Here is a 72,089-nt window from a genome sequence, read left to right on the forward strand (position 1 = left end):
CGGTCACCTTGTCGAAAACAGACTCACCTGGAGAGATGCAGAGGTTTGTACCAAAACCAGAGTTCTTCTAGAGAGCAGTTTTCTCTGGGTTATTGCAAAATTCACCTCACAAGCAAAAAATCCTTTTGCAAGAACAGACCACCAGCGGGGTCTCACACACAGAGAGACATCTCTGTGCCGAAAGGATACATGGAACTTCTGTAGGTACCTGCCCTGGTTTTGGCTGGAGAGAGTTAACTTTCTTCCTAGTAGCCGGTATAGTGCTGTGTTTTGGATTCAGTATGAGAATAATGTTGATAACACACCGATGTTTTAGCTGTTGCTAAGTAGTGCTTACTCCAGTCAAGGACTTCTCAGCTCCTCGTGCCAGCGAGAAGCGGGGTGGGGGCACAGCCGGGACAGCTGCCCCACGCTGGCCGAAGGGCCATTCCATCGCGTGTGCCACCAGGCTCGATGCATGAACCGGGGGAGCCGGCCGGGGGCCCCGCGGCTGAGCAACTGGCTGGGCATCAGTCAGCGGGCCGGGAGCAACTCTATTGTGTGTTACTTTTTCTGTATATTCTCTTATCATCATTATTATTATTCCTTTCCTTTTCTGAGCTGTTAAACTGTCTTTATCTCAACCCATGAGTTTCACTTGTGGTTTTGTTGCCGATTTCTCTCCCCCATCCCGCTGCGAGGGGATGCGTGTGTGAGCAAGAGGCTGCATGGTGCTTGGCTGCTGGCTGGGATCCAACCACGACAGTGCCCTAAAGCGGAAGAAAAGGTGTAAGACCCAGGAATCCTGGCTCCCATGCCTGATAAAGACCATTCCCTCAATACAGGAGAGAAGTGGCAGCAAACCCCCGGGGCTGCCGTTGCCGTGAGCAGGCATGGCGGCGTGCCCCGAGATGACAGACAGCGGTGGTGCAAGCAAACCTCTCTCGGCAGGACTGTCTAACTCCAAACTTAAAATCGAGCTTCTGTTTCAAGTCAGATTTTCCCCTGATGTGCCTCATCCTGCCCAGAGACAAAAATAGAGAAAGTGAGAAAACAGACCTTTATGACCAACTGCAATCCCCACTGCCCAGCAACCAGCCCTGCACTCCATGAGAGCCTTGCATAAAGGGAAAATAATAAAACCCAACAACCCGCACTACCCACAAAGTAAAATACAGACAGCATAAGCCTTTATGCAGCTCAGGCAGCAATCGCCACGCGTCTGCAAGCTGAGCAGAGGAGAGCTGCAGTCCTTGTCCTGGACATCATCTAACCTCTGCTCCGGCTCCGAACGTGCTCCAGCGGCGCTGGTGCAGGGGTGAGCACACTGCAGTTGGAATCGTGTCATTAGGTAAGTCGGGGCTGCAGAGTCCTGCCGAAGAGGATGATCCCTTTCCAGGATTCATTTCTTGCCTATACACAGTGGACCATTTGTAATTTATTTTTCTGCCAGAAAAGAAAACAAAAGGTAGTGGATACCATCATGACTATAATGAAATAGTGACATCAGGGTTAAATTGCCAGCCTGTGTGCAGTTGTGGTGGGGAACATGAGAAGGACTGCAGCCTGCTGTTGGCATTGCCTACCATAATTACCCCTAACCAAATCATGGTTACACCCTGTTCCGTGCAACGCTTTGGATTTCCACCAGATTAAAACACATCTCAGACAAATACGGGGCCCTGTTTCTCTCCCTCCTGATGTCTACAGCAAGACTCCAAGGGTCCAAAGACCGCACAGGACTGCTTATGCTAACGTAGTATTTAACAAATTATTTGGATGAGCCAAGGTAAACAGGTAATTCAGACACCAGGGAAAGCAAAGGAGCAGCTTTAACTGAAGGAGCACATTATGCCTTCACAGTGTTTTACGAGGAACACGTTAGCCCTGAGGGAAGAGTGTGAGGAGTCACTATAAAATGGCCTGGTCTCTATTAGGAGATATGTGAACACCTCCCCAGTCCACCAGATACCCACCTTCTCCCCCATCCATGGACTTCAGTAAGAAAGGGCAAAGATGTCTTCAGCTCTCTCCCGTCCCTTCTTAGCTCCCATTTCTCTCCGCCCCGCAACAGGCCCGGGGGCCTGTCCCCACCCCCCGGGCAGCCCCGCAGCCTCTGGCCCGGCAGCTCCCTGAGCTTCCCACCGCGGGGCCAGTCCTTGGGCGGCTGGGGCAGGAGGGCCAGGGCAGCACGCGGAGACGAGCGCTCGCCGGAGCTGCCGCTGCCCGACACGCCGCGGCGGAGGGGAGGCGCGGGCAGAGCGCACAGCGGCAGACTCGGGCCACGTGGCAGGTCAAACCACCGCCCAGCTTGTTGGCATCCCCTGAAGTTTAAATACGCTTTGAGCCAGCAGTGAATCATCCCTGGCAGGTAAGAGTGATGGTAATTTATGACACGCCAAGTGCAAGCAGATCTTTTGGTGTCAGTCCAACGGTTTTAGTCTTATTAGCACACGGCGACGGCTCAGGTTGCAGCTGTACAGAGCAAACTCTGGCAGGCGGCATTTTAAACAATGACAAACTTCAGAACAATCACTCCGCACACGGAGCCAGGCCAGGCAAAACTGAAGGGTGGCAGAATAGAGGTCGGGAGGGTAACCCCTTTGTCTGGGAGAGGAGCAGGTGGCCCGCTTGGGTTGCTGCAAGGTCTTTAAACTGTCTGAAGGACACAGTCATGGATCATTTTAACCCATTAAGCTGCTTAAGGCTTCCCTTACACCGGTTTGAACTTCAAGAGAGTATTAAATCTTAAAGAGCTTAGCAATACATCTTCAGGAAAGCTCTCCCCTGTGCCTTCACGCCGCCCACGGTGCGCTGTGGACGCGCACATCCCGCCTCGGACAGCCAGACCCCGCTGGCAGCTCAACCAGACCCACGTGGCTGCAAAGCAGGTAGCTGGAAACGGAAGCATCGCACCAGCGGGGTACGTCACACCGGGAACAAGACAACAAGGGGGAGGACATTACCGTCACCATCGGGCTACTCAGCAGGCCTGAGGACACTTTAAGAGCCAGAGGGGAGAACATCCCCTAATCGGTTCCTCCCTTACCAGCCTCTCAAGGGGCCCAGAGCTAACAGCGGTTGCCAAGACCCCGTGGCAGCTTTGGGTTGTGTCTAGGGAACTCAAACCACATTCAAGAAGGAGGGCCGCACAAGAGTGACTTCTGAGCGCGGCTTCTCACCTTGGCACCTGGGCAAAGGCAGTCCAAACCATTCCTGCCAGTCGTGTTTTCATCCGAAAATGTGATGGTGGAGACATAAAAGACATTTCCACTGCAGAAAACTTAAATACGCCAAGCCATATTTCAAATTGAGAAATACAGCTTTGAAACATTATATCAAAATAAATTTTTTGAAGTGTCAAAAGACAGATGTTTCAGAATAAAACAGTGGAATAAGAACTGACATGTAACAATGTTTTCCAGTGCAGTGTTTCCAAACCAATTCTTTTCAGATTTTTTATGTTCTTCCCCACTCCCCCCATCTTATCTCTGCAAACGGAGTTTTTATTTTCCAACCAGGTACTTCCAAAAAGAAAGAATTTAAAAAAATAAATCAGGTCTTGTTAAGGGAATACAAGGATTTAGCTACATGTGAGATCTGATCCGGAACACAGCAGGGTGTCAATTCATAAAGAAATAGTTGTCTCTGATGTAACCACCAGGTGTGTGGATGTACTCATTCCCAAACGAAATTAAAAGAATTAAATTTTTTCATAACAAGGCACTTTTATTCTGGAATAGGAGCATCCACATATGAAATTAATCAAGAATAGCTAAAGCCATAGTAAGGTCTCAGGCTACTGACTGTAAATGAAAACAGCAAGTTCATTCTCCCTCTTGCAGCTTCGTGCTACCTGACACACTAGATCCCCCTGGATAAATGTTCCTGTAAGGAAGGACTAGTCCCAGCATGTCTGGAACACCTCATGATACTACTTCAGTGAGATGGACCAGAATCAAGATTTCTCACCTTTGCAGCTCAGGGCCGGAGATGGGCAGGGATGTCAGACAGCATGCCACCCCACACGCGGCGAGCGGCACTGGCTCGGCACTGGCCCGGACAGAAATGTCTAGCTAATAAGCACCAGTTCCTGCACTGTTTGAGCTTTCTTGAGTGAGGAGGGAAAGAAAAAAAAAAAGGAGATAAAATTCAAGCTTTCTCCCAAGCATCCTTATAGGAATCAGACATAAGTTTGGCTACAGTTTAGATAGAGCTACTGGAGAAATTTGAGCCCCCATGTTTCATAATGGAGGCTTTAGAGCCAGGATTAGATACTGCTAGATCTAAAAATCTGATACGAAGTACTGATTTAATATAAATGAATCCATTAGTTTAAGTTAGATATCCTCTATTCCACAGTGCATATTTGTGATCTAGATAGTTTTGCACAAATGTAATTAGGTGCCTTTGCCTGATAAAGAACAAACCTGTGTCACTGTGCAGGTAACACACCGCTTTAATATTAGTGAAAATGGGACCACAGCAAGAGTTTGTGTCCTGACTGGAGAACAGAGCATCGTTTTCTAGTCAGGAGTGAGGACAGAAAGGAAAGAAGGGCTGTTATTTGCAACTATACAGGAGGAGAAACGAGGTATTAAACTGTGAGAGTATTAAGCATGGAAGCATGAAATCAATCTCAGTTCTACAAAAATGTACGATACAAACTAGCTCCCTATTGTGGCAGTTACTCAGCCTTTACAGAAAGAAAAGATATAGAGCAGCCAGATATGAATATACAGAATAATTAATCCTGGTACTTTTAGACATGGGGGTTCTCTACTGCCTGGACAACTTACTGTTTTTCATCCTGCTTTAAAAGGAGCACTTACCTAGAATCATACAGGAGACCTTGACAGCCCTATTCCAAACTAAGCTTTCTGAAGAAAGTTAAAACTGTTTGTCTTGGTAATTCTTCTCTTCGTCTATCATCTACATTGATTTGGCTTTTTGCAAAATGAAATTAGAGAGCCAGAGACAGGGCAGAAGTAAAGGCAGCCAAATTCAAGTCCATGCTCAGACTGTTTCAAAACTTCAGTGCCAACAAAGCAATCACAGTTATCACAAACCGACTCAAGAATACTCAGCTTGATTCTTCTAATTGCTTTAGCAATAAAAGTCAACAGTTAGAATTCTAAAGTATAAAGGAAACATAAGAAGATTGATACAATAGCTACAAATGCAGAATTATAGGAGCCAGAAAGTGGATCCACAAAAGCAGAATGGGGCATATTCGAGACCACCATTACTTAACACTTGCCCCTAGAAGGAACACAGGTTACCTTTTTAAACATACTTTTTTCATAAGATCTAAGCAATGTTGTCAGTATCTTCAGACCATATCTCCATTCTATCATGGATTGTACACCCTAGCTGTTTCTCATTCTTAAACAAAACATTAGCCGTCCCGTGGACCTTACCTGCACCAAACTGGAATGTAACAATGCATTTTTTGCTTTCTCACTAGAACAGCTTGATTTGCTGTTATCAAAGTGCACTTAAGAGAGCATATGTAGCATCAATCAATAAAAAACCTCAGTATTGTATTTCACATTACAAGAAAGCTTTCTCAACTGATCTGACAAAAAAAAAATTTAAACCTCATAACTTCATGAGGTTCACAGAAAATGACAGCAGAACACCTTCAAGGCATCGGTCCTCGTACCATGGTTGTAGTCATATTTAGCAACAGAATAGCCATCCATGACTGACAGGTTGCTTTGACAGAAAGAGCCAGTCAATATTTACATTCCTCATGAACATACAGAAGAGCACGGGGTACTTGAGAAATTAGCCCTTGATTGCCACTTGGAAGGAATCATCAGAAAGTCAAATCACTTCAGCACCTCCAACAACAGAGCTGCTTTCATTCTTGAGACTCAAGATCTCTCACAGATGCGTCAAGGTCTTTTGCCTGGGAGCAGGAGATGTCTGAAGGGCATAATGGGTGCTGAAAAAGCATGCTATCAGGGTTTTATTATTTAAAACATCAAAAAATAAAGCAAGCATTCGATCAGCTCTTGCTTTCTCTCTTGCTGAAGCAGCAGACAGAAATCTGATAGTTACAAATGGCCACTCCCAGGCTCCTGAGCCAGCTACAGGCAATACTGGTAGGATTCCTCAGTGCAGAATAGAGAGGGCTCTGCTGTAGCAATAAAGCGATCACTGAAGTTGGGGGATGCAGATGCAGTAGTTCAATTTGGCTCTCAAGTTCCCAAAATGTCACCACATGGAACAGCCCTAAATCTTGGCTTAGAAGTCACAAAACACCCAGTGCCTTTCCAAGTGAGATCTCGACTCCTCTCATTTCCTGCATACAATAGCATTATTCAGCCACTGAAGTTTCCACTTAGCTTGCATTTATGCCAAGTATTTTTAATTGCAAAGGAAAAGGATGTTAAGCTCTCCCATTCGTTTCTAATTCATAAGGGACACAGCAGCAGTTGGTAAAAGTTACAGGTTAAGGGTTGTCCTCCCCCCACATCTCACTCAATAAAGGACTTGCATCCTCCTGCTGCCTTGCAAACAGAGGTTACCTACTGCAAGGGTAGGAAAATTTATGTTGCCATTTGTAAAATACTAAAAAGGCAAGTCTTTGCAAACTTACTAGCAAACAAGCAGCAGGGAAGTCTGAATGGTATCTAAACCCTTCAAGGCATCCATTACAACTGATGTTCAGAGTCACCTTGACCACCACAGGTGTCCTTTAGAATGGATATGCTAGGATTCACCCAATACATATACAGCAATTCAGACAGCATCCAGCTCAAAGAACTCATTAGAACAGAGTAGCAGCTTTGACTGAAGCAAAATACTGCATAGCAAGGAGTGAAATAACTGGAAAAACAGATGCTTAATTTCTACTTATTTTTGGCAACCTTGTTCCTATGATATCTGTTAGATGAGGGGAAAAAAAAAGGCTGCTGAATGCTGCTTAGTAAATAATACATGAACCACAGCCATATCTATGGACTATCAGGGTGGCACATAATACAGCCCCACTGAACATTATTTTTCTTTTGATCAATTCACAGAAGGGTCTAAAGTAATGTTTCCATATGGGTTTTGTTTCTGTTATGCAAGATCGAGTGAACTGCATTGTCTGATACAAAGGGATTAAGTGAAGTGGTGTTTTGGGGTTGGTAGTGTTTTAAGAAGTGTCTTCACCCCACCTCTTCAGCCTTGGGACAAGAGACTTATTAGCTAATTACTATGCAAATGAACTGAATGTAAATTAAATGCTACATCCTAACATAGCTTAATAGCCCCAGGAGCAAGAATTTAGTTAACTTTAATGGACTGTAATTCTATCCAAAAATATAGTTTATTAACAAACACATACAATAAATTGCACCACTAACTTTAAATAAAACATCTAGCAAGCTCACCTTCACACTAAATGACATTTGGTTAATACAGAGCAAAAAAGCGATACACAGATGCTTTCAACAGGCACAGAACGAACTCAGTTGCAATCCAAGCTGTAATCCAAAGAAGGGCACATAAATGCAAAAAGCAATGAAGACTTTACATGAACCTTGCCATTTCTTTCCACCAGACCTTTGGTCTCTTACAAAATAGGTCTGCAATACAAAAAGTAATAAAAACTCTGGATTCGATTTACCCAGCCTCTTCCATCACAAGTTAACTACAACATTTTGCAACAACATGAGTAGTATTAAGAGGGAGGTAAGAGGCAGAGATAAGTTACGTCTTAGAACTACTTTAAGTTCAGCTGCAGATAGAGGCTGCCTAGCAGCAGGCATGGACTTCAGTGTCATTGCCCCATTTTTTGCAAGAAATATGAAGATGGTAAAACACATTCTTCTCTCTCATCCATTAAAACTTGATCCATCCTCCACTGACACCAAGGCAAAAGTTCTTCTGTTATCAGTGGTAGTCTGATGGGGCCACAGTGGCCTTCCAAAAGAAAGTCATCCTCTCTAGTGAAAGGTTTGTCACTCTCCAGTCTTCAACTTGGCTGTGATGTCAGTAAAACCTGACACGCTGTTACCACATGGGTGTTACAACAGCCTCATTCTCCCTTCATGCCAGAAGGAGGGATTCAGCAGAATTCGATATATAAGAACTGAAGCCAACTTGGCAATAAACAGCTCCGCTCTGCTCAGTGTAAGACCTTAACCTCACCACAACAAAGTAAATAGAAGATTTGTAATGAACTTCAGTAAAAGCCCAAGAGAATTAATCAGGCCAAAACAGAAAAATACACACTTCTTGGTATTAGACCTTGTTCTTTGCATAGGAAAGGACATTTGCATTTCTGATCCTCTGGCGGAGTAACAGGAAGGTTCCCAAGAAGAACGCTCCAAATATAACACTGTCGACAGTAAAAAGCACTCAAGCAGTATTTTTAAAGGCAGACATTCCTCTGTTTCCTTTGTGGCAAAACAAAAAGTTATCTTTATAAGCAGTAGGGTCCCAATTTTATTAACATGGTGCCTGTTATCACAACATAAACAAAAATTATGCCTGTGCTCCCTAATCGCGTTAGGAGTTAATCTTTACTAAGAAAAAATTTATAGCAGTATCAATGGGTTAGCGACTTACTTTCTCTCATTTCTCTCCTGCACCTTTATCTTTAATAATGCCTAGGAAAAAAAAAAACAAACCCAGAAACTTCTCCGCCAAAGAGTTAAAACCTACTTTTATGACAAAAAAAACTTTAAAAATGGTCATTTTTTTCAACTGCTGGAACCAGACTTTTTTGGAGTACGAGGAAAAATTTATCTCAATGTGAACTAACCTGATGAACACAAGCAATCAAAAGTTACCTAGAAATAAACTCATTAGAGAGAAGTCCAAGTATGGTGACACCTCGTATTGAAAAACAAGTGATGCACAGTTCAATCAGCAACAAGCTCCCTTTCCCCTCAGCAACTTGAATAGCTGGCTCTCATGTTAGCTAGTTATGAAATAATCCTACAGTACAAAAACTTCAGAAAAATTTGGACAAATGAGAATGAAGATACTTTAATCTAGAACAGTATCATCCAAAGATACAGATGAATACAAACACTGTTCATATAAAAAAAATGTAAAAATCAAAGAAACATGAAATTAAGCTGCATTTTCAGTCTATATATTGGCTTTCCTCTTCCTTGTTTTATAAAAATAGTGTATGACATTTCAGCTTCAATTGTGTGTTTAAGTCATTTATTCATTGAACATTCCATTCTTGAAATATCATCTATTAAAATGTTAGTTAAGATTCATCCTGCTTATAGAACAGACTAGAACTTCTGAACTGCACTTGCAGACAATAATAAAGAGACTGATATGAACTCAAAAAATAATTAGACTATGGGAAGAAGAAAGAAAATTTAAAAATAATTAAAAAAATTAAAATCAGGCTCCACTTTTACTATCTGAGTCCTAAATAAAACAAATAAAACAAATGCCAATGCTTTTTAGCTGATCAAAAGATTTAACTCCAAAATAATATTTACAGACTGAATTCAGAAATAAACTGTGTTTTAAAGTCTATAAAAAGAGGACAAAGCTTCCAACAAAATATATCCTTCAAAGACAGAGGAAGCCACAGTAAAAATAATACCGAAAATTCCTGATCAGAGTATTGTATCAAGACTTTGTATTTATAGCACTACCATAGTTCTCTTATGATCCATTTAAAAGAATAAATTCTGTACTATACTTGCATGTTTCTGACACGGGTATAATTGCACGTAGGCAATTTACATCTCAACTGTGTACTACTGAAGGAAAAGAAAAAAAAAGCTGAAGATTCATTTTGCTGCTTCAGCAGCAAAACCCCCTGGGTGGGAAGGCCTGTTGGGGATACCGATATTGAAACAAATTAGTGAAATGACAAAGTCAGAAATCCAATAGCACGAAGTTTGCTTGGACATGGCTCTTTCCCCTACTGCAAAGCAGATTTAATAAATTGGATTTATTTTAGAAAGTTTCACAATTCTTAAACAGTAGATGATACTTGCATTCCTGAAGGATTAAGTTCTACATTTCTTAATGCTAATTCAACTCTCTAAAACCAACCCAATAAAACCAGCAAAACTTTCACAAGTAACACGCACAACCTAAAAATTCCACCCTCAAAAACTGCCTTTTTGGTACTCTTTTAAGCTCTTAAGATACTCTATTTATTAAAGAGATGCCAGGAAGCCTGCAGCGGGAACAAATGCTGCTTTGGCAAAAGGAAAACATTTTAATGCCTCCTCCCTTCAAAGTATGCACACCTCACCACAACATATGCTAATATACTACCAACTAAGTCTCTTTATCTTGCCATTTTTATAACTGTTTCATTCATATCTATTTCAGCTTGTAACTACTACTGCACAGAGCAGCACACTGTGCTAAATCAACAAGTAGTCTATACCTAAGAAGTAAAAAACCCCACATTGTATTAAAAAATACACATATTCCAAAACAAGTCAAGAGGGGTTAATTTTGTATAAACTATTTAAGTGTAAAATTAAAATTTTAAGTCATGCAGACATTTTGGGCCTTTTTTCCACCTTTTATTTAAAACGAACAAGATCGAACAAAAAAGGATGCTCACAAATATGACAGTGAGTGGAAATTTGCACTAAATCTGCCATTAATATACAAAAACGTTACAGCCCTTCTGTGAAGATATCTATGTATGCATATATACCTATGCATGGGGATACACATACCTCCTCCCTGGATTGCCAGCCTTCTCTGAGCTTAACACACTCCACTGACACACTTTCACAAATCAGTCAAATGCTGAATCTAAAAAAAAGATGAAGACCAACTCTTTGCAGATCTACAGTCTGCAACTGTAAAAATATAATAAATATAGATAAATATTTAGTATCCTATTACTATTTTTTTCAAGTTAACATTGTACTTGAAGTTGAGCTCTTCATGAAGAAGACAGAAGCAGAAAGAGAATTGTTTTAAACAATAAAAAACTCAAGCGATGAAAATAAAGAAAACACACCCTCAAACATGCTGGAGCAAGACCACTCCGTGTAGGCATCAACACCGGCCTTCCTTATTGAAACAGGATCTTTAGTCTGCCAACATATCCTAGTTACTGCAATCAAATCACTGTGGCTTCTAATGATACCAGAAAGGTCAGCTTTTAATATGTGGATTTAAACAGTTAACTGTCGAAGACCTGGTATACAACTGGGATAACTCTGCTGGGGAAAATATTATGAGAGGCATAAAATAAAGCTAAATTCTATGGGAAAGTCACTGGGATCCTTCAGAGGTTTATGTAGGCTTAGAGCTATACACCTGAATCCAGCTGTAGGGGTGATGAGGATGAGGAGGGGAGTAAGTGAAAACTGGTTTGTGATAACTGGACCCTTTTTTTTTTTCTCCTGTTAGAGGAATGACAAATGCCTCAAACGATGCAAGCCGTCAACCTGAAGACAGTCACATTTGAAAACTCCTGGAAATCCTGAAGTCAGAGCTTGTGAATTTGTTTGCTTTGTATGCTGTCTTGGAGGAGAGAGAAGTTAATACTTTTAAAAGCTTGGTATTTACACTTCCGAAAAGTTTCTGCAGTTCATCCAAATTTGATAGGGCAGGATTTAAGTGCCTCTTAGTGTTCCCGACTGGGCGCTTCTGCTGCTTTGGCACACGCGCACACACACACACAGTATTCCAGTACCGATGGGACGGCTAATGCAGCTTTAAACTGGCAGCACTCCTGAGTAGCTTTAAATGTTTATCAACTCAGTAGGTCAAAAGTCTGCAGACACTGGGTGGAGCAGCAGTATGCCACAAAACTAACAGCTGTCCTCCTAGGGAAAAAAAAAAAGGGGGGGGGGGAACAGTTGTCAGTAAAGATTAAAGCTCCTGGCCCCATTCCACAGCAGAAAATATGCTGGTTTGTACAATACAGGATTAGCTGATCTCGACACTTCAGAAAAAGAAGGTTCATTTGCTCTGCGTAAGTGCCTGATACAAAGGCAGCAAAACACTGCAGGGGTTCTCAAAAACCTTCCTGGTTTCTTACGTATTCAGTTTAAAGCAGCGGCATGTGGTTTTTCTTTCTGTGGAGGGTGTGGCTGGGTGTTATAGCCAGCAGGTTTACCAGCTAAAAGAGCTGGGCAATTCTTTGCTTCAGCTTTGCTCATGTGTTTCTTAAATTACTGCTTGTAGGCATGAAATAACTGAAGTCCAGTGTCCTCCTTTGGCTCAGCCGAGGACAAACTGGACCCAGATCTTCAGAAAGCACAACTGACAGGCAGTGCTGTCACACTGTGCCAGGTACTACAGCAGGGGTGGCAATACGAAAGCATGATGCTAGCCTCCCTGTCCCCATCCTGGCAGGGACCTAGATACCTGCTTTAAAAATGTTAAGATCTGTTTTTTACTAACCAAGAAATCACACATTACACAGTGCTCATGTCATCTGTGCTTTTTCAGATACAGAAATCCAGTTCAACACTTAACTATCCTCTCCTGTAAGAGGATACAGAAAACGACACGGAAATCCAGACAGAAGTTACTGGCATGGATGTGGCATCTGCTAATCAGCACTGTTCAAACGTTCAGGATCCCTACCCTGTGTGTTTTCATGGTCACTGTAAGCTCTTTAGAACAGAAACCCTGTCCTTCACATCTTTCTAAACCAGCTATCACACCTCTACAATGCCACATAATCTTACCATGTCAAGTGCACAAGCTACAGGGATAAGGATAACAGGCTACCCTGTTTAGATCTAATTTTCTGTGGATTTCAATCAAGTGTCAGCTACTTAAGACTGCATTCATTACAGCATTTTGCAGAACACACTACATTCTTGTCCAAGGGAGGGAATCAGAACCATTTTTTAAACAAGTGAAAAGCATGCAGAAATAAGTATTTTCTATTAATGTATTTTGGAAGAACATTATCTTAGCCTTAAATATGATAGACATATCTTTAAGTTCTACAATGAGAAACACTTAGCAATTAATTAGAAAGTAGAGCGCTCTACTCTAGACCAAACTGTCACATTGTTGGATTATTTCAGATAATATACGGATTTAGTGACCAGCAAGTACTGTTCTATCACTGTCTTAGAAAGATATACCATTCTAATGGAGCTCAATGCTTCAGATAAATACTTTATAGTATGATTATAAGATCTTATGCCACCCTGAATATGACGACTGTCATGTGGAAGCAATTTATTTTCCTCAACATGAAATCCATTGAATTTCAACATATGACTGAAGTGTAACAGAATGGCAAGTTGAAGTATGCAATCTCTACAATCAGATCTTTCTAAGAAAGATGACTTCTCCAAAATAGCATTTATCTGCTGTTGAGATTTGGCATACCTAAGTTGTTTTCATTTCATAAAGTTGAATTGCTTGCAGATCAGATACCTCTTATGCCATAAACTCACAAAAAAACCCCTGTGATACAGCTGTGGAAAACAGGTATGATCAACCTGAATGACTAATTAGTCTCTTCTTTTTTCTCAAAGATCTTCCTACTGAAAAGCAGTTTCTTATTTTCATGGAAGAGAACTATCAAGTCAATGGATTTCACTAGGACAAGAACTAAGTGGCATTATATCTATACACACTGAGTAATTTCAGAAACATTCCTTTTTAAAGCACCTTTCTTTTCTGCTCCCCACCTTTAAACAGATGCTTTGTAATTAATGGCTTGACATGAATTCTCTAAAAAGAACCCATGCATCACATTTGCTTAGCTTCAAGTGACTTTTGCTTAAACCTTCTTTATCAGGTTTCAAATGGTACTGTAGTTTTGTCCAAGTAGAACCAGTTGAAATTTCTCTGATGATACTTTCCCCCTGCAGAAAGTGGAGTTATTGATATTATGGCTCATGGTGGGCTACAGTATCAGACTAACAGGGGTTAAGGAAAGAATCACTGCAAAATGATCAGTGCTCACCTTAAAGGTACTGTAACTCTTTATCTACACGAGGGCAACATTCCCTGAACCATATCCCAGTTTTGAGTCCCTTCTATGACTGTACTGTCCAGCAAGCCAGGAAGTCTGCACAGGCTTGTCTACTTGTGAATCCTGCAGACACACAACTGCTACAACCATAAACACTGCAGTATTTTTTAAATAATGTACTGCTACAGAATGTATATTACAATGCAGAATGTTTCCACAGCATATCTCAAGGTAATTAGCATGGAAAGAAAAAACAGTATTTTACCACAGAACATTTTAATTAAGCTCTGGCTTCTGAGCCTTTTTCTGCCTTGAATCCTACAGCACTTTTACTTAGTGGTGGCATTCTTCTGAAGTCAGGGTTGAGACCATCAGGGGAAGTATTGGTGTTACGTAGTATTTCTTTCTGAAGTCACAGAAGTGCCATGTATGTGGTCCACTACCGCAAACAAGTCAATCCTGTAATATCAAAACCCTTCACTATCTCACAGCAGTCTGAAACAGGCAAGTGTGATAGCCCTTGTTAAACAGTCTAACAGCAATATGCTGGTTGTCTTGTAAATAAAAGATTTGCCAACTTTTATATGCGATCATAGGACAGGGGCTTTAGATCTGAAAGGCTGCTAAGTTAAAAAAAAAAGCTTAAGAATACACATTGTTCCATAAGGTGTTTTTCTTCCTAAATGAAACCCCAGTGTAGTTTCCTGTATAATTACCCTTGATGCAATCCTGCCATTGGAGTTTCCCTCAAGGGAAAGAGCTTTGGGTAGACAATGGTAAACATAGGCTGGCTGCAGCGGTGGCAGTGTCCTAAGGGACAGTGCAGCAATTCCAGGAGGCTTTTGGGTAGTGAGATTGGAGTCAAAAAGTTCAAATCTAGAGAAGAAACAAAAAAGGCTTGTAACAAAACAATTGCATAAAGTCAAACACGACAAGCATGATCCATGAACAATTCAGAAAATCAGCATTCTTAAGACACTGTCAAAGGAACAGCAAGAACACAAGTTACGACAATCAGAGTGAAGCACATGGTGCTTTCCATCCATAAGCTCAAAAAGTTAGTTAAATGTATAAATGTAGCATCTGTGGGCATAAAGATTAACTGTACCCAGTTAACACCCAGGTAAAAATATTATAGCTTAAGCAAATAATAGAACCCAGTAGTATGTCATAAAGCATTTTTAGACACAAAGATGTTCCAGACAGGTGTTTAGTAATTAATGACAATAGAAAATTCTGAAAAGGACACCAGTAGTATTTTCCTAAAATATTTCAGCAACCAATCCAGCAGGATAGCTAAGCTCACTAAAAAGCCCAGACACCACCATCACCAAAAAGGGGTCTGAAATATTTAGGATTACTTGAAATACAATCCAGCCCAGCATAATTCCCACAGGCCCAACCTAGAGAGACCACTCTAAAAAGATCAATACATTCATAATCTCTTAAGTGTGCCCCCACAGTTTACAAGATGCCATTATTTTCACCAAAAGGGACTCTAGGGTCATTTCATGGGAAAGAGCAATCATTTTCTCAGGCTTGGCCCAAGTCACATAGTGTTTTACAAATTAAAACCAACATGCTAATCTCCACTCTAGAAACTGAGACACAGCCAAGACAGGTGAATGAGTTTAGGTAATCAAGACAAGGTGCAGTACCTGATATAGCAGTTTTGTGATATCACACTAGTTTCAGCTTTCAAACACCATAAGGTTTATCCCCATACAGTGTACCACAACAGCCTCAATTGAGAAGACAAGCATGACGAATAGTCTATTTGCGTCAGAAAGAAAAGGTCACATTTGGTAGCCAAGCAAAGATCGAGGAAAAGTAGTCCAGTCACTTCTGTCATACTTACCTGGCAGCAACCAAGTATTTAACAGCACCCTTGAAACTGCAAATGTAGGCAACCAATGATAGATGATATCTGCTACTTTAATCATATGTGCCACTTGCTTCCCCAACACACCATTATCTTACACCTGCCTGAACTATGCCCTACTCCTGCCTCACTGAAATGTGAGTGTCACCAGTGGTAATGCACATAGTCTTTAATAAGGTCAGTCAGACTAAGAAAATATGTCTGTGTGTCTGAGTATGTATATATCAATATATAAAAAGACTACATAGTTCAGTGTAGCAAACTAGAAGTAGGCAAGATAGTTTAAAAAAATAAAAGTTTCACCACCTTCTTCCGGTTCTGCACCTTGGCTGTAACCAGATGTAATCCTCACAGCCTTGTATAAACCATCTACAAACCATTTCTTAAACCTATTTTGCAATGCTATCTTGCTGTTCCCAAACCAAACTTCAACATCTTCAGGAACCACATTCACACAGTTGAATTCCAGAAATTATTGTGCAAGTCACAACTGGATGAGAAAAGTAGTTACTGATTATTTAAAAGATCTTGTTCCTGACGTCCTCAAACTCCTTTTCAAAGATTAGAATTTTGCAAATCAAAATGAAACAGCATCCATCATTGTGTAATTTTGGTGCAGCTGATAGCCTGATACTAAACTAAAACCCTCCCCTCTCCTCTCCATATGCAGAAATATAAAAAATACACAGCCACAAGCAGGTCAGTTAATGTATTCTCTACATCAGTAAATACATTCTCCACAAAGCAGTGCTGTTTCCTATAAACACAGGCTTGTACTCTTATCCCACCTCTCAACAGGACTCTTCTTCCCTTCAGTAGACTTGCTGCAGACCTCCTTGTATGCTTTTCTTGGCAAAGTAATAGTTCAGTAGTTACAATTTCTGCCAGTGGCCATAGTACAAGTGACCCCTTACCATAACCCTCTAATCTTCCCACTGTAACTCTCTACTCTCACCTCTAAAGCAGATGAATTCTCAAGACACTATGAATAGGGGAGAGTCACAATACATCTAAATCTGACAAAATCTGAATCTGCAGATTATCATCAGATATTGCTAACTCATGTGACTGCATGATGCATAACCAGACGAGCCAAGGGCCACTTTACAGCAGACTCTGAATTGGGGCAGAACTAAACAGCTCAGCTGTCATGTTGTACTGAAATGGCCAAGGGCTGCTAGCATTTCTTTTGCCTTATAACAAGTCTGCCAGTTTAGGAGTGTGCTGCCTGGCAAGAAGCTGCATTGTTGGCTGATGCATCTAATCTTCCCTCAGGAACTGTATTTCTCATCTCCTATTTCCATTAAAGAGTTTCTCCTGCAAAAAGTGCCCTTCTTTCTGCAGTCTTCAAGAAAGAAACCATTTGTAAGCACCACTAGACCTTAGAAAAAGTCCTTGGATCTCTTTTTTTATATTTGACATTTTTGTTCTAATACAGCATTTCAAACATAATTTGTTTAAATAAATTTCGTAAAATATTAATCCTTGCCCAGCTCTTTGAAGAGCTATTAGAAATGTTCCCATCACTGCCAGAAGATCACTTCTGCTCCTTCTGTAATCTGAAGAATACAGAAATTTCATACCTTTTAAAAACCGGTAGTAGGTGTTATAGAGGGTCCTCATGGCCAGTTCTTGCAAAGGCAGCACATGATCTGTTTCTGTCCCTATAGATTTCACCTCTGCTGGCAGGAACACAGTTAACTGGCCCGATGAAAAAGACAGCAGTTTCACCTCTGAAACTTGAATTGGAGAACCACAACTAGGACACAAGACATTTAGAAAGTGGTTAGTAAAAAAAAAAAAAAAAAAAAATTAACTTTATAGGAAAACCCAGATGACCAACCCAAAGCATGCCTGATACTGTTCTTCAGCGTGGCACCCTCCAAGGATTCCTTGCACAGTGCAATACATGTTGGGGTTGGACTAGGTGATCTTTAAAGGTCCCTTCCAACCTGAACTATTCTATGATTCTGTGTTGACACACATTTTCTATAGATTCCGACCTTCTGTGACATGCTAGTCACGGGACATCTGGAGATCTTACTTATCAAGTACCATTCAAAGGCCAGAGAAACGAGAACACAATCCCAAGGATGTGAACCAAGCACACTACATGTCCCTTACTTGGCCAACGCGTTAATCTCTTTTAGTCTCTGAATGCCATTATTACTAAGTATTTTACATAGGGGAGCAGTTTCATACCTAACAGTTGGCTTCCTGTTCTTGGATCAACAAGTTGAGAATGGTAATGATTTCTCAACTATAATACATGAGGCAAACTACAACCACCAGAAAATAGCATTTAAGTGCCACTGGTGACTCTGTACTATACCTTTCTCCCTTGGAAGGTGCAGGGGTGTGAGTGAAGGAAAAATAAAAAAAACCACTAGTCTAAGCTGTAAGGGGAAGATACCCTAGTAAGTCTACTGGCCTCATCCTTCCCAAATCATATAAGAAAAAGGAATGTTATTTGGATCCAAGGAGAGAAACTTAGCTTGTAGTAAAAATAATAACTCTTTACATGATCCCTGTTGCAAGCTATCATACCAAAGAGACACGCATAGGAAAATTCTACTAAGAGGTTGGGGAAGTCAACAAGGGAATTGGAATTGTTTACGACAACTTAAATTTGAAGCCAAGAGCAACTTGTTAGGGCTAGTCCTAACAAATGGAACAGAAACACAAATTTGTCAGCCTTCCCAGATATTGGACCTAAAACAGAGGTAACTACACTTGACTTTGACAGATGTGAAAGAAGTCTCATAGTACTTCGCTGATAATAAAGAATCTCATCTCTTCTGATTAAAGGAAAAACAGCTCACAGAAACAAGCAAAAAAGAGCAGCATCAAACAGCAAGTCAATAAGCCTCTTGTTAAATATTTAATACTTTCCCCACAAACCATTAATGGATTTAAAAAATAATTGGGAATTCAGAGATCCAATATTCCAACAATCTATTCCCCAGCAATCCATACCCAATGAGTTAGCTATCACAACAAATAAATCTATATGCTGTATTTTTAAGCAGATTAACCCCTTACCAACCCGTAAGCTCACTACAGTTTCTGCAGTTCAGAGCTGGGCCATTTGGTCTAGTCTACAAAAAGGATGAGGCTATTAATGCCTGATCACGACACTGGAAAAACAAAGTAAACAAGCAAAACACACCATTAAGAGGAATAATCGAGGAGATATACACCCTCAAATCAAGACAGATTAGGGAATGAATCTCAACCTAAGAGTAATACTGGATGCAAACACAAAAAAACCCAAAACACACCACCACACGAAATCAATGGAGGTTAAAAAGTGGAATAGAGGATGACCTATCTAGCTGGAAAAAAATGGAGTTGCAGAAGAACCCTGGTGAATAAATAACTAGAGAAAAAAAAGCTGTGACCACCTATTGGCTGCCTTCAACAAGGCTGACAGATACCTAGACAGGGACTATGAAATCCAATCTGCAAAAACTAAAATCAAAATTTATTTTGAGTGCTGAGATCATCACCTCTTACATAAAAGATTTTTCAGTCAGTCTGACTGCAGGATTCCCAGACAGAGATTCATTATTTACACAATGCAATTTATATCAATTTATATTCTATTTTCAGAAATATAGCTTTATGTTTGTAAAAGCAGCATGTCAGATTTTATTCTCCAGTGGATGACCAGACAGAGCACTAAAGTCTGGATCTTCAACTCTTGCCTGACCCATGAAAACCTTGCATTGGTTACTAATGCTTTCTTGGAAAGAACACCTAAATTCTTCACATGACCATTATTACACGATTTTAACGTCACTCAAGACATTGTCAAATAAAACCTTTGGTTTCTTAATAATATATAAGTGCTCTTCCTATGTTGAAAATTTTCTGTAAAAATAATCTGTGAAGTTTCAAGATGGCTTCACAACATAAAGTCAAATATATGTTTGGTACACAAATACAAGTATTATTTTGCTTACTATAATTATTTTTAAAATCTTTATTATGGTAAAAAAATATCTTTTTTATTCCACAGAAGGATCACAAGAATTAATTTCATTGCAACACTTGCAACTTCTTTTGTCTCTTCTATACTAAATTTATAATACTCTCCAGAGATAATAGCAGCTAGCCTCACCAGCACTGTACATGTAAAGACAGCAAAAAGAACTGGTAATATCTTCACAAAAGGTCAGTGCAAAGATAAAAATTATTTTGACTGAGTGTAAAATAAGGACTTAAAGTGCCAAAAAAAACCCCCAAACATGGTTGTTTAAAATCACCTGAAACAGGCAGGACAGTTGGACCAAACTTGTTGGAACATTTCCTGCATTGTCACTAGTGTTTTTGGGCATAATCAATACAGTTCTATTATCTGTAGGGTCAATTTAATGTCTCTGAGAATTTACAACCAGTTCTGAAGGAACAAAGGCTAGAAATTATTTTTCCTGAAAAATAAAATTAGTGGAAGCTTGAGACTGCACACAGTTCAGCAGAATTATAATCCAACTGCAAGTATTTAAATATCACAGAACCAGCTGACACGGGAGTATTAGAAAAACCTTAAAATGCCAAGGCTCAGCATCTCACATATTGCAGTAGAGTGCAGGCTGTAGAGAGGGAATTTATATTTAATTCAAGATTTGCTGAGAGCGAGCATACCAGAAATTATAATTAGATGGTAATGGGGACAATCCTCCTCTGGTAAGTTTTATACCAGTAAGGCTCCATTCATCAGTGGTGCTGTTCCTAATTTATGCTAGTGTCAGTGCGAAAAGAATTAAGCTAGTGTCCTAGACAGACCAGTTTTTTTCTCGCATCCTAACCACAAACGTGAGACAGCCTAGGATATTTTTAAAATGCACATGTAAAAATATACCTGTCAGTCCGTAATTCCTAAAAAAAGTTACTTATTTTAGTTAATAGGTACCAAGACCTACAAGAAGCTGATACTGGGATATAAAATGAGTGAAGGACCTACATGCAACACTCCGAGATATGGCCCATAACTTACAGAAATGTGAGAACATAAGATCTAGATATATACTGCAACACATTAAAAATTATTTTGTTCATTCTTTAGTTCTGGAAGTTCTGTGAAGTCTGCATTTCTGGCCAACCTTTAAATGGAGCTAGGATGCAGATTTAGGCCTTACATTATCATTAAAAATTCCTCCCGAAGAGCTGCGCTGTCTCTTACAGCTTAACACTAAAATATTGTAAGACAGCAATTAACACAGATTTATTACAAAAATAAAACAGAACTGAGAACTGCAGTAATCCCCTAAAAGTAACATCAGTTCTGAATCACACACACACACGAAAAAGCCCCATTTGTATCATACAGGCAGATATGAGAAATTTTACAAGGAACAGGTATGCAAGACATCTGAATTAATTCATACCTACCCACTGCAACCAATGACTTTGTTATACAGGTAAGACGGGAGGCCTTTCAGATGAATATTGTTATCCACATAAACATACTGTAGCTCCCGAGAACGACCTAAATCTGTTTAGAAAACAAGACAAAAGTCAGAGGGAGAAGGAGTAACATAGTGACAATTACAAGCAAAGCAATTCTCTAATTATAAATAAGCTAACTGGACTCAATGTAAGCAAACATAAATTAGTACTTCTCAGTTGTAAAATTTCAGCCAGTGATTTGATTATGGATAGGCTGAAAAGCTGTTTAGAAAATAGCATTAAAAATTACTAAAACAAACCAAAGCCTCTTTTCAGTAGCCCTGAAAATCCCATTATAAATAATTCTATTTTAACATCGACAAACTCCAAAGTCAGTTTGAAGTAGCAAAGGGACAACTGATTTCAAATCTACAGTGCATACTTCAAGTTCATAAGGTCAAACCTGCTTTCATTAACTGGCCTCATGTCACTGAAATCACAGCTTCACTATCTTTGGTAAAATGGTAAAGACAAACAAGAATGTAGTCCATCCCACTCTTGCTTTTCTCCAAGAATAGATACTTCTTTGATCACATTAGCCATAACCAAATACAATCAGTAATCATTCAAAACAAGTCTGTGTGATGCAGTAAATTACAGAACACAAGAAAATATACAAGCATGTAACTGCAGAGTATTATACAACAAAAGTTGTACCACAAGTAAACGATCAATACATCTGAAGGTGTGCTTCTTACATTATTTCTGTTAAAATATTCATGGCTGGCAGTCAAAACAAGCAAGTACAGCATGTTTAAGCAATACCTTCATGGACTATAAATATAGTAACATACCTCCAGATAGGAGCATATAGGTATGGCATAATTTTGTTTAGAAAATTAAAGTGGGAAAATAGAACAAAATTAAAAAGGAAAATTTAGGCTTCTGGGAAGAATTCTTGGAAACAAGAATTTTGCTTATCAGCAAGATCTAGTCAGTGGTAAATTGTCTGCTACGAAAAGAAGTTAAAAACATGCTAGTGTGAGACATTTCAAAAGACAAATGAAACAGTGAACTAAAAAGAATAGGCTAAAAGAGTTTTGAACTGGCAAGAAAGCTGACATGTAGGATCATCCTTGCAGCCCATTTCATCTGTAGCTGCTATGCCGTTTGAGATACTGCGTTAGGAAGAGACATACCAGTTTAATACGAAGCACAAAGCAAACAACAATGTCTGAAAGGTTCTCAGCCTGGGAGGGGATAGCTGCAACTCAGATGAATTGCATCATGAAAAAGTAATTTAAAAATGTATCTGTATGCCTCAACTTCTTAAACTTTTATGAGTATGTTATAGAAACTAAGCAAGATAAACAAGCATTTGGCTGAATCAGCCACATTGCAAGACGATACTAATATTGACTAATTCCAACCTCCCATCTTTACCAACTGTCAATTACCTTGGTTGACATAAGGATAACCATAGAAATTAGCACATCCTCTGTCCCTTTTGTAATTATGGCCAAGAACAATTAAACCAATTTCGATGATATTTCTATTGAGAAATTCTCTTTGGAATAATGATCTTATTCCCCACTACGACAATAGGTAATATAATCCCTTCTTTATTATTGAATAGTTTTATTGTACACAAGAGCTCTGGGCAGCACTTAGTGCAGATAAAGTAAAAGATACTTTGAGTGAAATGCACACACACCCCCCCCCCCCCGCCCAGCATTTGGCCATCTGAAAATACACTGAATGTCTTCAGCTGTCCCCCACTTGAATGGCAGCTGTAAGCACCAGAAACCTTAAAAGCTCACACTGAGGAGCTTCAGAGTGTGACATTATCAAAGCTTTGATATAAAGAACAAGTGATGATACCAACAGAAAAAAAAGATTCATTTTCTGAAATAAAAATGTTAACATAGAAAACTTGAGGGTGGTTGTTTTTTGGGGTTTTGGATTTTTTTTGTTATGTTGGTTTGTTTAAGTCTTTACCCTACAACAGTCTCGAGGCTTCAGGGACCATAATCTAGGCTTTGTTCAAATCAGAGTCACTGGACATCACACGCTTCTTTGACCCCGTCCCAAAGACATTCCAGTTCGCAGAGCTATCCACTGCATCCATCGACTGGCCTGCCCCAAGAAGCAAGTGCAGATATCTGTGCTGACTGCTGGGCACTGCTGTGAGATGCTGCTGTGCCTCGTTTCGAGCTAACACCTCAAAAAGATGATTTATTTTGTCTCACTATGGCAGGGCTGAAATTAGTAAAGTTATGGGGTATTTCTGGATGAAACAAAAACATTGTTATCTTACAATGAATAAAAATATTGCAATACTGAGGCACTATAACACCATAAAACATTGTCAAGCTGGAAAAGAATCAGCCAATAAACTTTAAAGCAGATAGCATGTGCATGGCACACCTAATGCTGAGAGAATAACGCCTCATGTTGCAAGGAGCCAATTACACTAAGAGCAGCAAAAAACTATGGGTTGCTGGGGTAGCTTGAACATGCTACTGTTTAACTTATTAGTTTAGAGAATGGAAGAAAATTTTTTAAAGAGGCTCATCTTGCTCATTTCGACACAGATGTATGCAAATGGGCTGAAAATCAGGCAATTCAAAAAAGCCCTAAAGCTGTTCTTTTCATATGCATTGAGGGGGGAGTTAGGCTGTATCTCATCTCTTCCCTCTGTCTTTATCTTATGCTATGTTTAGAATCTAAGTTCTGAGTTGACTGCATTTCCTAGGTAATTAAAGCAAATTTTTGGATGTTAGACAAAATATCTCAGTAGGAAAAATTCAATTCCCAAAGCCAAATAGCCTGTAACTATAAATGTTCCTTTGATATAGTTTCTTTGCATTAAATAACGAAGCATCTTCTAGTCCCCAAAAGATTTTTTTTTTCCAGTTTCAAACACCATCCATAAAGTTTAAATTTAAATAAATCACCACTTTAAAAAGCTCTTTGTATCCCATCCACATTAATTTTTATGTCTTATATCAGTCAACAAATATTGTTAAAAGTTCTTTAAAAAACACGCTTCTGAAGAACTTTGTAAAATAAGGAAGCCGTCCATCTATGAAAAGGCTAAAGCTACAAAGAAGGTTTTCATGTGGCTTTTGCAAGCACTGTACTGTGTCTAAAACATTTCCACTTTCCTCCTTCCAGGCTCCCAGATCAAAGACCTTTCTCCCAGAAATGACCAAATGCCATGAGCCCTGAACAAACCCCAATTCTATTTTTTTTCTTTTTCTCCCTTTTTCTTTTTTTTTTTTTTTTTTAACCTCAGGGCCCTGGCATATGCATTCCACATGGCTGAAGATGGAACAAAAGCTCTTGTGTGTCTGTACTGATGCTCTTTTAACCATACTGTGAGAGTAAGGACACAAAAGCAGCATATACTGAGGTAGAATAAGACCTTTGTTTACTGTGCACTGATAATTACTAGACCCATTTTCTAAACAAAAAGTGCACGTAAACCTTCAATAAAGTGACAGAACACTGGATATTTGCTGTTATAACATCCTCTGTACTGCCAGTACACTTGAGAATTTATGGCCTATTGTAATCATATTTGTACGTTATTACATAAATCATTTTTATTTTTGCAATGTCATCAGATTCAAATTTCTGCTTACAGTGGAAAATTTTAAAGTTAAGTTAAATTTCTATCAAAGGATAATTTATATTGTAAGTAGATTGATATAAAATGATCACTAGTTCCATCTGCCATTCAAGAACAGAATTCCTAAGACCATTTATTAGGGCAACATGAAAACCACTCTGACAATAACAGGGCTCTGCAGGATGAAGTTTCCCGTTCAACTTACACATACACTTTACTTTTTACTTTTAAATCATTTATTAAGAAAGCCCAAAGGGTCAGATCCAGAGACTCTTGTTTCTCTGAATATAAACCGGAATATTCAACAGCTCAAAAATAATAACTTTTTGAAAATATCCAAGAATTAAGTGTATTCTGCAGAAAAAATTACTAATTCACTATTGTTTACCCATCTGCTTGTTTACGTACTAGTTCTGAAAGTCAGAGTGGCACCAGGTATTTTTATTGTATTTTGTAAAATTGATGAATAGTGTTACACTTTTTTTTCTTAAGACACATGTGCCTGCAAACTTAAAAGAATATACAGGACAAAAAACCCTACATAGTACCTATCCAGCAGTGCTATAAAAGTACTGTGCTGCTGCTGGAATAAATCTTACACCTATCATTCTAGGAACAGGAAAATGCAGATTTCCATTACACTTAACAAGAGGCTCTACTGGCAGCTACAAGGGACATACTTAGGTGAGGAAGAATGGATTCCTTGGCATAGTGGATGTCAACCAGCATATGAAATAAAGTAAATTACACTTTAAAAAGCATTAAGCAATATGTTCCAAACATATTTCTTCTGATATGGACATGTCTAATAAAAAAAGAGAGAAAAAAATAATTCTGTCAGGAGACGAATAAAACATTTGCTTTTCTACTCAACTCTCTTAATTGAAAAAAAAAATTGTTTGACAACTCTTGGTTGAACATCACTTGTAGATATTTCTACGGTATCTATCACTGTATTTAATGTCCTTACTAAGTCATTAACTAGTAAAGTGAAGTTGGATGTAAAAATACACACACAAACATCAGCCAACATATGCAGCTAGCAGAAATAATGGTACAATTATGCCTTAACTTCAGTAACAGTCCAAGAAAAATATTTTCCCATACAACGTAAGATAGATTTAATCTTTTCGCTTTTCAATGCGCTAACGCTCTCTTCTACTTTATTTCATCACATCTTGACCACTCTGAAGCCTTCTTATTCTTCAGAGGAAGGATTAAACATTTACATTTATACTGTGCTGCTTTTCCTCTGAACTCGAGGATTTATGATTCAGTTTCATATCCACAGATATCAAATTATCTCCAAATGTTCACCAGTGAGTCACTATTAAGAACTACTGAACAAGGTCAATTGACAGTCTTTGATGTTTCCCGTTATTTTAAAAGTTCCTTTTGAATGTTTTGAATTTGAGTCTAAAAATAAAGAAAAAAGAAGGTGTGTCATTATATGAGAGATTTATTTCCTCCTTTTGAACTTAAAACACTTCAGCAGATCTATGGCTCATCCAGGTCATAGCTCGCTCACAGATGAGCTACTAGCACAGAAGTAGCAAAAACTTTTACCCTTTAATATTTCACATCTCATCTTACTGCATTTTATTTTTGCAAAATTAAAAAGATTCAACTTCCTGTCTCATGAAACGGAGTTAGAAATATTTGCCAAAGTAGGGGAAGTTACTTGTTTTAGTTAGTACTGTGGAATCTGGATGATGCATCCTGGAACTCATTTTCTCATTTATATAATGACATATGGTGGGACATAATGATAACACTATGTCTGGAGACATTATTTGCACTTACTTTCCAGTAATATAAACTAAGGTGCTAGGAAAATCAAAAAGATCATAAACTTCTTTAAAGACTAAATTGCTAGTACTGAAAAAATTAAGTTAAACCTATATAATGTAATTAATTTAGAAATTATCATCTCATTTTTAGCCACCTCAATTTTCAGCTTCTTTTCAATGTGATTATCATAGCTTCATCTGCGCCTAATTAACACCAAACTCTGACTGTATTCTAGAAAAACTATTAATGGCTATTCCAATGACATGACTGATCTGCATGTATGTCTATATTTCAGCAGAGATTAGCCCGTGGTAGGGCTAATAAGTAACAAAACACAAAGAAGACAACTCGCTTTTCACAAACAGAATATACAGTCGACACTTGCTGACAACGCAACGACTTCCCACAACAAACCACCACACACTGAATGCACCTCCTACTCTTAAAGACTTGCTTTGACACTTCCAGACTTTGAAAGGGTTGAGAAAAAGGCAGATAAATTCCTTCCTGCATTACTACTGTAGAAGTTTTGATGGATGCTTATACACAGCACAAACTAAACTTTCGCTAGATTATGCAGTCCTGACATTGCTAATGGTGAAAAATTTATGTGGAGTTACTGGGATTCCACAGCAGGTTTTAAACCCTAGCTGAAGAATCTTAGCCAGCAAATAGAAACAGATCATTACCCGAAGTGGTGGAACTCGGATTACATAGTACTATATTTAAACACAACATCATTTAAACTTTTTTCCCCGCTCAGTTAGCTAAAAATAAAGCAAATTTGATAGCTGACCTATTGCTTTAAAACAGAAGCGAAACCTTAACCTGCCTTTTTTATTTATTAACATATCTTCCAACAATACGATCACTGCAACAACTCCATAAACAGAGTTCGTGGGGACCACCAAAGCAAAATCACTTGTTGCATTCCCCCTCCCCCCCCCCCTTTTTGGGACAGAAAGTTTGTTTTCCTGTCTCTTCTCCAACCCACCCCCCAGCCCAATGACAGTGGTGACTCACCAAGTGGCAAAAATGCAAGGCGGTTTCCAGCCATGGAGAGCTCATTGAGGCTTGGGAGTTGGCACAGGTGGCGGGGAACATACCACAGGTGGTTTCGGTCTGCAGTCAAATACTGCAGCGAAAGGCACATATGCAGCCTTTCAGGTAATGTTATCAAACGATTGGTTGAAATGTCCAGCGTTTGCAGTTCCCTCAGGTCTCCAACCTCTACAATCCAAACAAGAAGCATTAAGAATTATTAATGTAACTATTTTCACAAACAAAACCACAACAAACCTCATCTAAATTGAAAACAAAGGTCATCAGTTAGTTAGCTGTGTTTCATCTCCTAAGATACTGTTCTATCAATCCATGTTCAGAACTGATGCTAAATCTCCATCATCATCATATTCCAAATCTTTGTGATGGGTAACGGTTATCAGTTAGGCAGTATGTTTAAATATGAGATCTCTCAAGATTATCACCATTCAGGAATGCATTTATTACTACTATAAAAAAGTATTAAGCAGCTTCCTGCTCCTAAATCAGGATGAGCAAAAAAAATAAACCAACCCAAAACCACCCAACCCAAACCAAAACACATTACATAGCTTGCTGTTATTGACAGTGTTTTGCATGACCCCAAATTCATGCAAATTCAAATATGTATTTTTTTTAAACATTTGAGGATGCAATGCTTATATCCACCTTACTTAAGATTCTCTTGCAATAAGACTTACAAACACATGCATAGCACTTCTTGCTTAGTGACAGTCTTTTACCAAGCATGCTTAGGAACAACAGGTCTGTCTTCATAATATAATTCAAAAGACCTAGTTTAAATTAGAAAAGAGATTTCTTAATAACCTGTAAGTTATATTGTTATGTTATATTGTATGAAGATATTACAGTAAGTTCTAACCTATAGTTGCAGTAATTACAGCTTCTAGAGATTTTCTTTTTTTAACATTTTAAGAATTTTAAAAGGACATTTTGTGTTTTAAATACTGTTGTGTAATTTTTTGTGTAGGTAACAAATGAAGTTCTAAAAAGTCTGCAAGACATGATCACACAAGTAGCCTCACTTCTGCAAGAGTGATTTCCTTGGGTCTGGTTCGTGGGACCACAATGCACGTCTGTAAGGACTGACTGACAAATAGATTAAACAATGAGATAACCTGTAGAGCTGCTTTAGTTTTTCTTTTACAGTTACTCTAAAAATTGGATAATTCTAGAAATTATTTCCCCCAAACATGGTGAAACTGTAAACAGTTTTGCTTTACTTTTAAATACTTTACAGCAATGGAACCAACTCGTTAAGTGCTTGGTGCCCCTAATTCTTACTGCAGTTCTCAGCATCTTGCAGAACCAAATGTACTTTGCTCTCAGCTGAATGAATCCAGCTCTTGCATCTGATAGCTGCTAAAACAAGATTCAGTAGAATTTTTGACACTGAAAACACCAGACAATCCACAATCTGCAAAATTTACACCTCTATCACTTAGATTTTTTTAAAAGAAGATATAAATAGGGTAACACTGTTTAAGTTAAAGCTAAATAGAACCTGTTGTACCCTTAAGCTCTCTCTGCAGCAGGAGCTAGAAAATTCGCTATTCCCTGAGCTCTGAGGTAGCACCTTGCATACTACACTCAAAAAAGAAAACAAAACACTAGGTTAATTTTAAGCTATCTTCTACACAATGGGAAAAAGAAATGGCAAATCTGAAGTTGACCTTGGGAAAAGTTACTATAAATGTTACTTTTAAGACTGAAAGTAAAGTATAAAAAGGAAAAAAGGGAAGTTATAATTCAGTACTAGAGATTTTCACAAACGTACTAATTCAACAAAATGTGTGTGCACATTTAAAAGGAGTTCCTGCCCATTGCAAATAATCCCAGCATTAACTACAATAATCAACAACATAGTATATGCATCCTTTTGTAACATATTGCTGACAGAAGCAGCTGCTATACACAGTTGACCACATTCTTCAAACCTCTTAGTTTTGATGTCAACAGGAATCATAAGCTTTATTTTAAAAGTTTTGGGTTTTTTACTACAAGATTGAAAATTAATGGCAAAGGCAAAATAATCACTACTAAATAGCAAAAGACTACTGTGCAAAAGAACTGCAGCAGAACTCACTTTTAAAGACTTTTATATTCATCACAAACAAAGCCATATGCTTGAAAACAGTGACAGGAAAAGAGCCACCTACACTCAGCCAAACCACTGACCACATGCAGTCAATAATAGGCCTCGCTATTTTCATGCACTAACCTTTTTCTCTGCCACTAAAAACAGTTTTCTAATTCAGTTTAGGTCCAAAATCCCATAAATGTTACGGTTGGCAAAGCTGGCAGAATTTCAAAGGCATTGCTAGAATGATATGTTTCAAATCTAAGAGGAAATAAAAGTATTCTCACTTTATCCTTCATCCAAAAAACACATACTTGCCCAAAACTTCATCCTCTCTACCTTAATCTTCCAATGCATACCAGATGTAAACATCCACTTTCAACATATAGTGCCATATGTTACAGAAACACCCACTGACCCAGGATGAAGTTAAAAAGCAAACCAAACAACTTAAAAGTGCCATCAGATTAAAGATATAACCCCCAGACTCGGCACCATAGTGTTGAAAGCCCATGTTGAAGAACATGCTCAGACATTTACTAATGACACTAAATTGGTTTCAATCTCATTAAAGCAAAGGAAAACAATAAAGAGGAATAACACAAAATATAAACAGTGCATTAATAAGTTTTTCAAGCTTTTAGTTACTAAATACTATTATCCATGCTTTAAAAATCTTGCCACGTAAATACTGAAGGATGCCTTGGCTAACACACACAGTGAAAGACAAATCTCTCTCACAATCACCTCATCAAGCACCAAGGTGGACTTCGGAAATTTCAAGCAACCCCAGAAAAGAAAATAGCTATTCCCCAAAAAAAGAACTGACAAATAAGGAACTTTTATTCAGAGATTTCCCCCGCACACACGCCCCAAGGCTAAGAAAGAGACAAGCATTATACATTACCATTAAACCACACTGAGAAATTCCAATTACATTTAAATGAAATTCATAAATGTATAATTTAAAATTTATATTAGCTCTAGGATTAACACTATCAAAATCAACATGGCAGAGCACTGAGCCCCGTTTTGATATCAGAAGCCAGAAAAAATCCTCAGTAGCTTTGCTAAACCTCCAACTCAGAAAGACTCAAGTCCAAACGTGAAGGTCCTGTCCAATTCTTTATACCCAAGTGTTTCAGCCATGTCCACCTGCATGCATTACTGCCTCCACATATAGCTGGGCATATGTATCTGTGGCTTGGCCATATGGTACAAATGTGTTCATGGCGTAGTACGCACAAGGTGGCTGACAGACTGTAAATCCACACACTACCTTAACCTCACAGAAACTTAAAACGTGGGCTTATACCCAGAGTCCTGCCAACAGCCTTCTGAAGGTAGTTTCAGGGACACAGGCGTACACATAAATATATTCTGAAACTGCCAGCGCTTGAGTAATTAATTTATCTTTTTCATCCTTCATAATACGAAGATTCAGAAGTGATTACTGTGGCTCCAAAAAGCAGCCTTGGCATTCACATTAACAGCTTTCCCAACCACTTGGAGAGAGGGACAAGTGAACTGTCATCATATATATGCGTTTGGGTCTTCAAAGGAAAAACTGCCAAATAGGTGTCTCAACACAAAGGGAAAAGAAACACCAGCATACATTAAAAAAAAAAAAAGTGAAACCTTGAAAGAATTTAAGGAAATTTCCAGAATTACTGACCTTCTAACAAAATTGACTGTATTTGTATAAACATACCTAGCAACAGGAAAAAAGAAAAAATTCTATTTCTGATTTAGGTGGTTTAAATGCCAGTTTTAAAAATTAATTCCCACAGTTTTACATGAAGGAAGAAAAAATCATCTGGAAGTAAGCAGCCTATACAACATGTAATAATTGCCAAAGGCAATTCAAACTTCCTTAACCTTCTGGGGGTACAGGCCACACCAGCTGCATAATTCAAAAATAACTAACAGTTTTCTTTACGTTTCAAGAGCAACCCCACCTTCCCCTCTTGGGCCATAACCCAAAATTTCATCCAAAGATATATGAAACACATACACAATTGGATTTGAGTGTATGGAAGGCATGGATTTACTTTAAATCAAACACTATCTGAATCTTTCCATCCACGTACAGGAAAAAAGGGGACAGGAAAGGGCTACAGACCTACCTGCATAAGAATGGACCTCAAAGCAGGATATTAAGAGAAAGCAGAGAACCTACAAGGAATGGAAAAAGGGACTGATCAGCAAAGAGAGCTAGTACTTAGAGGTCAGGCCACAGAAGTTAAATGAAAACTGCCAGGAAGCCAGGAAAATGGGAACTCACAGACAAACAAAAGGTTTCTCAACAAGAAATAAAGAGCAAGTATTGAAGAACTGGTGTCAACAAGCGGTAGAAATTAGGAGGACAGACCAAATATTAAATTAGCTTTTTGCATCATTTTTTCCTGTAAGAATAATGCTGTGTATGAGGACAGAGACAGAATACCTCAGGGGAATGAGGACAAAGCATTGAAAATTACCACATCCATTACTAAAATGAAATGAGGCTGCTTAAAAAATTTCCATCCCAGAACACTGAAAAAATGGGTTATATATCAAAATTGCAAGCTCAGGCATGAGGATTCTCAATAAGACATTTTCTGGGATAGCAGCCTAGGGTTGAAGAAGAAATGTAGAACCTGTGTTGAAAAAAGCCCTTTTAACGTGAACTCGGTGCTCTTCAGTATCGTACAACAACTGTTCTACGGGGAAAGAGCAACCAATAGTAACCAATAACTGGAACATAAATAGAAAGCCGAATGAAAGTGCAACCCAGATCTTTCCAAATGTAAGTCATGTTATATTGGCTTATCTTTCTTTGATGAAATTTCTTGGTTAACAGTAACACATGAGTATTGCATCTCATGGCAAATTATTGGGATGGAAAAAACATTACCAGTGGTGGTGCCCCTCAAGGGTCTACTTCGTTTAGAATCTCCATTTTCTACCTTGGTACAAAAAGAATACTAGGTTTTGGTTTGCTGTCAACACAAGCATTTAAAGTACTGGCAATATGATAGAGAACCAAATTATCATACAGGAAGAAAAGCAAGAACTTTTAGACTTAAGTGGAATGGAAAATAACAGAAAATAAGCATGATAGGAAGATGCTGAGTCAGGCCTTTGCTTGAAACAATGAAAGAAGAGAAGGACTGGCTATACTGGTTCACCACCTAAGGTTAATGAGCCACCAGTGAAAATAACTAATGCAACTTCTATATACAGCCATCACTGTATTAGGAACAAGAAGAGTATGTTAATATACCTTTGTATTGCCGGCAATAATGATTATCTTGCTACTATCATACAAACATTTACATTTACCACCCCGCTGCCAAAGGTACCTCCCTAACACAGAGGCAATCCTCTCTCTTGCCTGCCATGCACTCTGCAATGGCAGTATTATGTTGCTGGTCCAAGGCTGCAGCACTCTGTACTAAACATCTTTGCTCTACGCCATGGAGTAATGTTTTCCAGCTTGTGGTACCCACAGGGACATAGTCTTATAAATCTTTACAGAATCAAGCACTGCAATGACTGGCTGCGACCGTAAAACACTTGACTTTCATGCACCCAGTGATCCCTCTCTATCCTGGCATCTACAAAGAAAGTTGGTTGCTTCAGGAAAGGAAAAGAAGGTGCTGAAAGTGGCTACCATACTTCACCCTTGAAATAATGTTTTAATCAACCTCCATGAACTTGAGTACAAGACGCATTTTCCTATTAGACCTGTAAAACCATGCAATGGTGAGTAAAAGGTGTTTGAAGTCTTTCATACTTACAAAGCTTATTAGCTGTCCCATTAGAAAAAAGTGCAAGTCTCTATACATGCCTGTGAATTTGAACTGTGATACTACTATCAGTTTAAAACTGTAATGGACAGGAAATATAAGTTTAAATCACTCAGCCTGATGGAAAAGATCTCCTTTAAATCTGCTCTGGGGTATCTCAGGAGGACTTAAATAGATTTTAAGATGATTAAAACAAATCAAATAGTCTATTATATATTACATTACATTTACTGTCCTACCACACAGCTCACATTTCATAGCCTATAAAAATTAAATTTTCTAGCACAAATTGGCACTTATGATAGACATGTGCCATCTTCAAACAAGGAAGTTTGACCATAACTGAAAACTGACATCATCAGATTTGAGGATAAAGAAAGGGGGAGGCAAATTGAATCACATTTGCATTTTAACACTGCTGTACGCAGATCTGTTACTGTATTGTTAGCGAGACAGCTTGAAAACTGTGTTCTGTTCCTCAAGCCTAACAGACCCGAAGATGACTCTTCCCTTGTATTTTTTCCGCATGTAGGCTAATATTTGCTCAATATGTTAAGGAAAAAAAAAAAAGAGGGACTGGAAGAGAAGTTCTGATACTGCAGCAAATACATTGCAAATAAGCTGTTTTTAAATAAGGTGCTGAATATGAGTTCAAACCCATAAAAATTCTATGTAAAAAAAAAGCCTCTATCCCAGCTGATCCAACTTAATGTATTACTTTTAAAGCAATACTTCACACATACCCTATCTGGAAAGAACAGGGAAAAAGATTTTCTGGGGCAGGATTGTCTTTGTGAATGAACATAGTCATGTTAAATAACACCTCAAAGATGTTCCCAATTCTCAGTTTCACCTACTTCAGCCATAAACTATATTGACTTTTCTCCAAAGCATTTCAGCAGCAGACAAAACCCAAAAGCAAGTGAAAAATACATGCTTCTACCTAACATACGCAAATAGAATTTTTTCTCAACCTTGCTAAATGTCACAAACAAATTTAGTACCAAACCTTATTTATTTTGTACCATCATTCACAAGCAAAGGTGAGAAAAGTGGCTTTCTAAAGTCCAATCTTGCTAAACAGTAATTTTAGTTCAGCTGAAAACAGACATCATGCACGAGGGTCTCATTATGTCAAACTCTTCTAAAGGTCAGTGGTTCCCCATCTTTTACCACAATTAAACTTAAATTAACAAAACTGGCAGCTTCTGTATTTTATGGGGTTCAGCACACCATGCTTTCCTCAGCATCTGCACTGAAGCACCAGACAGGGAGCACAGATCCAGAATGGACATTAGGTTGTGCTCTGTATTTACCCTCGAAGCACTGGCATCACAACTGTTAAGCCTAGGTGGGACTTTCTGAACCACTGCCACAAATCACCCACACAAGTAAGTTAGTTCTCCAGCAAAGATACATCTTCTCAGGCAGAAAATTATTAGGGCACGCTTACTTTCAGGATTCAGTACCACGCCAACAGAAGCAGCTACAAGAATTGAGTCTATGCATCCCCTCAAATTCTGTAAGATACATACCTTTCCAAGTCCCTTTATATAAGATGCTATGACTTTGAACTGTAATCCTTCAACTTCAGAACATCTCAATATCCTAATGCTTTCACAAGCAGGTTTGGAATTCCATTTTCTTCCATAATTTGGTGGTCTCAATAAGAACAGTTAGAACAAACCAGATGATAAAAATACCGAAAATTAACAGACATGAGAAAAGTGGAAAAGGTGGGTGAAAGGACAAGAAGGATAGGGAGAAAAAAAAATTGTTTCTGCACAGAGGTAACTCAAGGCCATGAAACAATCAGGTTTTCTGGTTTTTTGGTTTGGTTTTGTATTTTTAGTTGGGGTGGGGTTTTTGTGTGTTTAAGACAACCGATCCTTTCATTTTGTTGTACTCTGCCTAGTACTTCACCACCCCGCAGCAAGGTACTATTGCTACACAAATAAGTAATAGATGTGAAATTAATATCCTAATATTATTCTACAGTTTTATTAAATGATACCCCAAATTTTGGATACAGGAGCCAAAATTAACTGTGAAGAGACAAAATGGCACTTGGTCAAGGATACTGCATAAAAATTTCTGCACCTTACAGAAAAATCTGTTATTTAGGAAGTGATATTTTTGCTGCTGTCTTTCCTTTGAGGAGCAGCTGTTTTGCTTTTTCTGGGTGTTCCTGCATGGTATGAACATAAACAAATGTGACATGAATAAAGCATGAAACCTGTTATGTTTCTCTCATTTTGTTTATGTCTTACCATCTTTACTTGCTGCACATCGTCTATAATTCACTGTGCGCTAATATCAACATATGGAAAAGGCAGGGGAAAAGCCTTCCAGAAAAACTTTGTGCATAAAATAAAGAGCTAATGATTTGAACTCAAGGTGCTAGCCAGCTAGAGACAGCTACATAAGTGCCCTGCTTTGCTTAAGTACAACAAACCAGTAATTGCCTAAAACTAAGGCAAACAAAATCAGCATCCTAAAGAGAGATTAAGGATAGCTCAGGAAGCCACAGAGTCAGGGCCAGCCTGGCTATAAATTCTAGGACAGCTTTTTCCTTTATTGTTCTTCAAAGGGAAAACTTCGGGTCAACACAACAGACTGGCGTCTCTGACAAACATACATTAGTAGCTCCTAACCCGTTACTATACTAAATCATCCAAGCAAAGATCTCTCTGTTGTGACTGTTGCTATCAACTGTTTCCAACCAACAGACACATCTTTCTTCCTTTGCTTGAGGTTGGTGGGTTGTTTGGTTTTTTTTTTCCTCTCCAAGAAATAACTAAATGCGTAACAAAAGCAATAGGTCCAGGTTAGATTTTCATCTTTCAGCAAAAAAGTATTACATGATATCAAGCCAAATTGCGCTCATTTATCTTACTATTGGGAGATACCAAAGAACCCTCTTCCCTGAAGGTAAACTCTGTCTTGTTAAGAAAAAAGAAAGCAACTACAAATTTGAGTGGGATAAGGGGAAGTGGGGGGGGGGGGGGGAATCAAAGGGAGATCTTTAGTTTGGAACCATGCAGTGGAGTCACCATATTTGTTTTTCCAAGTAATGCTAATGAATGGTATTGTCTTAACTGAAGTCCTATGAAAATAAGACTTCTTCCCAGCCACTGGAAGATACTACAAATTGCAACAGTAATTACAGGGGAGGGACTGGCTAAACATTCACAAGAAATATTCCCACTATAATAGAGGTGCATCTTTCTCAAATCTAAACCATAGGTTCAGCTGCCCTTTTCTAGCAGCAGTAACAGGAGCTTCTGTTGCTTCTCCTCACTTGCCCAGCTCATTTGTGCTGAGCAGTGTCTGTGTAGTCACCCTGCAGACTGGCTAATTCACCAGTTGAGAAGGGCAGGCAGAAGCTTCTATAACAATGTGGTTACTACTGAGAAAATGGCATGGACCAACTACTAACAGTTTCTAAGATTATCACCAAAAAAGACGACATCTGGCTTCAAACAACACTAGGAATGTCCTGATTTTCAAAACGCTGAGGGCAACTGCAAGCCTTCTCTCAATCGGTAGAAGATACTGCTGTTCAGTGTTTCAAATCAGCACAAAGTAGACAAGTAAGGCTTGCAGTTATACTTCAAACCCCCCACTCAGTCATTCCAAACTGCATTCCTTCAGCAACACAAATAGGTAGTCTTAGTCTGTAAAGCTCTCAAACGTTAAATAATTACCAACTGGAGCATACCTGCAGTTGCTTAGTATCAAAGCCTTCCATAAAGAATAACAATTTAATGCAGATGTGGACAATGCTAAGTTAAACACAGGTCTTTATTTTAAATATCACTGCAATAAAATTAAGGTAAGTGAAATTGAGGTATCAAACTCTTGTGTGTGACAATGAAGCACAGGAAAGTTAATCCCACATAATACCTCCAGTTCTACACATTCTCTTTAAAGGCTTCTTGCATTTAGATTTAGTGTCAGTAAATGATGCATTTTATTTTGCCTCAATTTATTTAATAGACAAGCTGAATAAAAACAAGGATGTCAATAACAAGTAGTATTTTAACTCCCTCACAATGGCATGTATAAAAGAAAATTGTATTTGGCCAGCAAGGTCAAAATGGAAATCGATATATTATAGAATTCTTCTATTGTACAGCACTAACAATTTGTGTTTGTTCACTTTCAAAGACTGAATGACTTTGTTCTCTAAGCTTCCCTGAACACTCAAGTCCTACTAGTAAATTGCATTTGCTTAATGCACAAGTAAAATCAACTATGTGTTAATATAGCTAATCACTGTACATAAGGTACAGAGAGCTCAGGGAAAGAAGAAAAAACCCAAGGGAACAAAAGAGACAGAAGTACATTCATAGATAACTTTATAAATAAAGACTTAATAATTTAAGGGGAAAACAAGTTAACTTTTAACATCCAACCTGAAAAATGACAAAAAACTAAGCTTCAGAGCTCATTTTTTTCCCCATCACAAGTGTTAATTTTGTGCAAATTAGTAAGAGGTTTTACATGAAAAATAAGTAGCAAATTATTTTAGTTTAGTTAACAGGTAATTTTATTCTGAAAACTAAATAGCTTAATAGGCTCCATGAACTAACAGCTATTGAATTTCATTAACAACTTTGCAGCTAGGTGCTGTCGTAGCAGATAAACACTGTTCAACTTTTACCAACCTTGTTATAATGGTGAAAGATACAATGAACTGCAGTTTTCACCATTCATTTATTTTAAAACAATGTCAGTAAAGGCAGTAAGCATGGACATAACCCTCCCGAGGAGCTGATTTCGCTTGTATGGCTTACTTCGTCTTTGATTCGGACTCTCCTGAAGTCAGTCAGTGCAGCAAAACAAAGTTAGAGCCCTTTGACAGTACAGCATAATGAAATCAGTAAAGCATTTCTAATGTAAACCTGGAATTTGCAAAGCAGTTACTACTACCATTTCCCTTTTCACACATTTACAAACCAATGAAAAACTTCGGAGAAAAAAAGACCTGCAGTTTAATATCTGTTCAAAGCTGAAGTTTTTTGAAAGCCTGACTAAACACTATTGAACAGATTGTCTGTATTAAAGAAGTTTTCATACTAAAGAAACACAAACACCATTTGTATATGAAACACATCTTTCTCAGCATCCATCCAACTCTCCATCTCAGCAGTTTAGACTCAGCCTTGTCTATACACATCTGTCTTCACCCATGTGAACAGCTATTGGCAAATGTTTATGAGGGAGGCCCTGAGCATCTTAAAGCTCCCCATAAGTTCAGTTTTACTTTTGGGTAACAGTTCTAAAAGACAGACCTTTACCAATATTTTAAAGAACATCTGTTCTGAAGTTTCAGAAGTGAACTTCATATATATCACATGTGTCTTGAACTAGGCAATCGGTAAAGTCCTATCTTTACTATCAGAATCATCAGCAGAAGAGTTCAGTGCTGACAGATGAGTTACAAACTGACTTCTGAAATTCCTTTACTTAGGAAGCTGGTCTCATAGTAGGTACTCCATGATCGCTCAAGTTCAGGTTAATTTCTTGGAATATGTTAACTTTCAATAGTAAGTGATGATTTTTGTAAGGACAGTCAAAGAGAAGAGACTTACTAGAAGTCCCATATTATTCCTCTCAAAGTAAAGACAGGCTAATACATGCGTTGCGCAAGACGGAGAATCCACCTCATGACAGCCTCAAGGTATGTTGCTCAGAATGTGACCATTGCCAGCCATAACATGGAAAAAACCCTTGTATCAAATTCCAAGGAAGAGGCTTTGCTGTGCTCTCAGTAGAGGATTCAGCATGTTGAGGGAAGAAGTTCCAAAAGGAGGGGAATGACACCTTAAAAAGAGTTACAGTAACTCTTGATGAGTTACTAAACATTAATTTTATTTTAACGTGTTTTTTTCTCTTATGCAAGAATAAAGTTGAAAAATCCTAAAGATTTCTTTTTGGGTTAGGTTTTTTTTGTTTAGTTTTTTTAAAGCACAGAAGCAAACAACCCCCCCCCACAAAAGATTCAAGCATTCTATCATACTAAACACAACAGTGATTACATTCATTTTAAACAGTACCGAATACAGTTGTACAGCAAATCAGCCAGAGAAGCAACGAATCATCATACCTTCTCAGTTATGAAGATTATCAGAGAATTTGTGGGGTGGGAGGGGATTTGCCAGACCTATGAATGAAGTTATGATCTGTAGAGCTTTAGAGCCGATGCAGGTCATACATAAAATTAAAGCAATTAGGAATGTTAGTTTTTATAGTCTTTATGGATTTTTAGATACACTTATACAACTAACACCTTCAAACACTCAGAGCAAGACTACAACACAAAATTACATACCTACAAAATTAAATTCCTCATAGTCTGCTTTTCTACATCTTAGATTCTACCCCACAGGAATAAGACTGACCAAAAGCAACCGAAGACCCTCCACTTCACCTTCCTCTCCTCTGCTATGCAGTCAATAAACTCACATAAAACACCACAAACTGAATAATTACTGAATTCAAACACAACTGTGGCCACTTCCAGAGTTATTTTTTTCTGTGGTATATAACTGTGTCACAGTGAGTCTTGTCCATAAATCTCAAATCCAAGTTTTCAAACAATCAAAACATAAAAAACAAATAATTCTATTTGGCCTTCATTATCTAGGTCTGTGTGCCAGTTCTAATCAGTTCTTACAAGCACATTCCACTTTTTAAAAACAGACTGTAGAAATACATTTTTCAAACTAAAAGGAACAGAACGCATTGTTTTGATGCTACAGCCTGAAGCCCTTTATCTGAGTTTTATCAAAGTATACTCATCACTGATCAAAGCAGCAATGACAACTTAATGCTCTTTAAAGTTATATATTGCTGCATAAACTTCCCACTTTTCTCTCGCGGCCTCCGGTTCAGCATGTCATTGGGAGTATATTCAAAGGTCAAGAGACTTTCTTTCAGAAGACCTCTGTTCCCAAATGGCAGCTCTAATGATTGCAGGAGTGGAGAGTAGAGTGAGGTAGATAAATTCCATCAGGACTCTTTTCTTATATACCCTAGAAGATTCAGGTTGTCATTTCTTCCGTCAGATGTTTGAAAAATTACTTTGTACATTACTGCATGAACTGTTTGTATGTGGTAGCAGCATTTCCATGCTGTCCTATTACACATATCATTACCATCTAAAAGACCTCTTCCCACTCTAGCATTGAAATCAGTATTTAATTTTAAATTTCCTTCCATTTAATATTTTGCATATGCCATGTGACTGGCTGACTTTAAGCAAAGTCTGCAACTTACTTAGACATGCGAGAAAAATTTCTAACCTGTATTTTAACAATTTACTGAGAAATCTCAAATTGAGTTTACTAGAAAAATATTATGCAATTTTATGATTAATGAAATGTGTTGAAATGAGTTGTACTTAAGACTTATTTAATAAAAAGGCATAAGAACATGTGACATAACTACCATGCTTCTAAAGTTATATTTAAGATCTCCAACATCTCCATAAAGTTTTAAACCTCAGATGAACGCTTGTCACAATTACTTAAAGCACTCTCATCATCTTCAGAATTCCTGTCCATCCCCCACAAGCAAGAGGAAAATCCCTGGAGAAACAAGGCTTACAGTGACTTGAGAAATCAAGAACTGCCAAACAGAAGCGTGAGCCAGGATTCAAGAGGCAGTACCAAATCTCTTAACAATAGAGAATCCAGTTAAATCTGCTCCCTTACTCTCAGGAATGCACAAATCGTCCAAGTACCTCAACATTAGAAGCAGCACTCAGACTCCTTCATCCTGGCACAACTCCTTTATCTCCTACCTAAAAGCCCCTGAGGGGGTCGGCTACCAGGGGGAAAGCCCATGGCCCAGAGCTTAGAAAACATACGTGTTCCTGCAAAGATTTTGATTTTCACAAGTGGAGTACTGCAAAGCCAGAAGCACAACAGCAACAGGCTTGAGAGCACCACTAGTAATAATTAGGTTGGCTCTTCTCTCCTCCGTCCTGATTTCACCTACACCTCACCAGGTTTCTCACCAACTCTTTTTTTCAGAGAAGGAAAGAAACAGTAAATGGGGAGGAAAAAAAAAAAGTACAGGGCTGGTGGGGCCGGATTCTGCAAGTTTGATGCATGGTAACGTTCACAAGGATCTTACATGGAATAGTAGAGAACAAATGGCAACATTGGCCCATTCTTAGAAACCAGTTTCAAAGCACTGAAACATAGGTACCTGGGAGTTTGATGCTTCAGAGGAAATAAATGAAAATAAAAAAATGGGGTAACAGCAGGTCACAGGCACTTACCCTCTAAAAATCACGTTTGTTCTAAGTGTTTTAGTGGTTAAGTACTCACACGTCATTCTGAGAGATGTCTCTTTCCAGACATGTGACACCACCATAACTTTCACTAAGATTCTGTGGTCAGTAAGAATTATCACATAAAAAGGGAACCTTTACCGGTCAATCTCTGCCCAGATCATCTGAAGAACTGAAATGAAATTAACGTGGCCTGAAACACTGATATACAGCACCCTACTCTCTGACACTCTTGGATCTATCTATTCATGAGCTCAGTAATTACATGAGCACACTGTTCCTGTTATAAATGCAGTCAAACCTCAACCAGGCAGAGATTTTTTTTTCAAATTAAAGCATCACCAACACCCAAGTAGGGACCTAAGAAAAAGTGTAATTGATCCAAAATCATTATTGTCTTGGTAAAATACATAAAAAGAAATAATTGAAATCAGTAGTTACAATTTTGAGTGACTTTTTTCTAATACTAGTTTTACAATATTGTAACTCAAACACTTGGTCATTAAGCTTTTGCTTCAGTAGGATTTTAGCCTTCAATTTACTGACATGAAACCTCAACACCAGTTTCAGTTTCTCCCTGATCACTTTTCCAGATACATAATGGCTACATAAGTTGTTTTAAGATCTATGTTTCATAAAATTGCAGGTATTTGGAAATATGATGCACTGAGCCATATGACAATTCCTTTTTTTAACTAAAAACATGCTCATTTAAATAGCTTAATTTCCAAATACTTTTTCCAGACATTGCGCTAAATTACAATAGCAAATTTTAAGATGGAATTTTCTAGTCCAAGAAGCCTAGTACACAAAGCAATATTTGAATATGTAGTTTAAATGTTACAATGAAAGGCACTGATGGCTTCTTCCAACTGTTTCCCATTAGTTTTCAGATTAATGAATTACAACACATACATACTTAGCACATGCATTTTTGAGAACCTGCTGTGCAACACCATGAGGAATACCACAGCCATTGTTGAAAGAGATAGTTTTGTTGATTTTTTTTTTTGTTTCTTAACGTCATTTCTGCTACAGTTACGGGAAATATTTCTGTTCCAGTATGCCCAATAGAAACCTATCTGGAAGAAGTGTTGGAACAAAAGCATATGTTAGAACAACAATTTAAGCTTAAAATATAGCTCTAGAATTTTTCTGACTCTATGTTTATACGACTGTATTTGCTACCAGCATCCAGTGACATTATGAACCTTCCGTGGTATACTATAAAAGTGTTGTATGATACTAACAAAGAGGCTTTTTAAAGCCCCTCTACAGGGGGAAGTTGAAAAAAAAAAAACTGTAAGAAGGGGCAAGCAGACAAATAGAGAATAGGGAGCAGCTCTGTACACACAGATGAGTCATTCTGACACAGTATACAGGTGAGGGTACACAGGAAAATCTTCAGCTAATGAAAACTTCCAGGAATTTAATGGAATTTTTTTATTCTCTGTCTTCACTTCCCTCCCCATAAATTTAAAGCACTCAGAAGTACTAGTAGTCCTCCTGAGAATTTAACCCAAACCAAACGTTTGAGCAAGGCAGACTCTGTTATAAAATCTCACACAACCAACATCCTTTAATTGAATGGGTACCACTGTGTTTGGACGTGCATGAAAGCTAATAAGTAAGAAATACCACTTGTAAAATATACTACCTTGTGCTTTGGTCACCTCTATTTAGGTCACAAAGTCCAATGACAGTCCATAACCATCCACGTTGCCATTTTGTTCCTCAATCTTCAGAGATGACTCTGCTATAATTTCCTACTGGAAATTTTTCTTACAGAACAGTTCAGTTCTTACACACTGTCAGGACAGGGCTGTATTGGAGTTTATACATGATCAAAACATGTAACAATCTTTTCCTCCTAGAAACCCAAAGAACATCTTAAAGGTATTTCTACTGTGTTTCACACTAATACAGCATAATTACTGAAGCCTGACTAATCCTGATGTGAAAAAAATGATACAGTAACAGGCAAGTGTGGATTAAGTTTTGCATCAATTTAGGTAAAAAAGTTGTTGTTGTTGAACATAAGAGCTAATGTAAACATCAGTATTAGTACACTGACTCTTGGTTTTATACAATAAACTGAATCTAGGAATGAATTATTAAACAGAGCAAAGAAAAACTTATTTTTAATAATTAGGCATCAACCTACTTCAAGGAAAACAATGTATTATGATAATAATTAAAATATATTTTTATTTAGGAGTCCACGCTCCTTTAAATAGTCACATACTTACAGAGTGCAAAGCTCATGTAACCTAATCTATGTTTTCCTCAGATCCCCACAAGTCCATTTACTTAAAAACACCACACTCCTGGATGGGTGCCTGGCGTACCAAACCTGTCCTCTCGTGCATATTTTTATACATGTTACTAAATTAGGAAAGCAGAGTGGACTAAGGTTATGCCAACTCGGAAAAAAGAACAGGGTCTGCATCAGTTTGTGTCTTTGCTTTTAAAGTCATAATCATTATAAAAAAATTTTTAACTTTATTAAGTATCAAAGCCACCTACACTAATCAGAGACAGAAATAAAAGCAGAAGGGAAATACAGGGGCAGAAGCCAAATTTATTCCCCCCCATTTTGAAGGCACTAAATCAAAATATGGGAAAAAAGTTTAAAAAAATTAGTTAGGACTACATATTTTAATGCCAGGGTCTAGTATAAGAATAGAATTATTGGCATGCTGTACCCATGATCAGTGGAAATCTACTGTGAAAAGGAGGTAAGGAAGAAGTTGTTTTTTATATGCCTTTAATTAAGATTTACTGAAATACCTTATATTGAGCTCTATTCATAATTGCGAAGTTGGGTATTCAAGAAGTCTTTACCAGTGAAATACTGGTATGAATAGTAAATACAGATATTGTACTTTACACCAACTTAAAAAAAGTGAGAGAAATGAATATGCAGTTTTCATGTCTCAAAGTTTCTCTTGCCCCCAATTATCAAAGCAAACTCCTAAGCAAAACAGACTTAGCAATAATCAATTAACATTCCAAGGGTTATTTTATAACTAGACAAAGCAGTAATCAACAATTATAGTTTGATTTATAATTTTAATAGCGATTGAAGCCTTCTTGTCATTATCACTGAAATTACCTATGCAAGAGAAAATTATCTAATATTTATATACATTTTTCAAAATTCATCTTAATGAACTCTTCCAGCCTTCTGGAAGCACAAGCTGTTTCAGTTACAAAGACTCACTGGTCTTACCGCTATTAATTTCCTATTAACTTAAAGGATTATTACTTATGGAGAGATAATTATTAATTTCCTAATAATGGGTGGAACGGCTCAACCCTCCCCAATATTTAATATGATCAACCTCAAAAAGGTGTGGTCTTAACAAATGGAATGGGAACACCCAAGTTCTATTTCTGGCTAACACTGACTCCTGCTGTGGCCTGGAGCAAATCACTTCTGCTAAAAACACTTTTTTCCATTCTGTAAAATGAGGATAACACTCCCTTATCAGCTTCACAGGATCTTTCTCAAATGCTTTGAAGATGAAGTTTTATAAGCTTACAAATGTATTTTAATGAGGTTTAAACTGACTATATTTCTAAAACAATTTGCCTCAAAAAGGAGAAGGATTTGAACAGAAATGAAATGTAGATATGCTATTAACTTCCCCTAAATATTACTGCAGTTTGCACTTCAAAAATACCAAAGGCAGATGAATAAATTTTCCTTCGGATTCTACCCAAATGAAGCAAAATGGCAACAAGTGGATGCAATATGCAGACGTCTCCAGAGACAACACAGAAATGTCAATTTGAAATGGAAGCCACACACTTACATGGGGAAGAAAGGGCATTTGCTAAACCTGTCTTTGACTCTTGCAGAGATCTGTACCACCCTTCAGCAGCAGCAACTGCTGGCGCTCCCCAGTCACCTGCGCTTCCACTTTACAGATTAGAGAAACAGCATCACACAGTTCACATGAATTTGGTATTATTTGATTGCATTGGGGGTTTTTTGCCGGATCAATGCACTCAACTCTTGGCTGTTGAAGTTCCCTGACAATAAACACAAAGGGAAACTTGGTCTAGCCCATGTAAAGACAACTACTGATACTCCCCCCCACTCCCCTTCTTAAAGGGAACTTTGCCAAAAGATGGGCTGGGATCATAAACCATACCCTATTCTTTGTTTAATTACTTAGGTTTTGCTCCTGACTTGGCAAAACATTAAGCTTTTCATTTTAGTAAATCTATAATTAACTCCAACATGTGCTGAGTAAACATAACCTCATTTTTAATTAAATCTTAGAACAAGATGCTACAACTTGCCATTTCTAAGCAGAAATATTTCTCAAGTAATGTGCAATTAAAAAAAAATCTAATCCTTGTCAAATACAAAACTTGCGTCCAACTTTGATTATAACCCACCCTCTTTTAAGTCATCTGTTGTAGTTAGTGAATGCACATTTGGACAAGAGCAAAATGTAAACCTGAGGACATCACATCAAAAACTTCAAAGGCTAAAGTCAAATCAAATCTAAATGGTAACACAGCATAACTGAGAGATAACCTTGGCTTTGGGACTCCTGAAGAATAATTTTTCTAGTACATCTCAATGGGCATACTTTTTTTTTGTTGCAAATGATGCAATAATTCTTACACAAAGAGAAAAATAAATACAATTTCTCAAGAATGAAAGGAGTTGAAAAAACATACATATTAAATCCATCAGAAATGAACGGGAGCTTTCTAATTAGTCATTCATAAGCGAGAAGTTTCAGAAAACTTACTTCTAACAGCACATTCATATAAGACTAACTCCACAAATCTAAATTAAAATGAGACTATCAATTCTCTGAATAAAGAGAAATCTCTAAAAAAATAAAAGTTAAGCTACTATGAAAACGTAATGTCAACTCTATCTTAAAGTCAAGCTTACACAAGAACTAATGTAATAATACGAAATAATAACCATCATTTGTTTATGCCGCAACTCTAAGATTTTTTTTTTCAAATAAGATCTCTGGTCCTACACGTTTCCAAATGGCCCTCAAGAATGTAGATTATCTAAGTGCTAGTTAAATAGTAGAAAACTTCACAAAAAAGGTCACTTCAAGAATTACATATACCAGAGCCAAATAAAAGAACCAAGAAATTGTTAAAGACAGAAGCTACAAGATTTACAGTTGCAGAACAAAAAAATTGTGCACATTTCAATGAAAAAAGCGCTCAAGAGAACTTTGTAATATTAAATGTAATCTTTTACTACCTGCAACTCTTTTAATCAGCTCTCCTCTCAAAGACAGAGTCTCTCAGTTAGTGATTCTGATTACCACAGAATCTAGATATCGATGACTCTGCTGTAAGCAGAAGCTGGTCCACATACTAACCGTATCCAAAGTATATTCAAAACAGGACTTCAAGAGAATTTCACAAAGCATCTTCTTCCAGCCACTTTATATTACATTTCAATTTCAACATGCTTATTCTGGATAAACTTTTCCCTTTGCTTCTTATCAAGTTTAGCTTAGTCATCTTTCAAAAATTCTCACAACAATTTAGTGATGCATGATGGAAGTCATTGTTTCAGTGGCAGTGCACAATTAAACAAAGTGCCTTGAGGCCAAAGTACATGATCTTATCCGAGGGTGACACTGATTTGGTAGTGTTTGCTAAGCACAAAGGTAGGATTATAATTTACACTACAAGAGTGGCACAGCCTAGAAAGTGCTTTCTAATCTCCAAGGAACACAATTTCCGTGCTTCACCTAATGCCCCTTTTCCCCCATATCAGTCCTGTATTGCCTGATTTCTTCAGAAAACTAAGGCTTATGTATTCATGCCGTCTGCATTTATCTTCATCATTTTCCCTCACATCCTCCCTTAAAGTAAGCTTTTTAAACTAGTTGGACAATCATGACCAAACCCGAGAAAAGGAGAGGTATTCATTATTAAATTGTCACAAGTTTTATGAAAACAGGTACTTAGAGACTAAAATCTTGCCCATCACATTGGAGATAAACCGCATCACAGGCTCAACCATTATTAGAGCCTGAAGAATGTCTACAATCAGACTGAAGACAAATCTTTATAGGGCTTCATTATGCATACTATTTCAATTGTTTTAAAATTAGAGTTATGCTGGATTTCTATAAGGCAAATCTTAAATACTAAAAATGAATGTTAAGAGCACGCTGGAACAAAACCATTAGAAATGGATAATGAATCAACATATGCTATTAATTGCCTTGTTTCTTTCAGTTCTTAATCACAATTAAGGAAGACACAACAGAGAATCATTCTTAAAATACAAAATACAGTAGAAAAGTGTGGGTGTTCAGACACTTAATGGCAAACAGTTACCACCCAACTGTTCTGCAGTTATGACAAAGAGATTTCTTAGCAATTCATTAAGGATATTGCTAAGAGTATCCTCCTAGATATCCATGTCGTTTCAACAAAAACTGAGGATACTTGTATCACCAGACACTGAGAAGGGAGAAACAAGAGGAATGACAGGGCAACAACTCTCAAGTAAGCTTTTTATGTCATGACATCATTATGCTGCAAGTTGGCCTATCCGGTTACACAAGAAGAATACCAATTAGCCTTTCTTAACTGGATCCTCTGCTGTGATAAACAGTTCACTGCCATTTGTGTGATATACGCAGGACTAAGTCTGGAAGAAAATGACGGCCATGAGTTTTGAAAAGTTACTTCCATAAATGACCGTCACCTATACCTGAAAGCTATTTTTTAATGCAGGTTTCTAAATTCTGCACAAGCTGCACTAGTAGAAGATAAATTATATATTAAATGATTGCTTATTATAAATTAAGAGCAGTTAAGAGCTCTCTTTCCCTAACAATGCATTGCAATGTAGTATCTGATGTAAAGAAAGCAGTTAACACAGTAAAATGATGTACTGCAGTGAAATCATATCTCATCCTAGTTCATTTTATTAACTTTGCTACCTTCCCTGAGAGAACGCTATTTAACACTAATATGAAGATTCATGCTACCAATATAATTACAACAATATAAATACAACAATTCATCAAAACTATTTCAACTGTTCAACATACACGTTATTTTCAAACTCAAAGATTTGCTATAAGGTCATCTTTGAAATCTTTGCAATTTTACAAAAAAGCCCTATGAAAATACACTTGGAAGCCCTCTTCAGGAAGCATTATGTTTAGGAAACACTCAATGCAGTAGCTTAACTCTCTAGTGTAACTGAAAGACTAAATCGTGCTCGGACTGATAACACACAAGCTCTATGACATCCAGTCATGCTGACAGTGACAGCATCTGGACAGGATTAGTAATGACAGCAGTAATGGCATGTGTATGAACCAATGGTACACTACCAGCAAAACCAGAAAGACCAGACACCACTGGATTCTTGGATTCAAAAGCAGACAACAGTAGTATTATTTCTAAGCATGCAAAATTTTCATGCACACAACTAAACGCACTTAGGGAAAATGCTCAGTATCAATTTTCGTAAACTTCAGGAGAAATTAAATGCAGCGTGCTTATGCAGCTGATACCAGTTCCTAATCAAATGTGGTAGACTTGAAATCAACTCTTCAGTAATGTAAATTATCCTTTTGAAAGTCTTTTTTAGAACCTTTTTAAGTTAATGTGCGAAGTTTTGCAGAAAATGTGTCACTTTCTTTGAACAAGTCTTTCTTTCATGGTACAGCACCATAAGGTAAATTATCTTTGAGGAACATAAAGCATACTCAAGTCATTCCTTTCTTTTGAATGTAGGACATCTGAAAATTGATGGAAATTTTATTGGCCTTGGGTCATAATGTTTAACAGGTTTATCTAATTTCATTTCAGAGCATTTATATAGTCACATAATTTTTTTTTCTTTCTAGTCATAATCCTTTGACTTGTTCTTCTTAAGCTTATTATGCCTAGCAAAGTACAAGGAAAGGACAGCTAGATTTCTGTACCCAAAACTTCAAGGAGCAATTGCAATATATTTCTTGAGAATAAGCAATGTGAACTTAGAAACACATGAAGGTCACATTGAGAAGTTAAAATTAGAGCCAAAAGATAATCCTCTTAGATAGTTAGATCAGTTTTTTATCATCTCTGCAGATCAGAAAATGCAAATATGCAGAGAAAAAAATTTTTAAAAAACAAACAAACCTAAAAATCACCATCATCTTATCTGGACAGATATAAGGGTGATTAGAAGAACAGTCAGTTATGCCTGCTTATTGAAGTATTTAGAAGGCCAAAAAAAAAAAAATTCAAAATCTGCCTAAGGCCAAATTTTTCTTTGCGTCACATTTACTTCGAGTAAGTTTTGCTTTTTTATTATAATATAGCAAGACAAACATTTGTTATTTACTGTCATAGTGAGGTAGAACTGCCATAGGCAAACCTACTAGACATGTGTCTTTTTTAGAAAATACAAGAATGAGGCTGTTGGGCGAAAAGAAAGAAAGGAAGGACTGCAATCCTTTATATTCTGGAACATTGGAAGAAACATAATTTTATCATAATGACAGTTGTCACTGGCGTTTTGTGTCTTCTCAAAGATGTTCAATATTTTCTTGATACAATGGCAAAGACTGTTAAATAAATTTTTCCCACTTCAGAAGCATTTTTCAGGACTTTTCTTTACCTCAAGTATGGCAATCCCTGCCTAGTCTTTAAATGCAAGTTGCACCATGCTTCAACTGTAAGATACAAATAAACCCAGAGCAGATCACTATGCAAATTAAGTTCAAATGGAATTTGTCATTTGCTGTAATCCCTCACGCATTTGTACTTACCTGCGGGTAGATATTTCAGCTGGTTGTTAGCCAAGCGAAGGTGACGTAAAGATCTCAGGCGGCCAATCTCTGGACACACAATTTCGAGGGCATTATCACTTAGGTCCAGAAACTGCAGTTTAACGAGGGAGCCAATGGCTTGTGAGAGAACAGATTAAAACACGAATGTGACCCAACAGTAATGTTAAAATCTTAATAGGACTACAAGAAGATAAAAAGCCACAGTACCTAACACTTATGTCTGAGCAGATTTCGATGTATTAAAGCCGGTCTCACAACTGAATGACATAGTTTGTGGAAATGCTTATTTACCTAAGAAACAGTACTACTGTAGAGAGAAGGGGAGGGGGGAGGGGGAAGTGATCTACAGAATACTCCCATTTCTAGATTGTCCTCAGACAATTCTGCTCCGAAATCACTTTTTCCATTCCTTTGCTTTGAGTCTATCCAATTTATATATTCAAAAAACGTTTCAAGCACTTCCCTGAAGTTGGGCACATAACTCTACAATTAAGACAAGGAAGAGAAACTAGTACAAGTTCTTCACGCTTTAGGTTTCAAATCTCTCACGATCTAAATCAGCAGAGTAGTCTGTGTAGTAACTGGCTGAAAGCAAAAGACACTCTGGATTTTTGTTCCTGTAGATGAGTGCCTTTTAGCCTTTTCACCTTCTGCAGTTAGAACTGAAGCAAACAGCATTTAGGTGCATTTGAGGATTCATTAAAAGAATTGAACATAGCATAAACAAGGATATTATCAACAAAGAGCTACACTGGTATATTTTGTATGAAAATCTTTAATGTTTTATGGGAAAATAAAGGAAAAATAGGCCTCTTCAAAGGAGGAAAATTAATATTTTATGATTCCTGTCACTTAATTGTGAGCTGGTAGATTACTTACCTTCAGGTACAACAACTATGTTATTTGAATGAAGGTACCTGGGGGGAGGAGAAAAAAGCAGAGGACACCACCTGTTACCCTCAAGGACTTCTGCTGCATAATCAGTTTGCAAAATATCCAATTTCAAACTGAAAGAGCACCCTCAAAGCCATTCCTCTCTATGACCACAAAAGCTGTGGAAACTGTATAAACTGGCAGTGGATAGGTACTTAAGTTTCACTTAGACTATTAAATGATTAACATAAAAACAAAAGAGAATGACATACAATTAAAACAAAACATACACAGTTACAATAATAATGGGCTTTAGTTTTGAGAGTCGTAAGAGGAAAACAAAAAGGAAAAAGAGTAAAGCAGATAGAATAACCAGAATGAACCATATTTGATCACCAGGCTATTCCACACTAAACGCTGTGCAAGAAAAGAGAAAAGCCCAAACCCAGACAAGTTACACTATTATGAACATCTTCCCCTGCACATAAACTCTTATACCTTTACTGACTGAAGAAATAAGCACATGATCTACTCACTGCAAGAGGGTTTTTCAAAAAAGAGCACAGTTTTCAAAATACAACCCAAATCTTGCACATGGTCATTTAGGTAGTTACTGAGGGTGATCAGCTCTCTCACTAAGAACATTCAGCACCCTCTGCAGGAGCACTTCCAGTACTACAAGTAACAGGAAAAACTTCTTAGGATTTTACACATTTTCGTTTTCATGAAACATTTCTGCAAATGAATAAATGGGTCTTGTAGAAAATAACAGTAACAAAATTTTAAAATATTGGTATCTAACTGCAAAGAAATATTGAGTACTTAATGTCCAATTCCTTAGGCACACATGGATATTATTTGCACAGCATATTTTTTTCCATTCTACTCAAACAGCAGTTCCTAAAGTAGGAACCTGTCTTTTCAGAGAGATAGGAAAAACACATATGAACGTTTCAGCTGCATGGAGCATCTGAGCCTCCTCTTTTTCTTTAAAAATGGCAGACATTTAAACTTTACTAAAAATGTAACAAACATAAGGATAGCAGGTATGTTTGTAGAAATCCTTATATATGTAACTCAGAATGAGAATTCTTCTACCCATTTCAGCTGCAGCTCCTGAAAATACTTACGAACCGTTCCACTCAAGCTAAAAGAATGTATATTATGAGGATCTACACCTAGTATCCCAGCATGAGGGACACAATATACAAAGAAACATAGACAATAGCGAAGTTTTAAAAAAATATATAATGAATATATAATGAATGAAATATATATAATTGCAAAGGATGTAACTTTCAGGAAAATTAAAATCAGTTAAGTTTGTCTTTCAAAATTTAAAGCTACTGTAACAAATTATTCTTTAAAGAAATCTTTATTTTGTGGTCTCTTCTCTGTCAACAAAACATCTCTTACTCTCTGATCAAAAATTGACTTGTACCATTAGACCTACACAAACCACAGGCCCACTGCAGTTCTCTCTAGACCACCAGAATGTATGGGATAATGGTGGTACAACTAAGCTTTCTGAACCTCAAATAATTAGGTTTGACTCCTATAATTCAGTGTTTGCAAAAGATTATTTTAGGCTGTAATTTATACAGGTTTTCCGAAAGGCACCATCAGATAACATGGAGATTTCCTGATGTCCTGTGGCAAATCATTAAATACTATGTATATCAAATACCAAAATATTTATTTTACTGCTTCAGAGCATAAACATACTCTCCAGACTCAGGCATGACGAGACAAGACTGTCTCTTAAGCAAGTCGGAGACTGCAGTGACCTACAAAACAGTTCAATTATACTGTGGTCGCGTGTACCAGAAAGGTGTGGTTTCAAGGGCCAGATTAAGATGACAAGATCAGACAGCTGAATGCATTAGACTACTCAGATATACACCTCCTCCTGTCTGGAGCTTTCCATTAAACAAACAGAATCAATGGTCCATCACTTACTCAACTGAAAGTGAGCCAAGTGAGTTAAGGGGAAAAAGGATGTCCCTTTTAACCCCCCTGCTGCCAATCCTACCATACAAGAAAATCACAACCTTACAAGAAGAAAAGGGGAGGGAAGAAAACATTGACTCAGGGGCTTACACCTTAAAATTAAAAAAAAAAAAACAAAAAAACACACACCAACCAAAATAGTACAGTTCCTGCAACATCTATTCTTTGGACAAGATGGGATAAAATACTCCGCCTATAGCAATCATCATTAAATTGTTACTACCCCTCTACTTACTCATTCCTGCTCCTATTTGACAATCTGTGACTTGGTTCCAAAAAACCTTATTACTACAATCAGCAAGACTGAGATCGTAATACTCGTGATAGCTTGTGTGGAAGTGAGCAAATAGGGATGGGCTGGAGACAGTAACTTGTTACTCTAGCGCTATCACAACCATCTGACCATTGCACTTGGAGGTTTCAGTGCTTTATCAGGGTGACAACAGTCTACACAGGAGTTGGAGAGGGTAAGTATTTTTTCCCTTAAAAGTGTAGACATTTGTAAAACAGTTCTTATACAATGAAACAAGAAATTGTAAAAAAATATTAACATGGGACTGAATATGCATCCTTTAAAAAAAAAGAAAAGGGAAAAAAGAAAAACCTGACAAAAAATGACCATTTCTTGCCTTCCAAGAAAACCCTTCACACTTCAGAGGTAGGTTATATGCAAGCAATACATTCTAGAATTATATTAAGGTAAGGTGGGTCAGCATAATAAAAATATATTAGAACTCCTACACAAACTCACAATTCCACGAGGTTTGGAAGCTTCTGAGCAAGGTTTTCTGGCTGAAAAAGAGTTAGAGATTTTTTAGGTTTCAAAACAAAAAACAGACACACACATATTGTGTACCCAATTCATTTTAATAACCATACTAAAACATGTCAGCAGCTAGTCACAGAAAACATGGCAACAAAGAGCTTGTATACAATACCCTATTTCCACATCCCCGCACGATCTCCATCAGTGCAATCTGGGATATATCAAGAGCGAGCAATTCACTACCGAAACAGAACTACAGTCTAGAAGTGACATTAATGTGCCTCAACCAAATGGTAGTCAGACTTCTGAGGCTGAAAAGATGGATTACCAAAACCTTACTTTTGAAAATATATTAAAATAATTGAGTCAGTTGAAGCCAAGAGACTGCGAAGAAGCTGTAGCCTTTACAGCTTTAAAGCCAAAAAACAACTGTACAAGATGTCTAACCATAATGTACTTTATTTTGTAATGCTGCTAAATTGGGACATGACCTACAAACTTTATTTAGCTTAATCAATTACCACCAAGACAGAAGTGCTGAATCCATCAAACTAGATTTCCATATTTACATATTAACATGCATACCATTTTCTAACTGCTAACTGATCCCTAGCTGCAATTCTGTTTCTTGATGGCATTTATAACCATGAACATGTATCACAAAATCTGCTTCACAAGTTTCAGATGTCATGTTGGTAACCATACTCAAACTTCTTCAAGTTTAAGACAGTTTTATTGTTTGAGAAATCTACTTTAAGCATAGATAAGTTTTATTGAAAAAAAGTTTTTACAATACACATATATGCAGAAACAAATTTTAAAAGCAGCTTGACCATGTGGTTAATTTCCTGTTTAGAAAAAAATGTAGCAATTTTCACTGTCAGGTAAATTTAAGGTATATTATTATCTAAAATACTTAACTTTTTGTTTATAAATTTATTGTGAAGAAGTATGCTAACCTGAAAAAGTAATGTCAAAATATTCATATGTGGCAAACATGCCACATCCCAGATCTAAGTACAAAAAATAGTTTGTTTTTAACTATGGAGCAGCAAATGATGGTTCAATAAATCAATCAGTTGACATTAAGACCAAGAAAACAGCCTATAACTAATCAGGTGTTGCCACCTACTGGCAAGTTTGCGGCAATACATGCATCTCGTCTGCACAGAATTTTATTTGGTCAAAGAGAAAAGCTTAAGCTGGGAAAATATGCAAAGGCTGCAACATTGAACCATAGAATCATTAAGGTTGGAAATGACCTCTAAGTTCATCAAGAAATATAAGCTTTAATTTAAAAAGTTAAGAGAGAGTGTGAAAAAACAAATTCACTGTCATCCTACACCCTTTATTAGAATAAGGATACTAACCTGAATCACAAACTACTTGCTCGTTACACATGAAGGTTATATTCTTATTCTTGCTTTAACTGCTTCGTATTGTAAGAAAGAGAGCTAAACTCAGGAAAGAGACAACTTCACCATTTCGCAAGTCTATAATAGAAATTCTGCTTATCTTCTTAAGTACAACAGTAACAATAGGTTTGAGTCAAAGTTGATCAATATAATATCCTACAATGAAATTAAAAAAAAAATATTCATGATCCATCTATTAAGAGGTAAAACTAATGCGGGTCTCTACTGGTGACATGACAACAAACAATGATGATCAATGAATCAGCAATTCTGCCAACAGTTTAGTGAAGCTTGCCTCACCCTCACTGAACATTTTTCAAAAAGTAAACCTGCTGATCTGTCTGAACAGGACAGCATTGTGTATTCTGAGTTAGTAAATTAAGAACAATTGTTCTCTGATATGGCTAGATCATCCTTCTGACAGTGCCATCAAGTCAAACTCCTATTTCCTTTAAATAGATGGGAAGATAACATTAGCCTTCCAGTAATCCTATCAGTCAAACATTAAAAGAGAAGTTGGAAAACTTGATGCTGTGATTCAGGTGTGCTACATAGCTTCTTGATCCATTCATTATGTCATAGCCCTCCATAATTTCCATCTTGCCAATGAAGACAAAAATTAAATTATTCATTGGCAAGATATATGCAAATTCCATCCATGTAACTATTCCAGATGTTTTCATGGGAGCCATCTGTCAAGGACTAGAGTCATTTTAGAAGAGCAAAGAACAAAAGCTGATTTAGTAAACATTTTTCAGAAGTCTGAAGCAATGAACTGGTGGGATGAAAGTGCCATCTAACTTTAAGGAAATATGGTGCAGATTCAGTTTTGATAATTGCTAATAATCCATATGCAATTTATTTATTGATGTGCTAATGCTTACTATCTTGCATAGAATCAAAGGAGCACAAGGCTGAAAGAGACATTACAATTACTCTTCTCAGACAGGACCACCCCTCAAACAAATTGGTATATTTTCTCTTTCAGAAAGTCTCAGTGAAAGGAATACAGCTTCCTTCAACAACCTACTTGTTTTCACCTATTCTCAGATGAGATTCCACACATACACACCTTTCCCCCTCCCCCCCATAATGCAACTAACTTACTACCTCTTTACTGAAATTGAGAATATTACTTGTCCTACCAGCATTGGACATAAAAAAAGTCATTATGAAAATACTGCTTTGTATAAATACTGACTTCTGCTCTCCCCCATTCCTTCTCTTCTATTTTTTTCCTGTCTGTCTTCTCTTTTTGCAAGAGGAACTAACCTAGATCTCTTAACCTTCTGTCATAGGGTGTGTTCTCTAAAAATCCCTTGTTGATGCTTAGTAGGTTCTTTCCAATTTACCTAGCTTGTTCGTAAGTATGAAACCCCAAACTCAACCTTTGCTCCATCTTAGGCTGTAACAGCATCCAACAATTACTCCCATCTGCTTTTAATGGAGACTGTGAAACCTTTTATGTTCCAAAAAGACATCTGCCTTTTTTGTAACACGTTGCTGACTTGATCTATTTTGCTCTACTACAACTTTGAACATCTATTCTGCTGAACAGATGCTCCGTGCATTGGACCCAATCTTGTTTGCCTAGTTCCTAGCTATAATGCTATGCGCTTGAATGAGATTCCACCAAGTCATATTACGAGCAAGTTAACCTGATGGTTTTGAATCCTAATGCTCTACTTCACACTGTTTGCAAGTTATTTTGACTAGGTATGACCTACATTTTAAGTATTGTTTCGCTTCCAATTTCCCAGGCCTCAATTACAGTACTGAACTCACACAGTTATTTAACTACCCCACACTGAATTCTGAGGTCACAACATTGATTCACAGTAAGAATTTGTTCAGTTCAGGGAAAAACAACAAAACAAGTAACAAAAAAACCACAACACAAAATCCCATGACCCTGAAATTAACTGTTTGTTCTCCTATCAACAGTAGCCCATAGACACAAGTTTTCACTGGCACCTTAATAGCAAGCTTTGAATTAGGCCCTGGGATTGACAATGCCTTTAAAATAAGGCACACACCAAGGTAAATGTTGTTTAGCTTAATGAATGAATGTAAAATAGTAGAAAGGCCCAATCACTGACATGAGCAAAATGTATAGCGCTTAAAAAAACCCCAAACAACAAACCTCACAATAAAGCTCCCAGCAGATCTTCACAGAGCTTCAGAAGGGTAACCATAAAAAGTCATCAACTTTCATTTATTATACTCTACATTACCTATGCAAGTTCAAACACAATACAAGCCAATACTCATATTTCACAATGGATTACATCATTCAGGATCAGATTTGCTGAAGATTTTTTTTTTAAATTATCTTGTTTTTTCTGTTCAAAAACTCAGAATCCCTAAACATAGAGACAGTAAAGATTGCAATAAAGAGGTTGTCGTACCAATGTGGTCAGGGAATTTCTTTTCATATAAAGTCTCTCCAAGTACTGCAGCCCCTCATCTTTCAGTAACTCCAAAGGAAAGTGATGGAGATTTCGGTAATTTAAGAACAAGTTCTTGTGCCTTTCCAACTTTGCCTCAGAGATTGTTTTACATAGTTCTGATGCCATGACTAATCCTGGTCCAAGCACCACATCTAGTGCATCGTATGTTCCAAAAGCAGACCCATTTCTAGAAGACAAAAAGAGGAAAAAAAAAACCCCCACAAACATTATCAAGGTGTATGTCATGCATTCTTTTGCAGAAAGAGTTAGTTATTACATATTATCTGATAATTTACCTAGACACACTTGTTTCAGTTAATAAAGTACCCAGAACATCCACACCATAACATGTTAGAAGCAAATCTTTAACTATTTTCTGGATGAAGTTTTAGCATGTTTTTGGACAAGCAATAACAGTATCTTAATGTATACATAATGCTTTTTTAATCTATTTTCTGTGGACCTTTCAGATAATTTTGTCAAAGTTGCCATCCCAAGAAAAAAACAGAACAACAATGAAACCTCTGTCTACTAACCATTATTGATGTCCTACATCTATTCTGTGCAGTGTCCTAAAAGAAGAATCCACAGATCATATGAAAAATGCATAATTTATTAGAGGACTTTTTATCTTCAGATGACTAAAATGCCTTCATGTAGCTCTGAACCCAGAATAACAAAGGGCAATGAAAGTTTAAGCTTTCCCATATAGAAGCATCAGAAGAATTGGGAGAGATATTGGGGGTGGACAGCCAGTTAGGGCATTTTGAAATAATAAACTAATACATGAGAAATCTGAAATTAACATCAAGAAAATTTATAAAGAGCTAGATATGACAGCAGATTTTCAGCTCTCTTTACTAAAAATAAAACCAGAAAGAACTAAATGTCAAGCTTTAACTGACAAATTCAAAGCCAGAAAACAAAAGTATGAAGAGAAATTAAAAATTAACTCGTATCTGAAACCAGGCTTTATTTAGCTTGTTTTTCAGGTATAACCAAAATTATGATGTTGTCTGGATTTAGGTAACAGCAGCACTGCTACATCTTGTCAATTGTCTCAGAAGTCAGGAGGACATAATAAATCCAGACTATTTATTAGTTTAAAGTTACCAGTTTGCTACAGATTCATGTGTATAAATTAATTTCCATTAACTAAAGGCAAGGAATCATAACTGCCTTCCACCAATAACATTTTCTACTTTAGTCCCTTCCTTTACTGAAGGAGAGGTTTCTAATCATAACAGATATTGGAAGTGAAGGTACTGAGTTATGAAGAAGAATCCTATTTGATTACATTAGCCATTGTAAACAAAACTCATCTGGCTGAAGACTGACAACTGGACCATTCATGTAAATCAAACTGCTTTATCAGTTTCAGTCATTCCCTTGATTTGCAGATAAGCAGCTTTTACCAGTGACCTATGTCCTTCTAGAAGGCTACAGCATTTATTTTCTTAGAGTCCCATAAGCACTACTAATCACAAGTTTGGTATAACATCTCACACACCTTTTATACTCTTGAGTTATCTCCAATTCTAGCCATGCTAAGATCAGTTCCGTAAGCAAATTATTACCCTTTGGAGAATCCTATAAAAGATTAGAAAGTATCAGTCCCACTTTGGTTAAAGACTATTCATAGGAGAGGAACTATCGCTATAACAGTTGCGTTAATTAGCTATCTTAAGGAAATGGTACACACACTGCTGGCCCTTGGCACTAGCAACACTAAAGCTAGTTCAGCAGATAAAGGAAATTAAACCACCACAATTCCAAACTCCACATCTGTGATCAGCATTAACATAATTCAAGGAAAAGCATCAGAATTTTTAATGTGTGTAGTCTGAGAGTAGTTGAGCACTAACTGCTACCATATAAGAAAGTAAAGGAAAGCACATCTTCCCCTGAAATACATTTTTTAAATGAAAAGCTGTGAAGTCACAAGAAACATGAATAAATCCATATCCACATCCAGTATCCTTCCAATTTGCCCAGAGGTGCTTTTTTGGTGTTATGCACTCACAGACTTTTCTTCAGAGCTGCAACTCCATATACCAACTGGACTACATTTAGCCATGGCACACATGAATACACAGACATACAAGCCCACAAAGGCAAAGTCCAGTCGTAACCTACTTTATTTTGGCTTTTACTTCAAAGGAAAACCCTCCTACTCCCACCGCCAGCCAAACTTTTTCTCTCTAAACACTTTTTTCCCCAGAGATGAGACACAGCACTACAAAAAGGAACAGACACAGTCACGGTCTTTAAGGAAAGGAAGATGGGAGGATGAGGACAGACATACCCAGTGATGATGACCCTATGAGGACTCAGGTCATTCAGGGGAGAAAACCGCCGTTTCACAGAGGACGGAGAAGACAGAAACAAGCCTGCATCGAGCACACGAGCGGGAGCAGAGGCTAGGCGACGGCGTGCGAAGGGCAGGCAGCGGGAAGCTCAGGAGACCCCCAGACACGCCGCCGGCCCCGTTGGGACTGCCTGGGGGGAAAGCGCGCACACGGGCGGATGAAAACTTGGAGGAGCCGCAGGGCACAAGAGAAGGAGGCCGTGAAGCGGGGCTGCACGGAGCCGCCCTGCTCGGTGCTCCCTGGGTCCTGCGGAAGGCCGGTCGGCCACGGGTGGGTGCGGGGGAACCGGCCTGTCCCGGCTGTGTGGGTGTGTGTGGAGAGGCCGCCACAGAGGCTGAAGGCGGACGCCTTTGAGAGCTGAGAAGGCGGCGGGAGGCCGCCCCCACGGCTGAAGTACGGGCCGGACAGGGGCAAGGAGGAAGGGGCCTCGGGCCGGGGAAGGCTCACACCCCCTCAGGGAGAAGGCGCCATGCCCCCGCGCTTCGGTGTGCACGCAACAGAGAGCAGGGCAACGGAGGCACCTAAACCAGACCCCGATCCACCCTGTCCCGCTCCCCGCCGGGGGAAGAGTCACTCACCGGTGCCGCCGGAGCGGGGAGCAGCGATGAGCTCTGCTCGGCGCCACCGCCGGCCCAAACGCCAGGGGGCGGAGCCACCAGTAGCCGCGCGAGACTGCCGCCACCACACGACTCTCGCGAGACACAGCCCTGCACCGCGTCCCACCACAACACCACCCCCTCCACCACCCATGCCCGCCTCTCACCCAATCACAAAACACTTCTCCGCCCGCCATCCAATCACAGGTTTCTCTCTCTTACGCCCTCCCCTGTCAGCCAATGAGAGAGTGCCCCACTTCAAACCACCCCCCCCACCGCCCGCCTCCTGCTGCGGCCGAGGGAGTGGTGTGAAGGCCTGGCCAGTGGTGACCCAGTGCCAAAGAGGATCTTTGGGGCAAAATGCAGGCTCAGCTTGCTTTCCAAGGTGTTTACAGAGTTTCGGGTGTTTACGCAGTTCCTGGTGTTAACAACAGTTACCTCAGCTTAAGAGCTTTTGAAGGAGAATGTTATTTACAGGTAGAGTTGTGATGGCCAGCGACTATCTTCCCAGCCAAATTTTGGTGCAACTAACACCACCTTTTATTTCTCTGCTGATAACAGACTGGAGATCATTAAGCAACCCTGCCTACACCCCCAGCCTGCTCATCATCACCTTTTTTAGCCATGATAGTTGGCCTGTTGAAACAGGTAAGGGAATCATGGAAACTCAGTTTACCTATGTGCTGTTCACTTGCTTTTGGTTTTAAATTCATTTGTGTTCACACATACTGAGATGACCCAATACATAAATCCTATCCTAGGAAAGGTCTTGTTTGTGTTACGTCAGTACCCCAATGACAGCAAATTCCCCTCATAGTCAGAATATTTAACATTAATGGGTATTGAAAGTTCTTTGCTGAAGATTAGCTCTACCAGCTGACTAAAAAAGGAATCCCAGCTAGAAAAGTCCTCTTTCTAGTTCCCACAGACTGATTAACATAAACTTGTCTTAACAAGACTCACATAGCAGGTCTGCAGGGGAACCGAAAAGCTGAATGTAGAAGCTGAATACCTTGCAGAAGGCATTTCTTCTCTCCTGTATAGTCACAGGGCTTTCACTCGAAGCAAAGCAAAATGCAGAAAAAGCTTAAGACTTTTTCTTGCAGAATCACTTCTCTGGTTTTCAGTTCTCAGTAAAGAATAGCAATCCCTAACTGCTCATTTGCCATTTTCCTGCACTTGAAAGGCAAGAACTGATTTTGACAAGTATACTTGCTCAGTCTTACTTGCCATTTGCAGTCTTTTTGGAATTGTTTTTTCAGATAAATAGATTGGATTTTGTTGAAATAATTTGAGATTAAATAATTTACCCTTCAAAATTCTACATCTTCCATATTTATCATATCATGCTGCACACATTATTTCTGACTGTGGTTGATACTACTTGTCTATTTTTCTCAGCTGGATATTAAATTCCAAGAAGTGGCCTGCTTGTATATCACAACAGTTTTAAAAACAGCAATTACATCACACTTCTTGATATCGCTTTGGTTCCACATTAAAAATATCTGAGAAATTAGAAGTTAAGCATACTTCAGACAAAAGTAGAAGCTGAATACGAGCACAGTTAGCAACACATTCCTTAGAAGGAATTCAATGATGTGTGAAGCCAAATGTTCTTCTTCAGGATATTGTCATTGATTAGGACAGAAACTGTGTTTCTGCCTTCTTCCACTAAAGTACAGACAGGAAAGATGAAGCTTTTTTCTTGGGAGATCTGCTCTTGACAGAGCCAGCATACTTAATGTGTTTCTTTACACATATGTTGTAATGTTTTTGGTTTTTTTGGTGGGGGAATTTTTGAGACAGTAACAGAGAGGAGATAAGATTGCTGCACTCTGATATATCTGGGAGCAACCTTTTGTCTATTTCTTCTTTTCTATTCACACCAACAAAGTGGCTGCAGAGATCAGAGCAATGCTAAAATGTCTATGGTTCTGCTCTGTCACAGAAACAAATTCAGCTCTCAGGATGTGCCTTCAGTGGTTATAAAACATACTATACAGGTGGATTCAATGTAAACTGCAGGAGCACTTTAGGATCACTGAAGCTATTAAAGATTTTAATAATATATATAAAGTACTGGGGCAGTCAATATTTCAGTGGGGAGCTTTAAAACTGGGGATTCGAAAGAGTACTTTTTTAATTTGTCTTTTGTTTTCTGAGTTCCTACTAGCAGTATTAAAAATGTCTTCTCCCTACCGATAATAATGTATATGATTCCCTCCAGACTGCTTTTCAATTAGCAGAAGAGACTGTAGAATGAGATGAACTTTTCTTTGCCAAGGCATCCTCACCCACTTCAACTATATTACATTTTTCTTGCTTGTTCCAGATCTGTATCAGGTTCATACCAGCTATATAGAAGTAAGTGCAGGTTACCTCATAACTTTGTGACATCCATAAGAATTTCTAATGTGATTTGAGTGTTCACGCATCACTTTATCTTGTAGTTCACACAAATGATCTTCACACATCACTTTATCTTCCTCCTGAAGCAGTCACTCAGAATTGTCTCTTTATTGTCTTGCATAGCCTGCAATCGTCACACTCATTCATTCTCAGTCTGACTGGTTTTTTTTCCTTGACCAATGTCATCATGATCTCCCAGGCTTGTGTCATCAAATTCTGTGCAGTGCTTCTAAAAAGCACTACTCTCTCAGATCTGAAAGCTGATCTCTGAAGTTCTGATCCTGCACAGCACAGGTGTACAGTCTTGCCTGTGTAGTCACAAGGCTAAAAATGATATCAGAGCAGGGGGCACTGGAATCTGATCTTCTGTTAAGGGGAGTGCTTACCTTGTGGTTGCCAGGTCATGCCCATCTAACAAGTGAGACTAGTGGGATACCCTTTGCTAAGTAGGTTTTTACTGTTTCTTTTTCCTAGTTTAATTCTTAATTTTGTGCTTGTGAGAGCAGGGAACAGAAGGGCTTGACATTTACATCTTGCTCAGAAGGGTGACTGATCTCATCTGTGCCTACGTAAAGAAACTAATAAAACCTGTTTTGAAGTGCAACCTTGAAAAAGTAGATCTATTTAAGTAGCTTGTAGTTGCCAGTGTCTTGAAGACCCACCTTCATCAGTCTGTTTACTGGAACAAATCCAGTAACTGGAGCAAATGGACACAGCTCCACGGGTGATCCCTTGTTTGTGCCAAACCTATACAAGTCAGATGAATGCAGTGTGCATAAAAAGAGATGATGATTTATCAGATTTATCTGATGTTATCAGATTTATTACATAAGGTAGCTATTTGAGACTAACAACTTTGGGAAGATGCAGTTGGAAATACCTTTGTATAGTAAAGCTTTATGCAAACATTTTCTTTTGTTTTGCCAAGTGAAACATGAAGAAATTATTTTTATTGTGGTTTTTGTAACAAGGTTCCTAGCTCTCAATTTCACGGAACTAGGAGAACCAAAATGTCTTACTGAGCTTTTGAATTTGAGTTCTGAACTCTGTGAGGTTCAGTCTCCCCAATAATCCTGGATGAGTCTTTTCCACTCAGTACTGTGGATACCACTTATATTGAATTATGTGCATTAAATTAGATTTTGTAAATTTGGATTATGATCAAAATATTCACTGAGCAATTAAAGGTCAGTTTCTAGCAGCAGGAAACTTCAGTGTGACTGATGCATGACAGGAAAAGAGTGTTTCTCCTATAAGGTCCGTTAATTAGCAAATATTTTTAACCTTCACTCTTTATTGTGTTAACTAGCAGTACAAGATGGGCTTTCTTGGACAGCACTGTATTCTGAGGACTATAGTGAAGCAAAAATCCATCACTAAACACTAAGCTCATGCAGTTATATCTGGTACGGAGAGCTCCTGTGTGTTGGAGGAATCTTCTAGGCAAAAGGAAACAGCAGATCAATCCAGTGATCAACAGATGCAGTTTCAGCTTTCTTTAGGTTATGCTTGCTGAAGCATTGGTGTGTACTAGAATATTAGCATATGACATGCACAAGAGTGGAAAGCAGTAGTAACCCAGTGGACTGTCTAGTACATCTGCCAGGTCTCTCAGCCAGTGAACCTCTTTTCCATGGTCAGTCAGGAGAAGAATATGCTTAACATGCTTGGGATGTTTGAAATGGTCTAGGAAAATGACAAACCTCTCCCCTACATGGCAGGATTCCACTATGGGTGCTCAATGGTTTATGCTCTCCTTTTATCTTCTGCTTATCCCTGGAAAATGTACATTGCCTAGAATTTTGAAAGTTCTCGTGCAGTTGAGTACACAATTTCATTTTTCTGCTCTTGCAGACGCTGAGGGTGGCTTTCTCCCTCATCTATGAGGGCTACTGACTTACGTTTTTCTTCTAACAAGAGCTGAGGGCCTTGTGCCATCACCAGATTCTGCAAACTGAGACTGTAAGAAGAATACTTCCCCACTTTACTGGAGAGAAAACATGCTATTGTGTGATTGTCACTACTAAGAATGTCTTCAGTTTGCATTCTTTCTTCTAGAATTTCACATCTATTAATTCTACTTACCCTTGTTTTCACTTTATACTGTCTTACATAATGCTTTTTCAGTATATACAGCTTTCATATATACGATACAAGGTCTCATTTGGTATAAATTTCAAGAATTTAGGATCTGTTCTTTCCATAGGAGGGTTTTTTGCATTACATATACATTTGTTGATTTGTCTGTCATATCAGGAAGAAATAAACTCACTAAAATGTTCTGGTTTTACTGATGGAGAAAGAATTAATTCTCCAGAAAGTCCTGGCTCTTGTTAGGAGTTCTTTCCTCACTTGCAGTTAGTGATTTTGGTGTAGTGACAAAGCTGTCTTATTTGAGTGGCATAAAGTTAGAATGACTCATCACAGTACTGCTAACTTTGATTCCATAAACCTTTTACTTAAAACTCTGGCTTCTGCCGCAGTACCAAAAACCGGAAGGCAGATGGAGCTCCTGCATGCCAAGTGCCAACATACTAGCATTTAATGTGTAGACATCATCCACCATTGGCCTAAGTCTTTTTATTCTCAGTTTATTTGTTATTGTATTTGTTAAACGTTAATTGACTCCTTTTTCAATGGCACAGTAATGCTAATGAGAAAGCTAACTTCAAAGAAAGTTCCTTGGACTGCCTCGTATGGTTCAAATCAGCATTGCTCAAGATAAAGGCCTTTAAAACAGTCTATTGCTAATTTGGTCTGAACTAATTTTTTGAGGGAAATTTCCTGGTACTCACATTGATTATGTTGCGGAATAGATTTCCTAAGAAGTAATGGGAAGTACTAGTAATTTGGACAAACTGCAATTTGAATGGAACAATCCTAACACAGAACAAGCGAGCAGTGGATTTGGCCCTGATCGAGTGAGTCTGCTCATTCTAAATTCCCACTGATCGAATTAATCTCAATTGGAAAAAGAGCAATGCCTCACTGACTGCCCCAGAAACCAAATTCCTCTGTTAATGCACTAAGCAAATATAATAATAAGCAGAATCAACATTTCTGCCTTTGCTCCATTGGGAAATTTCCATATGGGATCACCACAAAGGTAACAAATCAGCCAGCTCTCCATGGCTTATTGAGTTGTTAGTCCTTCTTTAACAACTGCTAAAGGTGCATGTAGCTGATATGGAGATATTTTGCGTTACCTCTTGTTGACAAGATAATCAAGGCTTTCAAATTAATTTCAATTAACCAAGTATTATTTTTCAACTTCTCAACATTGCTGTAGGCCACAAATGCATTAATGAATAAAATTTTGTTTATCTTTTGGAATTCACTTTATGAAACTCCTTAAACTTGACTGATTTGGTTCAATTAAACCCACTTAGAACATTATCTACAGTTTTGCTTCACTTTAAAGGAGAAAAGTAGTAAAACTTAAATAGCAAATTCAGGCAGCACACGGATGTTTATTAGTTTCAGTCAGCAAATGGCATGAAATGTTCTTTGGTCTATTTTTATATGACCTCGATAATATTATTTTTTACTACTGCCCTCTGCTGTCATTGAGGCTGTATGGTGGTTATTTCTCCCTCTCTCTGCCTGGCCCAAGATCTGCTTTCTTTTCATCTTCACTGCACTTCCTTTGGGTTCAACCCACAGATTTGCTGAGTTTGCAGTAATTGTCAAAAGATTTCTGAGTATTTCTAATGATTCATTGGATCTAATCAGAACAAAAGTTGTTATTCATTCACCTGAAAACAGTGGGTTTAAGCTTATTCTGAGGCTGTTCCTACTTCCAGATACCAAGCTTACTCCAGTTCCTTAATCTGATATGACTATTGCTGCCTAATGTTATTTTCTTTCTCCTCTCTTAGCCATTTATTTTTCTGAGGGAGAAGTCCCATGCTCTTCTGTCTGTCGGAGCAAAGTCATATTTTGGAGATAGAGACTCCATATGGTCAGTAAAACTGCACTATTCCTATAAATTTACTTAAAAACTTTGCTAAAATATAAAATCCTTATACTCTTATCCACACAGTTCCATATTTTAGTGCATGTAAGCTTGGAATATTTTTTGGTTACACATAATACACATCCTTGAAAAAACATATTTCCGTGTATTTATGAGATGTTTGTATTTCTTGTGGAAAAGTTCCAAGTGAGGTACCAAATATCTTGGTTGTGTAAGAGTGACCATTTCTGTAATTTTATTCTGCCATTCATATCAGAAGGGTGTTAATTCTGTGGCCTGTTATGTTGTGATAGAAATGAGGCAGGTGGTGAGCTATTTTTCATTCCAAGTGAATATAAATAGTGAAGGGGGGAAGCGTGGTGTATACACAGCTCTTTGATTTATGCAAACATATTGTGGAACCTGTTACAGTGAAGTCAGATATAGAAATCTTCTGTTCCTGAGGCCAGTGGGAGATTTGCTTTTAGAGACCTTGCAAGTTTTTTCTTTTCCATGTAAACCATCCCTCTGGTTACAGCTGGGGTCTGACCTTTCTTTTTAGCGAACACACTAGGAAGAGCATAAACATACACCTGGATGTTCCACATGTTGGGGAGACAGTCAATAGACTTCTTCCTGGTAAATGCAGAAGTTTTAGTTTTCAAGAGCAAAACAGAAGAGTCAAAGATATTTGTTTTGCTGTTAGCTCTGTGTATCCTCTCAGAAATTTTTCATGTGAATTTCTGAGCATTTTGTAACTGAGAAGTCTAACAGTCAAAATTTGAGCTGGAACAGGTAACAAAAGTCAAGACATAATTGGGCTTGAGGATGCTCTTAGGTAGCGGTGAATTAACAGTCCTGCAGTAGTAACCGTTTAGCATATGTACTTTTTCAAGTCCTTACCTCCTTCCTGGTTTTGTCACATTTGCAATACAATAAAGACCTTTCAGATTATAAAATCATGGTATAATACTAAGAGTATTTTGAACAGTACGGCATTGTGTCTGGCACCTGCTCTGCTCCTAGGGAATTTTTCCAGACCGTATGTCTGTAACAGGTTAACAAGTTCTGTCTGATAAAAGGAGCTGATTTAGCCTCCATTCAAAATCAGAAACTTCAACTAACTATAACTAGACCCTCACACTGAAACTATTTTTCATTTTTTACCAGTAGCACAGGAAAAAGAGTCATGTGCCTTTTACTCTGTTCCAGGGATTAATACCCCATAATTCTGGGACAGTGAAGTAATGAGGTCTATTAAACCCTTTTAGTGACCTCGTGCTTTTAGCATTGAAGTCATGCTCAATGAGTCCAAGTTTCTTAAATACACATTGGTATGCTTAGAACAGCTATCCTCTAGTGAGTGATTGCACCTTTATAACAGTAATTCATAGATACATCAAGCTACAAATTAGAGATAGCCGTATCAATACAGATTACCAAAGCAGCACAACTGCAACTTTATTATAATCCTTAAATTAATATTTGTTTCTTTCCTAAAATAGAAGTCAGCCAGACAACCACATACAAAACACTTAAAAATTTGGCTGCTGGAGAATACATCCCTGTCAGTGTACCAATGCTACGGTTGGTTCTGTTGTGCAACTGAAAAGGAATTTGGATAGATGGACTTTTGTTTCTCTCGTGTTTTACTCTGCCTTGAATTGGTGGATCAGTAAGCCAGTGTCTCCTCAGTGAATTACTGAGGATCACTGTTGTGGTTTAACCCCAGCCAACAACTGGAGTTAAATCTCTTAAAACAATACAATCTCTTAAAACAACAGGAAAGAAAACTAATTTAAAATATGCTTTGACCCATCTATTTGTTATTTTACTACAAGAATATAATGTTTCTAATTTAATCAGGGCTATAATCTGTAATTTAAAGTCAAAAGCAATTTTTCTTTTATTTCATTGGAGAAAAAAAAAAACCCTAAATAAGGATCTGAGTTTACCAATACATTTATGAATATAAATATTTTAGAGCGTATACTGGTTCTGGGTATGTTTCTATTATCATTATCAAATATATGGTAAAAAACTCTAAAAAGATTTTTTAGTCCTTGCATTAGTCAAATAACCTTTTTTGTACTTGGTACCTGAAACACAAGTATTCAATAATCTTGTTGTACGTGAACTGGACTATGCCCTACATTAAAGACTCATCACAGTTGTAAATGTTTTGAAGAATACAGAGGTAAATAGAAACATAAGTCTAACTTGAGGAATATGGTATTGGTAGCCAAAGGAAAGACAACTTCTGGTGGCACCTATGCACCAAGCAGGGACTATTTCCACCCAAAACTTGGCACAACACATAAAAATGCTTCTGTTAATCTCTTCATAGAAAGTGCAATAAAAGACATGTGTGTGTCTTGGAATCTATTGATGTATTGATCACTTTCTCACAGTTCCTTAGACGGATCAGGTACCAGTGAACTTTGAAACTGCCACAGCTTCATTCGTTACTTCGGCACATGTTTCCCCCTCTAACGTTCTTTTGGGATACAAAACTTCCAAGACGATGTCATTGCTTTTTTTTTTTTTCTTTTTAGGTACTGTTACTACTGTATGACTTCAACATTCTGCTCAACAAACAAAGGGACTATTCATTTCATCATTTACTCTTTTGGCAGGTTCCAATTACTTTATAGAAACAAGAATAGAAAATTACTTTTTTTCTTCGCCTATGTAAAGAACAGCTGACCAAGTTCTGCAGGCTAACAATCTAGGAAAAGAAAGCAAAAATCAGGAAAAGCAAAAGCATGTAGTTAAAGAAACATGGGCTTGCTCTAGATTTATCAGTTCTCTCACTGTTCTCTTATAGTTCCTGAACGCTTTGATCAGGCTGCTAAATAGCATTTGATAGGAATTCTGTTTTTAAGCTATACACACAGGACTTTGCAGAGAAGTAGTTCATTAAAATAGACAATCTCCACACCTTTGCTTATATTTTAGAGAGGATTTATAAATAAGGGGAATTGAGGTAGTGGGAAACTTGATCTAACATTGAAGTGAGTTCTGCTCTGAGACGGGGGCTGGGCCAGTTGGCCTCCTGATTTCCCTTGTAGGCTGCTATTATAACTAATGTGGTCATTGCTATAGCATTAATCAATCCTTGTTATAGACTGAGCAAAACAGCTTTGCACTGAGTAGATGTGGCATTTAAAAAAGCCTCTCTGGTCGTTCAGCCTGGGTGAGCTCCTTTCCTTGGTTGTAACATCAAATGGTACCCCTGGCAAAATGTTTTCTTCCAGTCCCATGGAATTGTGTGGGTCTATGGGTAGACATCTTTATCACACTGCTATCAGAAAAAAAAAGAAAAAGAAAAAAGAGAAAAAAAAGATGTTAATATTTAACTTTTAATTTTATTTAGAGTTTGAACAACATTATACAGCTAAGGCCAAAAGAGAAATTTGTACCAGAACTGTTCTGTGTGTTTTGTATTTTTGAAAAATGGGCATTCTCTGTGCATGTCCTCTCCTTAGAGCTGACTCGTAAGTAACGTCACTCCTGACCTTCCCAGATTTTACTCTAGAATAAAACATGACAGAAGTTTTAACATGTACATCTTTAGCAATGTACAGGAAAATACAGGCAAGGATGTAAGAGCTAGATAATGAAGAATAATAAAGTAGTCTCCTACTGAAATGTAGCCATAAGTGAGATTGGAAATTAGGTTGAGTGAAAGTAATGTTTTCCCCCATGTCATAATTTTCACCTGAGTAACTACTACTGCCACCATTCTTGTGAAAGATCTGTCTGTTGGGGTGTTACAGTGACTAAGGTAGTAACTGTAGCTATTCCACATGCTAAAGATAGCAACTCAGGTAGTATACTGGTCATACCTAGTTTAGGATCAGCTCAGAGAGACAGTGCTACTTATTTCATGTAGGCAATTTTTTTTCTTCATCTTTTCCTGTGTGGACAGTTTAGTTTGAGTGAAAGCAATTCTAGGTGATGTCCTGCCTCTCTCTCCAGAAGTGTGCTACCACTAGCAATTTAAAGTGACTCCCTTGGCCTGGTGGAGGCTTTGTAGATAAAGCTCAGTGCCTTTTTAAAACCAGGCTGCTAATGCATTGCTTACGCTAACAGAAGTGCAGAGAATGCATATAGCTTAGATGAAACCTGTTTTGTTTTGGATTTGGTTGTTGTTGCTTATTCATTATATCCAAACAGCTATGATTTATTTTTTTAATTTGAAATAATTTCCTTATTCTAGCTTGAGATAGCCAGTGCGTTGAGGAATAGATCAGTCGGGATTTGGAAAACAGGTGGACAAATGTATCATGGTTTGGCCTCTACTTTATGTTTTAAAAAATCAGTCTAAATAGTCTTAATATACCCTTCAATAAGAGGAGAAAGAGAGGAAACTGATAACAAGTTGTGATATTATGAAATGGAGAAGCACGCTTCCGTGGAAGATCTATGTGGTACAGTATTACAGCATTTAACAGCATATGCCAAGTTTGGATGGGTTGATGACAGGATAAGTTTTATTTTGCTGAAGAGGGGGCTCAGCTCTCAATGACTTTGCCTTCCCTGATGCAGAAAAAACTGTGTCAGTGAAGCAAATAATTTTTCCTACTTCCATTTGCAGGTGTTCCCTCCCTGACCTCTTCAG

The 72,089-nt window shown here is 38.0% G+C and overlaps 1 protein-coding gene across 3 annotated transcripts; it reads right to left on the reverse strand.

Annotated features, from left to right (window-relative positions):
• Positions 1-11,686: 11,686 nt before the first annotated feature.
• LRRC28 (leucine rich repeat containing 28) lies at positions 11,687-58,483 on the reverse strand (the record flags this gene model as incomplete). 3 transcript variants are annotated; one of them, XM_082004926.1, is made up of 9 exons in its annotated part: positions 58,092-58,483; positions 54,254-54,294; positions 51,499-51,536; positions 50,599-50,736; positions 27,601-27,807; positions 21,156-21,258; positions 17,345-17,520; positions 14,596-14,755; positions 11,687-11,759 (listed from the first exon to the last, which is right to left on the reverse strand). In XM_082004926.1, exons 1-9 carry the CDS (start codon positions 58,377-58,379, stop codon positions 11,687-11,689), a joined length of 1,224 nt encoding a protein of 407 aa, XP_081861052.1. In that variant the 5' UTR covers positions 58,380-58,483. The 3 variants fall into 3 exon arrangements, with proteins under 3 accessions (XP_081861052.1, XP_081861053.1, XP_081861054.1); XM_082004927.1 differs by having other exon boundaries at positions 27,601-27,791; positions 50,595-50,736; XM_082004928.1 differs by lacking the exon at positions 27,601-27,807.
• Between the last annotated feature and the right edge of the window lie 13,606 nt (positions 58,484-72,089).

Source organism: Phaethon aethereus, assembly GCF_964289735.1.
Source record: "Phaethon aethereus genome assembly, chromosome: 12".
NCBI lineage: Eukaryota > Metazoa > Chordata > Aves > Phaethontiformes > Phaethontidae > Phaethon > Phaethon aethereus.